Source organism: Loxodonta africana, chromosome 1, assembly GCF_030014295.1.
Source record: "Loxodonta africana isolate mLoxAfr1 chromosome 1, mLoxAfr1.hap2, whole genome shotgun sequence".
NCBI lineage: Eukaryota > Metazoa > Chordata > Mammalia > Proboscidea > Elephantidae > Loxodonta > Loxodonta africana.
The window spans coordinates 103,961,859-104,033,222 of NC_087342.1; the positions used below are offsets into that span (position 1 = coordinate 103,961,859).

At 46.4% G+C, this 71,364-nt stretch overlaps 2 protein-coding genes and 1 long non-coding RNA gene across 4 annotated transcripts; 1 reads left to right on the plus strand and 2 right to left on the minus strand.

Moving 5' to 3' along the window:
- Window positions 1–8,789: 8,789 nt before the first annotated feature.
- On the minus strand, window positions 8,790–13,499 carry LOC100670667 (natural cytotoxicity triggering receptor 2). 2 transcript variants are annotated; one of them, XM_023547090.2, is made up of 5 exons: window positions 12,471–13,494; window positions 11,945–12,286; window positions 11,199–11,241; window positions 10,118–10,208; window positions 8,790–9,452 (listed from the first exon to the last, which is right to left on the minus strand). In XM_023547090.2, exons 1-5 carry the CDS (start codon window positions 12,520–12,522, stop codon window positions 9,369–9,371), a joined length of 612 nt encoding a protein of 203 aa, XP_023402858.1. In that variant the 5' UTR covers window positions 12,523–13,494; the 3' UTR covers window positions 8,790–9,368. The 2 variants fall into 2 exon arrangements, with proteins under 2 accessions (XP_023402858.1, XP_064141828.1); XM_064285758.1 differs by lacking the exons at window positions 8,790–9,452; window positions 10,118–10,208 and adding an exon at window positions 10,216–10,780 and having other exon boundaries at window positions 12,471–13,499.
- A 4,086-nt stretch (window positions 13,500–17,585) lies between these two features.
- Window positions 17,586–22,303, minus strand: LOC135231450 (uncharacterized). Its single transcript, XR_010322097.1, has 3 exons — window positions 21,319–22,303; window positions 19,779–21,189; window positions 17,586–17,716 (listed from the first exon to the last, which is right to left on the minus strand). It is a non-coding gene; the product is annotated as an uncharacterized LOC135231450 (long non-coding RNA).
- Window positions 22,304–31,887: 9,584 nt separating this feature from the next.
- LOC100670386 (natural cytotoxicity triggering receptor 2) lies at window positions 31,888–45,013 on the plus strand. Its single transcript, XM_064294529.1, is given in 7 exon segments — window positions 31,888–31,939; window positions 32,048–32,431; window positions 34,232–34,241; window positions 34,415–34,630; window positions 43,595–43,653; window positions 43,769–43,899; window positions 43,901–45,013. Coding segments are annotated over 7 exon segments (906 nt in total). The 3' UTR covers window positions 43,955–45,013.
- The last annotated feature ends 26,351 nt before the right edge of the window (window positions 45,014–71,364 follow it).

Sequence of the window (71,364 nt, forward strand, 5' to 3'; positions counted from 1 at the left end):
GGGTTATTTGCTTTCCTTTCCTGTTTTTCTTCTGTCAGTTTGGCCAATGGTTTATCAATTTTGTTAATTTTTTCAAAGAACTAGCTTTTGGTCTTGTTAATTCTTGTAATTATTTTTCTGTTTTCTATTTCATTTAATTCTGCTCTAATTTTCATTATTTGCCTTCTTCTGGTGCCCGAGGGTTTCTTTTGTTGCTCTCTTTCTATTTGTTCAAGGTGTAGGGATAATTCTTTGATTTTGGCCCTTTCTTCTTTTTGGATGTGTGCATTTATTGATATAAGTTGACCTCTGAGCACCGCTTTTGCTGTGTCCCAAAGGTTCTGATAGGAAGTGTTTTCATTCTCACTGGATTCTATGAATTTCTTTATTCCATCCTTAATGTCTTCTATAATCCAGTCTTTTCTGAGCAAGGTATTGTTCAGTTTCCAAGTGTTTGATTTCTTTTCCCTGCTTTTCGTGTTATTGATTTCTACTTTTATGGCCTTATGGTCAGAGAAGATGCTTTGTAATATTTCGATGTTTTGGATTCTGCTAAGGCTTGCTTTATGACCTAATATGCCTATTCTAGAGAATGTTCCATGTGCAGTAGAAAATAAAGTATACTTGGCTGCTGTTGGGTGGAGTGTTCTGTGTATGTCTACGAGGTCAGTTTGGTTGATCGTGGCATTTAGATCTTCCATGTCTTTATTGAGCTTCTTTGTGGATGTCCTGTCCTTCACCGAAAGTGGTGTGTTGAAGTCTCCTGCTATTATTGTGGAGCTGTCTATCTCACTTTTCAATGCTGTTAGAGTTTATGTATCTTGCAGCCCTGTCATTGGGTGCGTAAATATTTGATATGGTTATATCCTCCTGTCTATTGTCCCTTTAATCATTATATAGTGTCCTTCCTTATCCTTTGTGGTAGATTTAACTTTAAAGTCTATTTTGTCAGAAATTAATACTGCCGCTCCTGCTCTTTTTTGATTGTTGTTTGCTTGAGATATTTTTTTTCCATCCTTTGAGTTTTAGTTTGTGTGTGTCTCTAAGTCTAAGGTGTGTCTCTTGTAGGCAGCATATAGACGGATCATGTTTTTTTTATCCGTTCTGCCACTCTCTGTCTCTTTGCTTGTGCATTTAGTCCATTTACATGCAGTGTAATTATAGATAGGTATGAGTTTAGTGCTGTCATTTTGATGTCTTTTTTTGTGTGTTGTTGAGTTTCTTTTTCCCCCTTAATTTTTTGTGCTGAGTAGTTTATATACTGTCTTTTCCTCTTATTCATTGTTGATTATCTTTCTGCTGAGCCTCTATTTTTTTCTTGCATTTTATTTTGATGAGTAGGGTAGTTATTCTCCTTTGTGATTACCTTAATATTTACCCCTATTTTCTAAGTTTAAACCTAACCTTTATTTCTTTACATTGCCTTGTCTTCCTCTCGGTATGCAAGATCTATGACTACATTTCTTAGTCCTTCTTTATTGTTTTAATGTTGTCTTCTTTTACATAATAACATTGCTGTTTCCCTGTTTCAAGCTTTTTTTTTTAATCTTGATTTATTTTCGTGATTTCCCGTCTGGGTTGACATCTGATTGCTCTGTCCAGTGTTCTAGTCTTGGGTTGACCTGATATTATTTATCTTCTAACCAAATAACTCCCTTTAGTATTTCTTGTAGTTTTGGTTTGGTTTTTACAAATTCCCTAAACTTCTGTTTATCTGGAAATATCCTAATTTCACCTTCATATCTGAGAGACAGTTTTGCTGGATATATGATTCTTGGCAGGAAATTTTTTTCCTTCAATGCTTTATATAAGTCATCCCATTTCCTTCTTGCCTACATGGTTTCTGCTAAGTAGTCCGAGCTTATTCTTACTGACTCTCCTTTGTAGGTGATTTTTCATTTATCCCTAGATGCTCTTAAAATTCTCTCTTTATTTATGGATTTGGCAAGTTTGATTATAGTATGTCTTGGTGACTTTCTTTTAAGATCTACCTTATGTGGAGTTCGATGAGCAACTTGGATAGATATCTTCTCATCTTTCATGATATCAGGGAAGTTTTCTGCCAACAAATCTTCAACAATTCTCTCCGTATTTTCTGTTATCCTTCCCTGTTCTGGTACTCCAAGCGCTTGTAGGTTATTTCTCTTGATACAGTCCCAAATGATTCTTAAGATTTCTTCATTTTTTAAAATTCTTTTATCTGATTTTTCTTCAAATATATTGGTGCCAAGTGCTTTATCTGCAAGCTCACCGTTTCTGTCTTCCACTTGCTCAATTCTGCTCCTCTGGCTTTCTACTGAATTGTCTAATTCTGTAATTTTATTGTTAATCTTTTGAATTTCTGATTGCTGTCTTTCTATGGATTCTTGCAGCTTATTAAAGTTTTCATTATGTTCTTGAATAACGTGTTAATTTCTTCAACTACTTTATCTGTGTGTTCCTTAGCTTGTTCTGCATATTGCCTGATTGCCTTCCTAATCTCGTTTCTGATGTCTTGAAGAGTTCTGTATATTAATCTTTTGAATTCTGCATCCAGTAATTCCAGGAAGACATCTTCATCCAGAAGATCCACTGATTCTTTGTTTTGAGAGCTTGTCGAGGCGACCATGGTCTGTTTCTTTATGTAACTTGATATTGACTGTTGTCTCTGAGCCAGCTATAAGTTATTGTATTAGTTTATTTTATGTTTGAGTACCGTATCCTAGCTTCTTGCTTTGTTTTGTTTTGATATGCCCAAATGGGTTGCTTGAGTGAGCTACCTTGATTATTTTCGCCTTTGAAGCTCTGGTGTCCTGTCACTAGAAGGCTAGAGCTGTTATCTGATACATCAGTCTAGGAGTCCATTCACTTTTCTTGTATGAATTCAGCTCAGGTGTCCTTGTAGCTGATCATCAGGTGTGTGGTACATGCTCTGTCCTACAGTCTTAGAGGGGCAGGGGTGATTGGTGTAGGTAGCAGTACCTGGTCGCAGCAGGGGTCACTCTCTGAACAAAGCAGGGGGCTGAGAACCATCCCCCGAGTGTCTCTGAGGAAAGCATGCCCTTGTTCCCTAGAACATACAGGTGGGTGGGTTCTGCAAGCAGACCATGGGCACCCAGTGTTTTTGGTTGTAATGACTGGGAGGTACCAGTTACCCTTGGACCCCTGTCGTGGGTAGCTGGGTGGCCTGAGTGGAGCCACCTGTTCTTAGGCCCCTGACGTGGGTAGGTGAGGACCTTGTTTAATAGGCAAAGTGGTGTCAAATATCAAACACCCACCTCTCCACCACACATCTGAAATGGTTGCAGTCTGCCAACAAGGGCCTATTCTCCTGAAATAGGCCCACACATGTCCGTGCAGGGGGGAAAGGATTTTCAAAGGCCATGGACCATTTATGCCTGGACAGGAGGTGCTTCTGTCCTGAGCTGCCCAGGTTAGTGGAGCTGGCAAATTATCTTTTTTTCCCCCAATTGTGAATTTATTCCTACTCTAAGGCCGGGAGATGGCTCTAGGTGCTCAGCAGGACCTCCCTCAGGCCCAGGGAAATCAACAGCCACTGAAACTGTTGGGAGTGGGAGCACGGTAAAATATACGCAAGTACTTAGCTTTTGCCGAGAGTGTCATTCTTCTCTGGTTCCAGAGGTGTGAGTAGGCTGTGCAGCTGGCTGCTTCTTCCTGAGGAAACTGCAGCCAAATGCTACTACCAGCCCGCTCCAGCAGCTCCCTGGAATGGTGCCTGAGGGATCCCGGCAATTCAGGTCTGGTAACTCCTCTCCGCTTCTGAACTGTCTCTCCCTCCCCCTGCCTCTTAGTCTGTTTTCTAACTTTGCCTTTGATGTCCAGGGCTCCTAGCTTGTCATAAATATAATCGTTTCACTTTTTTTTTTTTTTGAGTGTTTCTTGTAAGAGGGATCACAGGAAGTGTCTGGCTATTCTGCTATCTTGGCCCTGCCCCTTCCATCTTCTTTTGATGCTTCCTGCATTGTTTAATATTTTCCCCATAGAATCCTTCAATATTGCAACTTGAGGCTTGAATTTTTTCTTCAGTTCTTTCAGCTTAAGAAATACCAAGCATGTTCTTCCCTTTTCATTTTCTATCTCCAGGTCTTTGCACATGTGATCATAATAATTTACTTTGTCTTCTCCAGCTGCCCTTTGAAATCTTCTGTTCAGCTGTTTTACTTATTATTTTTTCCTTTTGCTTTAGCTACTCGACATTCAAGAGCAAGTTTCAGAGTCTCTTCTGACATCCATTTTGATTTTTTCTTTCTTTCCTGTCTTTTTAATGATTTCTTGCTTTCTTCATGTATGATGTCCTTGATGTCATTCCACAAGGACACTAGCTACCTTAACCCAGTATGACCTAATCTTAACTAGTTACATCTGAAAAAGCCCAATTTCCGAGGAAGGTGACATGGTGAGGCTCTAGGTGGGGGACATGAATTTTGGGGATACACTATTCAACCCAGTATATGGGGGCTTTTCTATAAAACTAAGAGGACAAAAAAGATTCTAAATGAGAAAAGAAGGCATACATCCCCCAAGAACACACCTGTCTTAGGGATGAGTGTTGACCTCTGGACTCTTGGCAACTGACAGGGAAAGCTGATAAAGGAGTTGCCAGTGACCATTAGCCCTGCTGTGGTTGGCAGAGCCTCTGGCAAGCTGTGCCTTCTGGTCATTGGGAAGATGAACCCTTGTGAGGACCATAGCCGTCCTCCAGGCTCAGTCCTTGCCTCAATGAGTATCCTACAAGGTCAAGCCACTCTCAGAAGATGGAGTGTGAGCTCTCCAAGCCACCTTTGAAGACTCTCAGGGCTCTCCTTTTACCAGGTACCTCAAATCCCTAGAGGGGAGGGGACGCAGCAGATCCCAGTGTTCTGGTCCTGGAATGACATGACTTCTGGGAGGGTGCCCACTCCAGTCTCCCAAGAGCAGAGGAGTTTAGTTAAAGACAATCCCCTGCTCTCCTGCAAGATCAGTTTGCTTACTGAGAAATGTTCCTGAAAAACATTTATCAGGTGGAATCGTTTCATACAAGAGACTATAGGTGCAGATATTCTGAAGATTTTTACAAACCCATGGGCAGCTGCTTCTGTTGAGCATAACCCTAAGTGGTTCATGAATAAATTTTCTTCCATTACTTTTTACTTATTTTTCTACTTATACTAAGTATTTTTCCATTTTTCAGTACATCATATGCAAGTTATTGAATTTAACACTTGTGAGTGTTCTAATCTTTTTTTTCTGGATAAAAAATAATTTCTGTATGATATGGATGTATTAAAATGAAATAATAGATATGTGTGTGCATGCATGTAGAGCTGTATATGTGAGTGTGTTCAAAGGGATATATCAGATTCAGACATAAAGTCATGTTGTTTGAGAGTTCCATATCTAGGTTCAAATTCCAACTCTGCCCCTTATGAGCGGTCTGAATTTGAGTAAGTTATGAGTCCTCTGTAAGTCTGTTTCTTCTTCTTTAAAACATGTAACAGTGGCTTCCTCATCTGATATTACTAAAGATTAAATGAATCAATCCTTTAAAAGCGCTTAGAGCAGAGCCTGGTACATGTGAAAGACTCATTAAATTCCAGTTCGTTCATTTAGTAAATATTTATTGAGTCACTACTGCTATGTGTCAGGTGCTATTCTAGGGCTGGGGATACAGAATAAACAAGATATATAAAGTCCTCATAGAGCTTACATTCTAGTGGTATGAGACAGGCAAACAAATAAATAAGCCATGTGTCACATGGTGATAGGTGCTGTGGTGGGAAAAAAAAACAGTAATGGAGATAGAGAGGGTGTGGTGGTTTTGTGTTACATCAACTTAGATAAGCTGGAGCTACATTTTCCAGAATTCATTTCCCTCTGTGGTTCCAGACCAGGGTTAACCACAGAGAAACTTGCATGAGATTTTGAAGGTAGAAGTGAAGCAGCATGCATGACACTCTGATGATTGGTGTAGGTGCTATTATGGCTCAGGTACATTGCTTTTGAACTTACCTTGTTGGTTAAGGACAGCACCTGGGCCTGTACCTCACCCAACTCAGCTTCTCTGAGTCCTGGGCCAGGCACTTGTGCAGCTCTGTGGCCAAGGACATCAGCTTCTTTGCAGTTCACCCTCGTTGTTGAGGTTAGAAGCAGTGAGAGCCAGTGGCAAGTTCCTATTAGTCCTTCTGGGTTTCAATTTGTCTTCATGGATTTCAATTGTCTTAACTTTTCCTTCCTTCCTTCCTTCAAGTCCAACCTTTCTGCCAATTCTCAGCCCTGCTGACTTACAGTGACGTCAGGCCCAGCACTAAATGCTACTTCATAGACATGTTCACAAGCTCCCATCAGGTCTAATCCCTATAATGAATTCTTAATTCCAAATGACTCACAATGGTTCTGATTCCCTGAACAAACCCTGACTGATTGGGGTGGGTTTGGTATGTCTGGGAGTTGTTGTCGTTGTTTTGTGCTCTATAGGTGATTCTGACTCATCATGACCCTATAGGACGCAGTAGAACTGCCCCCATAGAGTTTTGTAGGCTATAATCATTATGGAAGCAGATTGCCAGGTCTTTTCTCCTGCAGAAACACTGGTGGGTTTGAACCGCCAATCTTTAGGTTAGCAGCCGAGCTTTTAAGCTTAACCATCGTGTCACCAGGGCTCCTTGTCTGGGAGTAGGAGGTTGCTATTTCATATTGGGTGAGTTTCACTGCTAGGGAGATATTTAAGCAGAGACATATAGGACCTGAAGAAACAAGGCATCTAGCTGTCTGGAGAAAGAACATTCAGGCAGAGCGATAAAAAGTGCAAAGGCCTTGAGGTGGGAGTGTGTTTGGTGTGCATTCAATGAACAGCAAGAATTTGAGTATGTTATGGTTAGAGCAGCATCAGCAAGGGGACGAATGTTAGGAGTCAGGGAGTAAAAGAGGGCCAGACCCCATTTTACGAACCATGGACCATTTTATGAATTTGTCTTTTGTTCTGAGTAAGAAGGGAGCCCACTGGAGGATTTTGAGCTGAGGAGTGACACGATCTAATTTACAGTTTTAGAGGATGAATTGGCTGTTGTGTGGACAATATATTGTAGAGAAACAAGACTGAAAGCAGAGAGATCAGCTAGACAGCTTTTGCAATAATGTAGGTGAGAAACGATGGCAGCTGGTAGAGGCAGTGGTCTGTGATCAGATAAACTTTTTGGTAAGAACCAATAGGCTTTGTTCCTAGCTTGGATATGGGCCACGGAGAAAGAGAAGAGTCCAGCGTGGCTGCAGTTATTGGCCTGACTTTTTTAGCTATATATATAGTTTATCTTGGAGCCTTGGGGGCACAGTGGTTCACAGCTTGGCTGCTAACCAAAAGGTCAGCAGTTGGAATCTACCAGCCACTCCTTAGAAACCTTATGGGGCAGTTCTACTCTGTCCTACAGGGTCATTATGAGTTGGAATTGACTCAACAGCAACCATTTTGGGTTTTGTTTTGTTTTATACAGTTTTTTTGAATGACACTTTCAGAAAAGTTCTACAAAAAATTCTGGGGGACATTTATATAAGCATGAAGTAGAACAGAGCTTTCTAAGCATGACCCAATGGGAAAACCACATGAGGAAGATGGAAAGATCTGACCATGTAAAACAAAAATGCTTTAATTTCATATATATGTGTGTGTGTGTATATATATATACACACATATATATGAAACTAAAGCATTTTTATATATATATGGCACAAAACAAAATTACAACACAAAGTAAAAAGACAAACTATGGAAAAGTGTCTACACATGAATACATAATATTCAAAGTCCATTGAAAAAATGCTGTCAAAGCTCTTTGAGATAGTCATTCATAAGATGACCTTTCTCCAAAATGGAGAAGATAATATCACACAAAAAATATACAACCCTCATACAGATAGAAAACCAAGAAAAGAGAAAAAAAGCACAAGAAGCCAAAAGCTTAAAAGAAGGAAATAGGTATTAATTATCAAGATGGTGACTGGTGTAAGTGTTGACTTTCTTTATCAAATCCTGAAGGTGGCACATGGGAGAGAAGGGAACGTATAGTTTTGTGAGTCTAGTATGAAACTGTGGAAACCTACTCCAGAAGGAGGCTGTGACCGAGTGTGGGAAGGAAGTATCAGCTTGGGTTATTCAAGGTCACGGTGCTACAGTCAGGCGATAGGTTGAAAAGGGGTCTTTATGATTGTAATCTCCTCTGTCTGGAATGTTGCCTTGACCAGATTATTGTCTGCTCCATTACAATTTGGAGCCCTGATGGCACAGTGGTTAAGAGGCCGGCTGCTAACTAACCAAAAGGTGGCCAGTTGGAATCCACCAGCCACTCCTTGGAAAACCTACAGGGCAGTTCTACTCCATCCTATAGGGTCGCTGTGAGTCAGAATCCCACTGTGAGTCGGAATCAAGTTGACAGCAATGGGTTTTGTTTCGGCCATTACAATTATTAGAACCAAAATCAGAAGCAACAACCCAAGGATGCTGGGGCTGGGGGAGAAATACCCAGTTGGTGCTGGAGCCAGCCAGAATGAGTGGTTCTGTAGTAGCAGATGGAGGAAGACATGCCTGTCTCTGGACATTCCTTCTCTCCCCTAGCCCTTCCTCCCCACGCTGTAGGGGGAAGTGATTAAGAAATTCAGGGAGAAAAGCCATGTAAAAAAGTATGTGTCATGCTTTCTTATCTCCTGTCTACTGCTGGAAGTGGAGGATCTGAAGACCCAGAAGGTGGCAGAGCCACAAGAAGGCAAAACCTTGGGTCCCCGAATGGTCCAGTAGGAAGTCGCCCCCAGATAACCTCATTGGTCTGTGAGATAAGTTAAGAAATCCATTTTTATTCTCTGGTGTTTTGGAATATATCTGTTACAGCAGTAAGATTATCCTAATTAAGACAGGCAGAAATCAATTCAATACAGAAATGACAGAAAACAAACAAAAAAAAACCATTGCCATCAAGTCCATTTTGACATATATGGATCCTATGGGACAGAGTAGAACTGCCCCACAGGGTTTCCAAGGCTGTAATCTGTAAAGAAGCCGACTGCCACATCTTGCTCCCGTGGAGCAGCTGGTGGGTTGGAACCTGGGGCATTTCGATTAGCAGTCGAACACATAACCACTGCATTACCAGGGCTTTTTTTTTCAAAGTACAGATATTCCCTAATTGATACAAGTTAGTCCAGGAAATAGAAAACAGGGAAATTTCCCCCCACGTCGTTTCTGTGGCTCTGTGGGAGTTCACAGTTCTGGATGAGAGGCGCCCCCACAGCAGTGGATGCAGGCGCTGGGAGACTCCTTCCACAGGCGCAGGAACAGCTAGTTCCCTCTCGGAGGCTGGGGATCTCAGTGGTCATGAAAGAACAGGAGGAGGTGAGAGTACAGAATCCACCCTGGGTCCCCAGGCTCAGCGGGAAGAGCCCATAGGCCCCGGGATCTTGGCTGGGCTAGGGGTAGCCATTGCTGCTGCTCCCACAGAACTGCTGTATGACTGAGCAGTGAGAAGGGGGAAAGATTGAGAACCAGAAGTACAACCATTCACTTAACTGTCCCCTCACGGAACAAGCCTTTCTTCTCACCCTTTTCCCTTTTTTCCTAGCCCCAGTGTCTTTTGTCCCTCTAAAGTGTCCCTGTCTCACCAGATTCTGTCACCCTTTTCTTCCCACCCACCCCTCCTCCGCTGAGGGCATAGAATGATGCAGAGTCCCAGGATAGGAGCTCTAGGGCTCTAGGCTCTGCCCCTCTCGGAGTGTCAATCATTCCTTGAGGGGTGGACTAGGTAGGCCTGGTCTTTGGCAGAGGAAACAATTATCTGTGTGTGTCGGTATGTCTGTATATGCCCACCTGGGGCCATAGCCTCAAACCTGGGCACCCCCGCAGCAGTGGGTGAGAAAGGACCACGGGTATCAGTTTGAAAGTGAAAGAAAATGGTGGCATGTAACAACCAAGTGAGTGTACAGAGAAAAACGGGGGAAGGGGGGAGGGGAAGTGGGGGGTGGTCTCAAAATTGAAATCGTGTAAATTATAATTTATATAATGGTTTCCATAATATCCCCTCTGTGATTCCTGGCAACTTTTGTCTGCAGTCCCTCCATCCCAGGAGAGAAGCTGTCCCCTGCTGCACTGCTCCCTCAGCCCAACCCCAGCCCCACTCACCAGGACTTTATAGCTCAGGAGCACAAGGAGGGCTATCAGCAGCAGGCCCTTGGTGGTAAAGAATCCAGACAACAGAATCACCATCAAATTGCTGGCGGGCAGATTGGGAGAACAAACTTTGGTTCCATTAAGAGAAAGGAGAACGGAAGGGGACACCTCCTCCCACAGGCCCAAGCCCAGCCTGGGGCTGGAGCCTATTGGTGTGCCCTTCCCCTTGGGACTCACTGGGAAGGGACAGGGTCAAGGGGTGAGCCATACAGGCTTCTCTGGGACAAGGTCACAGGAACCCATGCAACTGGACGAAGGGAGAGGTTGGCCAGGAAAAAAGAAACGACCAAAAAACTAAAACCAAGCCCTTGCCATTGAGTCCATCCATTCTGACTCATGGCAACCCCATGTGTTACAAAGTAGAACTGCTCCACAGGGTTTTCTTGGCTGTAATCTTTATGGAAGCCGATCACCAGGCCTTTCTTTCATGGTGCCACTGGGAGCATTTGAACCACCAACCTTTAGGTTAATAGTTGAGTGCAAACCGACGCATTGTCTGGTATGGCACTGCCTGGAGGCCCACAGCACTGAGTTCTGTATGACGGGAGCAGAAGGCCAGTGGAGCCGGAGGGAGAAGCAGCCTTGTCATGGGGCCAGGGAGAGAAGCTCCCAGATCTGCAATAGGCAAACCTGGGTGGGGGTTCCTTAGAGATGCCTGTGGAAAGTCCCTGCACCCAGGAAAGGCACTGGACTAGGAAACAGGAGGCTTGAGTTGTCCCAGTTGGGCTCTGGAGTCACTGGGTGACTTTGGACAGGCCACTTGCCTGCTCTGGGCCTCATTTCCACTGGTTATGAAATCAGCACTGATATCAATTCCCTTTCAACCCCGATAGTGTGGTTATTTCTGATTCCAGCATGAGGGACGTTCTGCTTTGCCCCTGCCCAGCCCAGCCCAGGTCTGAGTTGAGTCCTGGGGCCCCCCTCAAGGCCCTGTGGCTCCCCTCCTCTGCTGCTGCCTCCCTGGCCTGCCCCTTCCAAGTCACTTGTCCAGCCCTTCCTAGGCCCATCCCACCTGGCAAGTTGCCAGACCTACCTGTCATTAGAGCCATTGTTGGGAGCTGAACCAAGCATCCTCTCTGAAAAGCAAGTGTGGTGATGACAACACAGAAGGCCATAGCAACCCACTGTCCCCAGAAAGGAGAATGGGTCAGCCCCCAAGTCCTAAGAGGAAGAGGGAGAGGGAAAGGGACCAGAGCCAGTCCCTCAGGACCCCTCAGGCCATAATGACCAGGGCCTGAGGTCTGCATACTCAGACCAGGCAGGGCTGATTCAGGGGCCTAAAGGAAGGGAGGGAACTTCTCCCAGAGCTGGTGGAAAGAGGGAGCCAGGGGCTGGGGGAGGTTTGAGTAGAGGCAAGTCTGATACTGGGTCACCCCAGGGGCAGGGAGAGCTCAGGACAGAGACGTCACAGGTCATCTATCCCAGGAATCTGGACCTCATCCCCTCAGCTCTGAGTCTCCACACCAGAGAGTCTGGGGTCCCCTGCTGCTGCCTTGAGCTCAGGCCCGGGGCCCCCACAGATTCCAGATGTGACTGGGATGTGTGGCCTGGAGTTGTATACCCTGTGGGCCTTGTGTGTAGCTTCTACGTGTCAGGCCAGGGCACGCAAGGATGGAGGCAACAGCTGAAATCTGGGGACTGAGGACCCAACTGCCCCATATTCAGGGTGAGAAGGAGCAGAAGAGCTGGTGGTATCTGGGGTGAAGGAGGCATGCGGAGGGGGTGAGCGACATTTCCCCTGAGACCCAGGGAGGCCCACACCCGCAGCAAAGAGCTCACCTGGAGAAACCTCCAGAGAAATCTCTCTTATCTTGGTGACGGAATTTGCAGATGTATTTACGATTCCACACCAGTAGGTTCCCGAGTCCTGCTCCGTGAGCTTGTTCATAGTGATATTAAGGAAGCCAGAGTCAGGGTCATCCCAGATCATGTATTGAGTGTCCTGAACCAGGGTCCTGGGCTTGGAAATGACGATTAAATACTCACATCCATCTGAGTTTGCTTTACACCATACTTTGGCCTCATACTGACCACCTTTGTTTAAGTACCAGCATGTCACCGTCAGTGTCTCCCCAGCCACTCCCTGCTGAAGCTCTGCCTCCAGACGCTGCACCCAGGAACCTGGACAGCAAATCCTCAGGTCAGGCTGAGGAATGGGGCCACCCACACCCAGAACCTGACCCCAGATGACCCTCAGGCCTCAGCACCACCCCTGCACCCTACACCACCCTTCACACTCTCCTCACCTTCCCCTTCTCTCTTTCCCTTGCCTTGTCCCCTCATTTTACCCTCCTGCCCCCCTCACCTGAGACCAGGGCCAGCAGGACCAGCAGCATGTATGGAGGCTCCAGGGCCATATTGCCCCTTCCTTGTGTTGGGGTGTGTAGAATGGGGGTTGTCAGATGGTTCTGTAATAGAGAGTCCAGAGCTGGGCTTGACTCTACCCAGACACTCTAGCACATTGAGATGAAAGATTGAGAAAGGAAAAGGCCTTGATTGGGTAAGTTTGAGGCCTGCAGGGTGGGGTTTGTGGCCAGAGGGAAGATTGAGGGCCCTGCTGGGGAAACTGTCAGTTGCTCAGAGTGTCTGTGCCCTGCAGGGGCCTCAGCCCTTCCTCAGCCCAGTGACTCCAGGGCACTATGGCTGCTACTTAGCTCCCTGTGCCCCACTCCCCAGCCTAGCCCACCACCCAACCCCCAACAGGCACTTACCCACGCAGGGGAGAAGCCCCTGTAAGTCCCAGAAGGAAACCAGAATGAAATAAGAAGCTGTCCTACTTCTCACTATCTTGCCCCATTTTGCGTCATCCTTTCAGAACACTGGCTTTGTCCACCTTCCCCTTAAGGGCAGGCTGAAGTGGGCGAGGGCTCAGGGAAGCATTGAGGCCTGATCAGCGCTTAAGGCCCTTTGGTCCCCAGGAGAAGTAGAGACCTCATAAAGGGGAGTGTGTCTGGTTGAAATGGCCACACAGGCATACCTCACTCACCAGCATTCACTGCCCCTGAGAACAAGTCCCAGGTCAATTTTCAGATAGCACCTCCCAGGATTCAAGTATAACAAAAAAGAACCTTAATAATGCATTCCCACTATCCAACTCCAGTTAATTTCCCCATTTAGCACTACACCCTGGTACACATCTCTCTATACCATGCCCCAAGAAGTATGACACAAATTTAACCACCCAAAACACCAATTACTACATGATTTCATGTTTAATATTCTCTTCTGGGAGGTAGATTTGTGGGCAGCCAGCAAGAACTCTGGTATACAGAGACTAGAACACTTACACTCTGCTGGTGGGAATGTAAAATGGTACAACCACTTTGGAAATCGATTTGGCGCTTCCTTAAAAAGCTAGAAGTAGAACTACCATATCCAGCAATCCTATTCCTTGGAATATATCTTAGAGAAATAAGAGCTTTTACACCCATGTTCGTTGCAGCACTGTTTACCATAGCAAAAAGATGGAAGAAACCAAGATGCCCGTCAATGGGTGAATGGATAAAAAAACAAAATAAAAATATTCACACAATGAAATACTATGCATCAATAAAGAACAATGATGAATCCGTGAAACATTTCATACCATGGAGGAGTCTGGAAGGCATCATGCTGAGTGAAATTAGTTGCAAAAGGACAAATATTGTATGAGACCACTATTATAAGACCTCAAGAAATAGTTTAAACAGAGAAGAAAATATTCTTTGATGGTTACCAGAAGGGGGAGGGAAGGAGGGAGAGGGATATTCACTAGTTAGTAGACAATAACTATTTTAGGTGAAGGGAAAGACAACACACAATACAGGAGAGGTCAGCACAAGTGGACTAAACCAAAAGCAAAGAAGTTTCCTGAATAAACTGAACACTTCGAAGGCCAGAGTAGAAGGGGCGGGGGTTTGGAGACCGTGGTTTCAGGGGACATCTAGGTCTATTGGCATAACAAAATGTATTCAGAAAACATTCGGCATCCTACTTTGGTAAGTGGCTTCTGGGGTCCTAAATGCTAACAAGAGGCCATCTAAGGTGCATCAATTGGTCTCAACCCACCTGGAGCAAAGGAGAATGAAGAACACCAAAGACACAAGGTGATTATGAGCCCAAGAACCAGAAAGGGCTGCGTAAGCCAGAGACTCCATAAGCCTGAGACCAGAAGAACTAGATGGTGTCTGGCTACCTACCACCAATGACCGCTCTGACAGGGAGTACATCAGAGAGTCCCTGATGGAGCAGGAGAAATGTGGGTTGCAGAACTCAAAATCTAGTGAAAAGACCAGACTTAATGGTCTGACTGAAACGGGAGGAACCTCAGAAGACATGGCCCCCAGATTTTCTCCTAACCCAGAACTAAAACCATTCTGAAGCCAACTCTTCAGACAAAGAGTAGACTGGACTATAAGACATAAAATGATACTCATGAAGAGTGTTCTTCAAGTAGATACATGAGACTAAATGGGCAGCTCCTGCCAGGAGGCAAGATGAGAAGGCAGAGAGGGACAGGAGCTCATTGAATGGACATAGGAAATCTGGGGTGGAAAGGAAGAGTGTGCTGTCACATTATAGAGAGACCAACTAGGGTCACATAACAATGTGTGTATAAATTTTTATACGAGAAACTAACTTGAGCTGTAAACTTTCACTTAAAGCACAATTTAAAAAAAAGTCTATCGTGTGCACAAAAAAAAAAAAAAAAAACTCTATACAGTACAGGCATACCTCTTTTTACTGTGCTTCTGAGATACCGTTTTTTTACAAATTGAAGGTTTGTGGCAACGCTGCATCGAGCAAGTGTGTCGGCACCATTTTTCCAACAACATGTGCTCACTTCATGTCTCTGTGTCACATTTTGGTAATTCTCACAATATTTCAAACTTTTTCATTATTATTGTATCTGTTACGGAGACCTGGTGGTAAGAACTTGGCCGCTAACCAAAAAGTCAGCAGTTCCACTCCTTGGAAACCCTGTGGGCAGTTATACTCTGTCCTGTAGGGTTGCTGAGTCGAATAGGCTTCACAGCAATGGTTTGGTTTTGGGTTATATCTGTTATGGTGATCTATGATCAGTGATCTTTGTTGTTACTATTGTAATTGTTTTGGGGTGCCATGAACTACATCAATATGAGACAGCGAACTTAATCGATAAATGTGTGTGTCCTGATTGCTTCACCAACTGGCCATTCCCCCATCTCTCTCCCTCTCCATGGGCCTCCCTGTTCCCTGAATCATGACAATATTGAAATTAGGCCAATTAATAACCCTATAATGTCCTCTAATTATTCAAGTGAAAGAAAGAGTTGCACATCTCTCACTTTAAATCAAAAGCCAGAAATGACTAAGCTTAGTGGGGAAGGTATGTTGAAAGCTGAGACAGGCCAAGAGCTAGGCCTCTTGCACCAGTTAGCCAAATTGTGAATGCAAAGGAAAAGTTCTTGAAGGAAATTAAAAGTGCTACTCCAGTGAACACACAAATGATAAGAAAGTTAAACAGCCTTATTGCTGATATGGAAAAAGTTTTAGCGGTCTGGATAGAAGAGCAAACCAGCCACAACATTCCCTTAAGCCAAAGCCTAATCCAGAGCAAGGCCCTAACTCTCTTCAATTCTGTGAAGGCCGAGAGAGGTGAGGAAGCTGCAGAAGAAAAGTTTGAAGCTAGCAGAGGTTGGTTCATGAGGTTTAAGGAAAGAAGCCATCTCCATAACATTAAAGTACAAGGTGAAGCGCCAAGTGCTGATGTAGAAGCTGTACCATGTCCAGAAGTTCTAGCTAAGATAATTGATGAAGGTGGCTACACTAAACAACAGATTTTCATTGTAGACATAACAGCCTTCTATTGGAAGAAGATGCCATCTAGGACTTCCATAACTAGACAGGAGAAGCCAATGCCTGGCTTCAAAGCTGCAAAGGACAGACTGATTTTTTGGTTACAGACTAATGCAGCTGGTGACTTTAAGTTGAAGCCAGTGCTCATTTACCATTCTGAAAATCCTAGAGCCCTTGAGAATTCTGCTAAATCTACTCTGCCTCTGCTCTAAAAATGGAACAACAAAGCCTGGTTTACAACACGGCTTACTGAATATTTTAAGCCCGCTTTTGAGTCCTACTGCTCAGAAAAAAGATTCCTTTCAAAATATCACTGCTCATTGACAATGCACCTGGTCAACCAAGAGCTCTGATGGAGATGTACGAGGAGATTAGTGTTGTTTTCATGCCTGCTAACACAACATCCATTCTGCAGCCCATTTCGACTTTCAAATCTTATTAAGGAATACATTTCGTAAGGCTATAGCTGCCATTGATAGTGATTCCTCTGATAGACCTAGGCAAAGCAAATTGAAAACCTTCTGGAAAGGAGTCACCACTCTAGATGCCATTAAGAACGTTCATGATTCATGGAAGGAAGTCAAGATAGCAAGATTAACAAGAGTTTGAAAGAAGTTGATTGTAACCCTCATGGATGACTTTTAAGGGTTCAAGACTTCAGTGGAAGAAACAACTGCAGATGTGGTGGAAATAGCAAGAGAACTAGAATTAGAAGTGAAGCCTGAAGATATGACTGAACTGCTGCAATCTCACGATAAAACTTGAACAGATGAGGAGTTGCTTCTTAAGGACGAGCAAAGAAAGTGGTTTCTTGAGAGGGAATCTACTCCTGGTGAAGATGCTGTAAACATTGTTTGCTATAAACAAGGATTTAGAATATTACATAAGCTTAGTTGATAAAGCAGTGGCGGGGTTTGAGAGGACTGACTTCAATTTTGAAAGAAGTTCTGCTGTGAGTAAAATGCTATCAAACAGCATCACAAGCTACAGAGAAATCTTTCATGAAAGGAAGAGTCAAACTTCACTGTTGTCATATTTTAAGATTTTGTGACAGCCACCCCAAACTTCAGCAACCACCACCCTGATCAGTCAGCAGCCACCAGCATCGAGGTAAGGCCCTCCACCAGCAAAAAGATTACGACTCGCTGACGGCTCAGATGATGGTTAGCATTTAAGTATTTTTTAATTAAGATATGTACTTTTTTTTTTTTTTAGGCATAACGCTACTGCACACTGAATAGACTACAGGATAGTGTAAACATAACTTTCATATGCATTGGGAAACCAGAAACTTCATGTGACTCGCATTATTACAGTGGTCTGGAACCGAGCCTGTACTATCTCCAATATATGCTTGTATTGGATACAAACTGTATTTCTCTTCTACACTGTAATGGACATTGATTGGATGTAAATAAACATGAAATAATGTGTTAAAGCTGCTAAAGATTTTACCTGAATTGGAACTGGGTTGGTTGTGCCCCAGGTACTGCAGAACTAAATACCAGGAACCCACCCCTGACTGCCTACCACATTGGGGGAACAGCTGAAACACCACAGCCGTGAACTCCCCCTCTTTCTCCTGGACTCACCACACCTTGAGTGTCTTCCCTGGTGAACGCCTGGACGTTCAAGTCGGATAGTGCATTTTGGATAAATGTTGCAAGTGGTAGGAATGACTATGAGTAGTTTGAGTTCAAATCTGCACTTCCCATCTTGAGAGAGTCTGTGGAGCTGGAATATATGAGGAGAGACGAGATGGAATTTCAGTTTTCTGGGAATGAGGTAAAAAGGGAAGAAAAAAGAAGGGGCCTTAGGATAAAGAGTAAAAACACACTTTCAACTTTGAGTTTACAAAGCTTCACCCCAGGATTGTCTGACTCTGGGGTTCCCAAGCTTGTCTGCATCTTAGAATCACCTGTGAGTTGTTTAAAAATGCCAAAGCCCCACGTTTATTGCAGCACTGTTTACAATAGCAAAAAGCTGGAACCAACCAAGGTGTCCATCGACAGATGAATGGATAAATAAATTATGGTATATTCACACAATGGAATACTACGCATTGATAAAGAACAGTGAGGAATCTGTGAAACATTTCATAACATGGAGGAGCTTGGAAGGCATTATGCTGAGTGAAATTAGCCAGATGCAAAAGGACAAATATTGTGTAAGACCACTATTATAAGATCTTGAGAAATAGTTTAAATGAGAAGAACACATTCTTCTGTAGTTACGAGAGGGGGGAGGGAGGGAGGATGGGAGAGGGTTATTTACTGATTAGGTAGTAGATAAGAACTACTTTAGGTGAAGGGAAGGACAACGCTCAATACAGGGGAGGTCAGGACAACTGGACTGGACCAAAAGCAAAGAAATTTCCTGAATAAACTGAATGCTTCGAAGGTCAGCGGAGCAGGGGCGGAGGTTTGGGGACTATGGCTTCGGGGGACATCTAAGTCAGTTGGCAAAACAAATTCTACTAAGAAAACATTCTGCATCCCACTTTGAAGTGTGGCATCCGGGGTCTTAAATGGTAATAAGCAGCCATCTAAGATGCATCAATGAGTCAACCCACCTGGATCAAAGGAGAATGAAGAACACCAAGGTCACAAGGTAATTATGAACCCAAGAGACAGAAAGGGCTACATGAACTAGAGACTACATCATCCTGAGACCAGAAGAACTAGATGGTGCCCAGCCACAATTGATGACTGCCCTGACAGGGAGCATAACAGAGAACCCCTGAGGGAGCAGGAGAACAGTGGGATGCAGACCCCAAATTCTCATAAAAAGACCAGACTTAATGGTCTGACTAAGACTAGAAGAATCCCGGCGGTCATGGTCCCCAAACCTTCTGTTGGCCCAGGGCAGGAACCATTCCCAAAGCCAATTCATCAGACATGGATTGGACTGGACAATGGGTTGGACAGAGATGCTGATGAGGAATGAGCTATTTGCATCAGGTGGACACTTGAGACTGTGTTGGCATCTCCTGTCTGGAGGGGAGATGGGAGGGTAGGGGGGTTATAAACAGGCAAAACGGTCAAGAAAGGAGAGACTGGAAGGAGGGAGGGGGCTGACTCATTAGGGGGAGAACAAGTGGGAGTATGTAGTAAGGTGTATATAAGTTTGTATGTGGGAGACTGACTTGATTTGTAAACTTTCACTTAAAGGACAATAAAAATTATTAAAAAAAAAAATGCCAAAGCCCAGGCCACACCCAGACCAATTAAATCAGACACACTAAGGGAGGACTCAGATATCATTGTTTTTGAAGCCCCCATTGGGTGGTCCCAATTGGGAGACATGTCTGGAGACCACTGGTCTAACTTAATTTCCACAATATCCTTATGAAGCAATGGTCACTATCGCCTTTCACAGTGAGGAAACTGAGATACAAATAGTCTGCGTAAGTCCCTGAAGTTTCCTCGGGGAGTTAGTGGCCTCACTGGGGTCCAGGCCTCATGACTCCTGGCCCTGCACTCCTGCTACTGTACATGCCACCCTTGCACAGGACAGGAAATGGAACTAAGGGTTGTCAGTCGTGCTGAAGACAACAGCTCTTGGCAGCTCTACAGGACCACGGCTGAGTTCAGCCCTCCAATTGTGTTGAGGGTGGTGGACAGGCTGCTCCTGCCCCCTGCTGGCCAGACAGTGCTACCATGCGCAAGTTTGTGCGTAACGCATTGTGAACAGCTCTGCAGTTTCTAGCTGTGATTCTTCCCTTTCTTCTTCCCTGCAGTGTCTCAAGATCCCCTTCACCACTCCACTCCACTACCCTCCCATTCCTCTAACTTACTCTTTGCTGTGTGACAGTGGGCCTCCAGCAGACATTGAGAACTTGGAGGGTGGAGTCACCATTTCTCTGTGCTGTGGCCTCCCCGCCAGCATCTGGGGGCTGGGATCTCAGTTGTCTTGGAAGTTAACTTGGATCCCCAGGAATCAGAGCTGCAGAGAGAGGGTCCCAAAGTCAGTCTCTGTCCCCCAGTCCTTTGAGGGGTTACCCGTGTACTCACAAACTCACAGATAACCCTATCATGGGTATAATTCTCCCAGGAGGAGCTTGCGGCAGATGACATGGTGGGAGCTGGGCTATGAGAAGCCCCCAGGTAATACGGAACTAGGAGTCATAGGGAATGGCAGAACCTGTGGCCCTATTAGAGGAAAACGTGGCTCTGGGTCCCTCCCTCTTAGCTGTGGAATCCCATTCTATTGACCCTTCTAGGAGAAGCTGAGACCACAATTGACCCAGTAGGGGTAAGGACAGGAAGCACTAGATGCCTACTCCTCTCCTCTCAGAATGGATGCAAGGGCAGAGGGACTCAGTTTCTCTGTCTGTAAAATGGGCATATTACACCCTCTCTCCTATCATGTCCGTGAGGTCAGTGTTCCCAGGTAGACTTCCAGTAGCCTTCTCTTAAAGGCTTTTTCTTGGATATCCTGACTAGAGCCCTCTGCTCTGGGTCTACAGAACTTCCCACCCTCCCAGAAGAATGCTCAGGGTCAGCTATTTATACTTCTCCACACTTCCTCTTAAAACCCAGCATTTAGTATGTGTCCTCCAGGGTCCAGGGCAAAGAACGTACAGCACATATTGCAGGTGAAGACCCTAGTGGAGGGGGCATGGTGGACGGCCCTTGTTGTCATTGAGGAGGGGAGGATTCCAGGAACTGAAAAGATCTGGAGCGGTTGGTGACAACAGAAAACATGTAATTGAAAGTCATTTGTAACTTGCAAGCTCTACACAAATTTGGCACAGACATACGGTTCAGCACAGTTTCATACTTATATCTTACAATATTCTACAGGAGAGAAAAATACAAGTATCTTGAGTTATTTTTCTTATAGAGTTTTTCCTTCAACATTTTCCAATTTGACCATTGACAGGATTTAAAACTGATTTGTATGGGGAACCCTGAACAATAAGTTAGTAAATAAAACTTACCCTTTAATTTCACTGTAACAAGTACTCTTCAATCTTCTTGTCAGCGAGGCCATTAAGACAAAGTCCCGCACACACAGGAGAAGGGCCATCATTCTGTTCCAAGTCCAGGCTGTCATCTGCTGAGGTGAACGCTCCCCTCTAGTCAGGGGTCACAGAGCTCATGCCCCATCTTCTGTCATCTTCCCTCACCCAGCCTCGAGACCCCACCAGGCTGGCTGCCGCTCTTACTGCTTCATCTCGGTTCTTAGACAGGGGCGGGGGGAAACTTCATAACAGCAGAAAAGTACATTAAAAAAGAAGACAGACAAATCAAAAACCTAACTTTACGACTTGAGAAACTAGAAAAAGAAGAGCAACTAAGCTCAAAGCTACCAGAAAGTACTGTGGTACTCACAGAGAGACAGCACAAGGTAAGCTCCGTATGTGGGTGGCGGTCTCCTGTGGCCAGCAGGTCTCACTCCATAGGTGGCACAGGGCTGATGGTCTGCACACACCTTTCTTCCATGCTGCAGGTGAAAGACCCCATTCCCTCCCTGCTGGGAACAGATATAGAAGTAGGGTTGGCCAGGTGCCATATAATACACATGTCTTTGTAAAGCAGTACAAAGAAGGTTTACTCTGCACCCAGAACAGGGAAGGAGTTTCCCTAATAAGAATTAAAAAAAAAAAAATGGGACTGAAGAAGACTCGGTAGCCACTTTCCATTGTCAGAAAATGTTCTAGGCCCAAGGCTCTGATTAAACAGTCCAGGTGAGGGTTGGAAGGTCACGCAATACTGTTTTGCCAGCCACAAGGCTATTTGCGACAGATCGCCAACCCTCCTGCTCAAGGTACCTGGAACGCACAGGATGCGTCTGAAGGCAACTGGACAAGCCCATGCTCCACTCTGGGGCCCCTTTCTGCAGACTTGGCTGCAGACCCAGTGCCTCTGACGCCTGCCAGCCTGCAGATCATTAACCACGCCCTTTACCAGCTCCCATGCCAGTCATCAAGACTCTTGTCCTAACCACATTTCCTGGTGACAAGTTTCTCTAAATCCCCTGTCCAGAGACTTAGGTTCTGTGTGATGCGTTCTTGTTGGCTACTCTGTGCTTTAATTCAAATTTGTACTGTCCTCACAGTCTTCCAGGGCACAACCCAGTTCCCACCCTGTGTCCTGCCCTGGGGTTGTCTCCTACACACTCCCCAGTGCTGGCCTCAGGGTGTGCAGGCTGCTGGGTCCCCTGCTTTGCCCAATTCCCTTTCCACCTCCCTGACATCCTGTTTAAGATTTTTTTCATATAATATTTAATACATTTTTATTCACTACACAAGCAAACACTGCAATAGTATACAGATAAAAACCTAAAATCCTTCACTACCCCCTAAACCCAACACCAATCATACTCCCTTCCTCAAAAATTACCCCCATTAGTAGTTTGACATGTAGCTTTTCAGACCGTTTCTGTGTTTCTATAGATACAGGTTTATGTGCATGTCACATCGCTAAAGTCAATTCTGACTTATATCGACCCTATAAGACAGAGTAGAACAGTCCCAAGGGGTTCCCAAGGTTGTAAGCTTTATGGAAGCAGACTGCCACATCTTTCTCCTGCAGAGCAGCTGGTGGGTTTGAGCGGCCAACCTTTCAGTTGGCAGCCAGGTGCTTAACCACTGTGCCACCAGGGCTCCTTTATGTGTACATACCAATACACAATTTTGAGTTCATTGTACTTTACGTAAGTGGGATTATACTGTATATGCTATTCTATAGCAATCTTTAAATTTAACAAGATGTTTGAAGCTCTAGCTATGTTCACATACAAAACCCGTCGTGTTGTTTTTAAACTGCTACATAACACTATTTTGAAGAGGTGTACCATATGTTATGCTGTTATTCCCCTGAGGTGCTCACTGTTAGAAACAATGTGCAGTGAATATGTCCTTTTGTGCCCGGGTGTATGTATTTCTCCAGGATGGATACCTGGGAGTGGAATTGGTAACTGGTTCGTTGTGGTTGAACGATTTATGTTTTCACTGTAACGTATAGCAATACCTATTTCCCCACACCCTCACCAGCCCAGGTATGAACAATCTTTTTAAATTTTTGTCAAATTAATGAATAGAAATAATAGTGCAATTTGCTTTAATTTGCAAATATCTCAGGATATTCATATTAGTTATTTAAAGTTTCTCATCCATTCCATGAGTTAGTAGCATCGGTTCTGGATTGAAATGTTCTCTGTGCTTGTGTTGATTTTTTACCTTCCTGCTGTTAATTTTCCTCAAAAGTATGGGATACCCTAGATGTATCCAAATACTTTGAGGGACCTAGTAGCTGGGGCTGGGGGCTGGAGACTATAGTCTCGGGGGACATCTAGATCAATTGGCATAACATAGTTCATAAAGAAAATGTTCTACATCCCATTTTGGTGAGTAGTGACTAGGGTCTTAAAAGCTTCCAAATGGCCATCTAAGATACATCTATTGGTCCCATCCCATCCAGAGCAATGAAGAATGAAGAAAACCAAAGACACAAGGAAAACATTAGCCCAAAGGAGTAAAGGACCACATAAACCGGAGACTCTACCAGCCTGCACACAGAAGAACTAGATGGTGCCCGGCTACCACCACATACTGCCCTGACAGGGAACACAACAGAGCATTCTGGACAGAGCAGGAGAAAAACGTAGAACAGAATCTGAATTCACGAAACAAAGACCAGCCTTACTGGTCTGACAGAGACTGGAGGAAAGTCTGAAACTACGGCACCGGACATTCTGCTAAACCAGAACTGAAACCATTCCTGTAACCCACTTTTTAGATAAAGATTAGACAGGCGAATAAAACAAAAAAATAATACATGTGAGGAATGTGCTTCTTAGTTCAATCAAACATATGAGACCAAACGGGCAACTCCTGCCCAAAAGCAGGACAAGAGGGCTGGAAGGGACAGCAACTGGACGAATGGACACAGGGGACCCGGGTGAAAAGGGGGAGCATGTTAGCATATTGTGGGGATTGCAACCAACGTCACAAAACAATGTATGTGTAAATTTTTGAATGAGAATTTAACTTGAACTGTAAAATTTCACCTAAGGCACAACTTAGAAAAATATACACATATATATATATATATATGTATGTACGTATACTTGATTGCCAAATAGTATTCATGAATGAAAGAATTGAAAGAATATTCTTCTCTCCTATCTTAGGTTGTTAAGTCTTCTACTCCTGACTTCTAATTTTCCCAATCTTAATTTTTTAAACCTCAGAAATTTCTCAGACTTTCTAGTCTGTTGGTGGCAGCTTTTCTTGTTTAACTTGGATTTACCTTCTTTTTAATGTGTTGTCTGTCATTTACAAAGATTTGAGGTAGGAAGACAGACACGCCAGTGAGCGCAGTGAGCCACAGCGATCCTTTCTCCCTCAAGCTCACTTAGATGTGTGGACGAAAATCTCAGCACCTGAGGAAACATAACACCACCAGTTGTCATCGAGTCGATTCCAACTCATGGTGACCCCAAGTGTCGGAGTAGAACTGTGCTCCATAGGGTTTTCAAGGCTGTGGCCTCTCAGAAGCAGATTACCAGCCCTTTCTTCCGAGGCACCTCTGGATGGGTTCGAACCACCAACCTTTTGGTTAGTAGACCAGCACTTAACCATTTGTACCACCCAGGGACTCTGAGAAAACACACAGGACCTGCTTTTTCAAGACAGCAGGTTTTCTCTTGGTTTGCAGAGATGCATTTGACCCGGAGGTGGCAGAGGTCGGATGCCACACCAGGGCAGGCCTCGAGGAGACTTGAATGCAGTACCTGTGGAGTAGAAATGCCCAGCAGGTTTCTGAGAGGAGGTGGCAATGTCAGAGCACTGCACCAGGCGGAATAAGCCAGTAGCCATCTGCCGGAGCCCCTGAGGAGGTGGAGGCTGAAGGTGGGAACTAGTTAGGGAACAGACAGAAATCTGGGTGTCAGGTGGAGCAGCCTGAGTTGGGGGGATTAAGGTGTGGTGGTGATCTGGGTGATTTACGGGACTAAAAGCAGTACGAGGAGATTTTGAAGGATGATTCTAAGGTTGTGGAAAAAATGCCGAATTCAGTTTGGGCCCCACTGACTGGCATACCAGATACTCAGGGTCCCGAAGGAGGTAGGTCCACACTTTGGAGAGAACAGACTTAAGGACAGCAAATTGGGAGGCTGTGTCCCACCACAACTGGGGATTCCAGTGCTAGGAGGGGTCTTCCACGGGCACCGGAACAGCCCTTTTTCAGAAAGGATGACAGTAGTCGTTAGAGGCAGGAGCAGACACAGGAGCAAGGGCATACCTATGGGGCCTGTGAGTGCTGAGGTGGGGCCTTCAGAAACCTCCACTGCTGCTGCCCCCACAGTGTTCTTGAGCCCTGAGGAGTGAAGAGAGGGAAGTTCACCACTTGAATTATATCCATTACCTGGCCCTACTTGCATCTCACAAGATTGCCCCGCCTCTCCGGGTGCCCTCATTGAGGGGCTGACTTCCCGTTGAACGACCCACTGTTTTGACAGGGTGAATGAAATAGGAGGGTGTGTCTGTGTGAGTATGGGTACATCTGTGTTAGGGCCCGATAGTTTGAAGAGAAAAGACCTTGGGAGCTTGTAGCAAACAGATGAGTTGGCAGAGGTGAAGAGAGTCAAATTGGTGTCAGACAGAATTTTCAGACTCCATCTCTGCCACATTCTGGTGCTGACCTTTCTCAGCACAGCTGTTCCCTGCTCCATCCTGTCCCCTTCCCCCTGCCCCACTCACCTGGCATCTGTAGCTCAGGAGGACAAGCAGGGCTGACAGCATCAGGCCCTTGGCCCCAAGGACTCCACACAGCACAGCCAGTAGTTGATGGAGGACAGTTGAGTTGGAAGGGCTGAGGAAACTTGATCCCATGGAGTGAATACATAGAAGAAGCTGGGAGAACCTGGGCTGTGTGATACTTTCTCCTGCAACTCCCTGAGCCCAGACTCCAGGGCACTTAGGATTGGAGTCTGATTCTGTCCCTAACCCACCTGAACTGACTGTGGGGGGGCAGTGGGCCCAAATTGCAGGCATGCTTGGGTCATGCCTAGGGGTCTCTCTGGCTCTTCCATGGGTACATGCTGCCCTTAGCCCAGGAGAAGCAGAGGCCCCCAAGGGATGGGACAGGGACTAGAATTCATAGGTCATGGGAGCAGGAATGACCCTTCTGGGGGAATTGGTGGCCTAGACATTGGGCTGGACATGGAGCAAAGAGCCACTGGGCCCACAGGAATAAGCAAAGATGTTGGGATTCAGGGAGAAGACTCCCTGGTTCTGGACTAGGCAAACTGGGTGGGGGGCTATACATGTAGAGGATCTCTGTGTCAGGAGGGGCACTGGATCAGGAGACAGGAGGCCTGGGTTCTAGTCCTGCTGCCGAAGTCACTGAGTAACTTTAGACAGGACCCTGATACTGTGACTATTTCTCACTCCATCATGGGGGAAGCTTAAGAGCTTCTCCCACATGCCCAGCCTAGCCCAGGTCTGAGCTGAGTCCTGGGGACTCCCCTCATGCCCTTATCACTCACCTTCTCTGCCTCTGCCTCTTTGGCCTCCCGCTTCCTGAATCTGAGATCACACTAGTCACTTGTCCAGCCTTCCTGGACCCATCCCATCTGGTGAGCTCTCAGACTTACCTCTCATTAGAGACATTGTTGGAAGCTGAACCAAGGATCCTCTCTGAAAAGCAAATGTGGCTGATGACAACACAGAAGGACACTGCAGCCCAGGGTCCCCAGAAGAGAGAACAGGTTAGCCCCCAAGTCCTAAGAGGAAGAGGTGGAGGGACCAGAGCCAGTCCCTCAGGGCCCCTCAGGCCAGAATGACCAGGGCCTGAGGTTTGCACACCCAGACCAGGCAGGGCTGACTCAGGGGCTTAAAGGAAGGGAGGGAGCTTCTCCCAGAGCTGGTGGAAAGAGAGAGGCAGGGGCTGGGGGAGGTTTAAGTAGAGACAAGTCTGATACTGAGTCACCCCAAGGGCAGGGAGAGCTCAGGACAGAGACGTCACAGGCCACCTATCCCAGGAACCTGGACTTCATCTCCTCAGTTCTGAGTCTCCATATCACGGAGTCTGTTGTGTGACATTAAAGAAGCCAGAGTCTGGGTCTTTCCAGACAGTGTATCGAGTGTTCTGGGCCAGTGTCCTGGGCTTTGAAGTGGTGACTAACCTGACACATTGTTTTTACTTTCTCCTACACCAGGTTTTTAACTTATAAGGCTCTCCCTTGTATGAGTACTGGTAGATCACCAACACTGAACTCCCTGGCATTGTATGCTGCAAGTCCTCTGCCTCCAGTCTCTGCACCCAGGAACCTAGAGAGCAAGGCTTTGAGTCAGACTGAGGAACGGGCCACCTACACCAAGAACCTGAACCCAGACAGCCACCCCTCGGCCCCATCGCCATACCTGCACCTTGCCCCAACGTTCACATCTCTCCTCGCTTCCCCCTTCCCTCCCTTCCGTGCCTGTCCCCTCAATCCACCCTCCTCCCCCTGCTTCTCACCTAAGACCAGGACCAGCATGACCAGCAGCAGGTGTGGGGCCTCCAGAGCCATGGCGACTTCTTCCTGTTCTGGGCTGTGTGAAGTGGGAGTATGGAATAATTCCGTCTGGTGGAAATGCTGAGAAAGGAAAAGACCTGGATTGGACTAGTTGGAGGCCATGGGGTGGGTTCTCTGGGGAGAGGGAGGGTCAGGGCTATGCTGGGGAACCCCCAGCTGCTGGAAGTGTCTCTGGCCTGCAGGGGTCTCAGTCCTACCCCCACACAGCTCCCCAGTCCCACCCAAACCAGCATTCCCTGTCTCTATTTTGTGTTGCATCCTTGCAGAGCCCTTGGGATGGGGGATAGAAGAAGGACAGGCTGAAGGCAGGTGGGGTTTCAGGGAGCATTTGAGGCCTGACCAGCCCTTAGCCTCTCTGTTCCCCAGGGAGAGCATGGCCTCATGGCCAGTGTTGTGTGTGATTGAAATGACCTCCACTGCTGGCCAAGTGGCCTGGGTACTATTCCATCCATTTCCTCACTGGAAACAGTGGAAATGATGTCTCCCTTAAAGAACTCTCAGAAGAATTAAAAGGGATGATGACTATAAAGCAGCCAGGATATGTAGGACCCTGAGCTGATACTGAGCTATTTGAGTAGACATAGGGTCAGACACTCCTGGAATCAACTCAGAGCCACTCCTGGGAATTTGGTGCTGTTGTCTGTTGAGGAGGGCGCGGGGGAGGAAGGAGCTCAGGCCCTCTCAGCTCTGATATCCTGGGATGCCAAGAGCCCTGCCAGGGGTCCCAGGGTAGGGAGCACAGGCAGGAAACCCCAACAGGAGGTACCTGGACAACTCGAAATGGATGGGAGAGAAGGCATAATATGCCCATTTTACAGACAGAGAAACTGACCTCTAGTCTGCCCCTGAGCCCATTCTGGGAGAGGAGGTGTTATGGATGGAATCGTGTTCCCCAAAGAGTTATGTTGAAGTCCTAACCCTGTACCTGTGAATGTGACCCTATTTAAAGAAATAGGTTTCTCTTTTGCTATGTTAATGAGGTCCTATGGGAGTAGAATGAGTCCTAAACCCAATGCCCTCTGAGCAGTGTCTCATGAAGGGAGCACAGATGCAGAAAGACACACACACAGCAGGAAGACACCATGTGAGGAACCATCTGCAAACCAAGGAATACTCCAGGCTACTGACAAAAAGGGACCCTCCCCTAGAGCCAATGCCTTGATTTGGACTCCTAGCTTCCAAAACTATGAGACAATACATTTCTGTTCTTTGAAGCCACCCATTTGTGGTATTTTTCTTATGGCAGCCCTAGGTAACTAAGACAGGCAGGGAGGAATGGAGCCCCTGGACCACTATGTCCTCAGCTTTTTGAGCTTCTTCTGTAGGCTCCTGTGAGGATGTGGTGTGATGGGGTTGGGAAAAGTTGCTGAGGCTCCCGAGTTCCTCGAGGGGTCTTCCAGAAGATGGGCAGAGGTGTCCACACCACCCAGAGCCCCAGACCCTCTAACAGGACTTCTGGCTGTGCTCTGCCCTGATGATGGCTCCTTGTCCCCTACCTCTTGAGGACACTTCTGAAGGGGATCCAAATTTCACCACAGCTACCTGCCCCAAGCCCTCCTGGAAAAGTTCAACCTGGTGTGGGCTGTTCTGGAGCAGGCCAGTGCCACCTCAAGGAGAAGCTCAAGGTTATACCCATCCTTCCCTCCCTCCAGCTCCAATACATGGGACTCCAGGTCCAAGCTGTCGGAGACCAAGGGTCCAGATGGTCCCAGCAGAGTCCTCACCTGGGGAGTCTGAGACTTCTACTCTATGGTGGCAAGGCCACAGTGCAAAGAAAAGGCAGACCCTGCCCTTTGAGAGCACACTGACCCCTAGCAAGAGAGGACCTGCTGTGACACAGAAAATATAACAACCCAGAGCTGACCACAGCCTGGAGGGACACAGAGTAAGCGGTATGTGGACAAGGGGTGAACTTGGGGTAAGCGGGGAGGAGGTACTCCTTCCTAGTGGTCTGAAGAAGCCAGAAAAGGGGAAACTCAGTGTGGGAAAATAGTCATTCCATGCTCACACACAGTGACACAGCTCTATGACAGCCAGGGCCAGGGCCACCTTCTTTCTCAGGAAAGTTGTTGTTGTTGTGCACTGTCAAATCGATTCTGACTCACCGTGACCCTATATGACAGAGTAGAACTGACCCGTAGGATTTCCTAGGCTGAAGTCTTTATGGGAGCTGATGATTGCTAAGCCTTTAATTCCATGGAACGGCTGGTGGATTCGAACAGCCGACCTGTCAGTTGGCAGCCAAGCTCACCCATTGTGCCACCAGGGTTCCTTCCTTCAGGAGGTGCTCCCGATTTGGTATATAATTAGGTTCTGAAGCTGAGCTCAGCTGCAGGTGGAGAAACACCCCAAGAGCTCACCTCTTCATCTGTGCGTGACTGGGTGGAAGCCTCTAGCACGCCCCTGGTTTCCTGTCATGTCTGTGGGCCAGACTTAGGCCAGATTTCAGCAGAAAATGCGCTGGGAGGAAGTCCAGAAGTCAGGAGGCCTAGTTTGGCATGCCACTGTCTCATGGCGCGACTCTGAGCTGGTCACTTCAGGTTCTGGATCGCAGTTCCCCCCTCCAGGAAAAAGAAAAACAACGCTTCCCTCACCAACCTGTTGCGAGAAGTAAGAAATAGGGTGTGGAAACATGCTTCGTAAAATGTAAAATTGTTTAAGTGGGTGGCTGCCTTGTGCCCTAAGTTTACCTCTAGCTCTAAAACTTCCTCCTCCTTTCCCACCTTTGGACCCTTGGGCACCAACATCCCATATTCCTACTGCGTCTGCCTCTGTCTTCCCCTTACCCTTTCTTATCCTCAGGCTCCTCTCACTCCTGCTGTAAGGAGAGGGGCCTGACCTGAGGCTGGGTGGACAGCAGCAGCCGGGAGTGGGCAAAGCAGAGGACTTAAAATCAGGGCCTGGGTTCAAATTCCCATCCTACCCTTCTCTGAACACACCGAGGGTTCCCTGAGGTCATCAACGGTCATAAAATAGAGCGACTAGCAGAACCCACCCCAAACTCTGGGTGACCAAGGCCTACTGGCAGCCCAGCCTTGCAACAGACATTGGACAGCAGAACTCCTGGTGGCAGCAGCTGGAATTACTCACACACAGCCACTTTTTTTAAAAAAAAAAGTTGCCATGGAGTCTATTTGACTCATGGTAACCTCATGTGTTTCATAGTAGAACTGAGCTCCATGAAGTTTTCAATGATTGTAATCTTACGGTCAACTGGGTGGCACAAACGGCTAAGCACTTGACCACTAGCTGAAAGGTTGGTGGTTCGACTTGATGGCAACTAACAACAACAATTTTATGGAAGCAGATTGCCAGTCCTTTCTTCCACAGCACCACTGAGTGGATTTGAACTGCCAACCTTTTTGTTAGCTGTGTACACACAATTTGCACCACACACACAGCTACACCACTGTCCTAATTTTCCTCCCTTCTTCCTTCCCTTCCTCTCCTTCTCCTTCTTCTTCCTTCTCCTCTTTCATCTTCCCTATCTCTCTCTGTAAATTACATCTTTTTAAAATTAAATCTTAAAGGCACTAACCTTCATTACAGGAAGAGATGCCTGATTCTTTCATCTATGTCTGTATCACTAAGCAAACATTTCTTAAATGCCCATAGGTCCTGGGAGCTGGGGATGCAGGGAAGATGCTTGGTCCAGGCCCCTGTGCTCCCTTCTCCCCTCCCCTCCTCCTGAACCCTTCCATCCTCTCCTGCCAATCCCTGCTCAGAGCTCTCTGCTGTCTTCGCTCCTGGCCCTCCTCTTCCTGACCGTTGCCAGGGACACTGTATCTCCGCCTCCTGGAATTGAAACTCTGCCTCCTCTCTCCCCGCTTTGGCATCCACAAAACCTCCCAAGGTGGAAACACACCACTGACCACCAGACAGGCCTGGGCATGAAGTCTCTGACCACCCCTGGGGACCACTGGGGCTTAGGGCTCTGGTCAGGCCGTTACTAGCCCTCCTGGCCTCATCGCTCACCTTCAGCTGGACCTTCCCCAGGAGACGGGCAGCCTAGGACCCTGCAAAGTAGAGTCAGTGCACCGAGTAAGAGAAAGAGATGGGCAGTCCATTATTTGACCACAGTTTCCTCTGGCCTTCTCAGTTCCTCCCCTGTAGGAAGGTCATAGTGCTGAAGGGCAGCTGGGCATAGGCAGAGCCCTCTTCAGAGCTGCATGCCGCTGAGCTGTCCAGGCCAGAGGCCCACCTAAGACTAGAGTTCCCACCCTTCCCTGGGCCCTTGCCCATCCTGGGTCTCCTGCATTCCCAGCCTAGGTCTTGACCTTTTTCATTTTTTCTATCTCAGAGCTACCAGGCGAGCTAAGCAGAATCAGGCCCAACTCCTAGCTTCCTGTCCCCACCAGCACATGGGAAAGGGCCGCATGGCCTGGAAAGCCCCACTCTTACAACTACTGCTGCTACCGCTGTTCTCAGGTGAGGGGGAAGACAGAGGGGAGGCGTGGGAGCAGTGTCATGGGACTATTGGGACCGCTGAGCCCAGAGCAGAGGGCTCTGTGGCCAGAGGGCTGATGGCGGGGTAAGTTCTGGGTGTGGCCCTGACCTGTGCTTCCTCTGCAGGCTTCCCTAAGGTTGAGAAGCTTCAACGCAGGGTGGGGGAGACACTCTCTGTGAGATGCCAGTACCCGACCGGTATGAGTGCCTACGAGAGGAAAAGCTTATGTAAGGAGGTATCAGCATATCAGTGTATCAGTTTAGTCTCCAGCTCCTATCCCCAGACATTGGCCCAGGCCTCTCGATTTTCAATCTGGGACAGCCCTAGAGATGGCTTCTTCACTGTCACCATGATCAGTCTGACGGAGGAAGACTCAGGACACTACTGGTGTAGAACCTACCACGCTTCCAGAAAATCTGTCTCAAGGTCCACAAAGTTCTATCTGGTGGTGTCTACAGGTGAGCCCCTTCCCTGTGGCCCCTCGGGAGAATGACTGTCACTGATCATGGAAGCCAGGCCCCCTGAGTCCTGAGAAGGCTGTTGGGAGTATGTTCCCAGGAAACCTTCATATGTGCACACATATGCACCCACCTTATACATGGCCGGGTTCCATGATTTCCAAGTGTGCTGCCAACGGCCTGCTCAAAGAGATCAGTTGAGCATGCTGACCAGTCACAGCCTGGGAGACCCAAGATTGCCTGGCATCTTTGGAGAAGGCAGCTGTACCTGGCACATAATGGGTGTTCAGTAAGTGTGTGTCAACTAGCTGTAATCCAACCAGGCCATGTGAAGCTGGCGACCCTAGTGGGCTTGTTGGTTATCTGGGTGAGGGCCTGCCTATCGCTCATGGTACAGATCAGACAGGGGTCAGGAAACTACAGCCTGAAGTTAAGAATGGTTTTTATGTTTTTAAATCCTAGTGCCATCGAGTCGATTCCCCATAGAGTTTCCAAGGAGCGCCTGGTGGATTTGAACTGCCGACCCCTTGGTTAGCAGCTGTAGCACTTAACCACTACTCCACCAGGGTTTCCTGTTTTTAAATTAAAAAACCCAGTGCCATCGAGTCGATTCTGACTCATAGCGACCTTCTAGGACAGAATAGTTTTTAAATAGTGGGGGCATAATCAAAAGAAAAATAACTTTTCATGATATGTGAAAATTATAGGGAATTGAAATTTCAGTGTCTATGAATAAAGTTTTATTAGAACACTGCCACACCCATTCATTCACTTATTTTTTATGTTTTGTATATAAATGCCCCTTGTTTTGATTGTGTGTTTCCCTCCTTTGCTGGTATATCTCAGCAAGCAATTCACCAGGTTTTAGTACTTCACCATGAATTAGAGCTACAAAATTCACACTGTGAGTATATTAATTTTCTATTGCTACTGCAACAAATTACCATCAATTTAGTGTCTTAAAACAACACAAATTTATTATCTTACAGTTCTGTAGATCAGAAGTCTAGTACGGGGCTCACCAAACTAAAATCAGGCTGTTGGTAGGCAGTGTTCCTTTCCAGACCCTCTAGGGGAGAATCCATTTCTTGCTCGTTCAGGTTGGTGGCAGAATTCAGTTTTGCAGGATTGAGATCCTATTTTCTTACTGGCTATAAACTGTGGGCTGTTCCTAGCCTAGCTTCTAGAGGCCCCCACATTCTGTGGCTCATGGCCCCCTTCCTCCATCTTCAACACCAGGAACAGTGTGTTATAGTGCATCCCTTTCTGACTACAGCCAGAAAAGGTTCTCTGCTTTTGAAGATTCATGGGATTAGATTAGACCCACAGGGATAATCAGAGTCTCTGGATGGTACAAATGGTTGAGTGCTCAGCTGCTAACAGAAAAGTTGGCAGTTCGAACTCACCCAGCAGCTCAGCAAGAGATAAGACCTGGTGCTCTGCTTCTGTAAAGAGTATAGCCTAGGATACCCTATGGGGCAGTTCTACTCTGTCACATTGGGTTGCTCTAAGTCTGAATGGACTAAGTGGTGGCACACAACAAGAACATCTTGATGTGGGTGGATTACAGATAATTCATGGACCAGAACGAATCCATAGATCACAAGTTGAGTAGCACTGGCCTAGAATTTTCCCCCAGTGTCATGAGCCCTTCCCCCAAGTTGGGCACATGGATTGTTCCTGACCAGCATTCCAGGCAGCCACACAGAGAGCATCCCTGTGGGACAAAATCATGTCCACACCTCCCCAATCTGTTTTCTTCTTCTGGGCCAGTGGGTGCAATGGCCCCTAGTCCATCCTACCCCTCTATTTCAGCTTTCTTCTGGTGGGAACAGGTGGGCTCTCCCTCCCCACTAACCAGATCCTTTCCTTTCCCTAGCAGCCTCTACCAGGACTCCCTATGACCAGGTCTCAGCACAGACCCCTAGCAGTTTGGCCCCCACTGGAGGAGCCAGCAAGGCCCTCAGGGCTTCCTCTGGCACCACTGCCCCTTCACAGTGAGTCCAAGTGGGACAGCCCCACATCCACAAGGGTCTGGCTCAGGGACCACAATGGAGGCTGCCACCCCAGTCCTGTCCTCCCCTTTCTCCCCACTCCCTCCAGGCAACAAAACTCCACCCTCACCTCCAGCCCTGAAGCCCCCAGTGTCCTGGTCCCTGTGTTGTGTGGACTCCTCGTGGCCAAGAGCCTGATGCTGGCTGCCCTGTTTGTCCTGTGAGTGGGTTCGGTTGGATTGGGCTGGGGGTGAAATGGGGCAGGGAACAGAGGAGGAGAAAATCAGAATTGTCAATGTCTTAGTTATCTAGTGCTACTGTAACAGAAATAGCACAAGTGGATGGCTTCAGCAGTTGATTCTCTCTCAGTCTAGTGGGCTAGAAGTCCAAATTCAGGACATCAGCTCCAGGGGAAGGCTTTCTCTCTCTGTTGGCTCTGGGAAAGTCCTTGTCATCAGTCTTCCACAGTCCTGGGGGAAAGTCCTTGTCATCAATCTTCCCCAGTCCAGGAGCTTCTCAACACAGGCACCCCGGGTCCAAAGGACACACTATTCTTCTGCCTCTTGTTTCTTGGTGGTATGAGGTCCCCCTGTCTCTCTGCTCACTTCTCTCTTTTATATCTCAAAAGAGATTGACTTAAAATACAACCTAAACCTATAGATTGAGTCCTGCCTCATTAACATAACTGCCTCTAACCCTGCCTCATTAACATTATAGAGGTAGGACTTACAACACATAGGAGAATCACATCAGGTGACAAAATGGTGGACAATCACACAATACTGGGAATCATGGCCTAGCCAAGTTGACACACATGTTTGGGAGACACAATTCAGTCCATGACAAGATTCTCCAAATGATGAGTGTTCACACAGACATTACAAGCCTACTTTTGTCTTTCAGTGCAAACTGTCACCTCATCCATGTCCACCCACAGCTGCTGGGGTTCCCTGGATTAAGAACAGAGCCTTGGGCATCCTCGGTAACTAGACTGAAAACTCTTTATCTCTTTGTCTGCTGTCTCTGTTTCTGTTACTTGTCTTTTATCCCTTCCCCTACCTTCCCCTGGTGGCCCAGTGTTTAAGTGCTATGGCTGCTAACCAGAGGGTTGGCAGTTCGAATCCACTAGGCGCTCCTTGGAAGCTCTGTGGGGCAGTTCTACTCTGTCCTATAAGGTCGCTACGAGTCAGAATCGACTCGATGGCACTGGCTTTTCTATCCTCCCTTCCTCTCTTATTATGCTTCTCCTCCTTCTCTTTCTTGTCCTCTTTTCATTCTCCTCCTCCTTCTTGTTCTCCTCCTTCGTCTTCTTTTTCTTCTTCTTCTCCTCCTCCTCCTCTTCCCTCTCTCTCTCTCATTCATTCTTCCATCAGTAACTCTGACCTGCACAAGCAGAAGGTCCCTCCCACCACCCATCACTCTGGGAACACCCAAGTCTGGGGTCTTCCTAAAGCCCTCATCCCAGGACTCCGCCTCATCCTCAGTCCTGACGGAGAGAGGGTAGGGACAGGAGGAAAGGGGTTACAAGCTTTGGGGAGAAGGGAACACATGAGGAAAAATTTTGGTGGGGCTGAATAAAAGGTGCAGGGACAGTGTAAGCAGCAAAGAGGATCTGGAAACAGGCTGGGGTCAGGCAAGAAGCAGGGTGGCTAGAGAAGGGAGCAGGCTGTGGGAAGAGGGGAATAGGGTCAAGGAGTGGATTGAAGTCATTCCATATATGTCTTCCTCCTACTCACATCTCAGGGCCTTGAGGAATCAACATGTGCAACACGAATGGGTCTCTGTTGTGCCCAGCTCAGCCCAGGCCACAGACCTGTAAGCACCTCCCACAGAACCCAGGATGGATGGCCCGTCTCCCCTGGACCCCAGCCCCAAGGAGCTCCTCCCTGATTTCTGAACTCTACGTTCCCTGCAAAGAAAAGGCCAAAGCTTCCCAGAACTTGACCCAAAGCCCTTAGCTACATCCCTCAGTCCAGTGCTGAGGATTTCCCAGTCAAGCTTCCTGCCAAGGTCCAGACCCACTGCTGGCTCTCACCTAGTTTGCAAAAGGGCCAGCCCCATCCAGTTCTGGGGACCAAAGCCCAACACAGCATCTTCCCACCAAATGGAGCCTCTGCTATGACTTTTCCTCCTCTTCCTCCTCCTCCTCTTCCTCTGTAGTTTCCTGCTCCTGTCTTTAGCCCCACAGCTCACAGCTCAGCCAGGCACCCAGGTCACCCCCAACCTTTCTCAGGCCCTCTCTCCTTCTCCCGTTGTCCAGCCACACTTTGCCAAGACCACTCTGTTGTGCATCTCTCTGTTTCTTCTGCCTCCTCTTCCTCCTCCCCCCCTTTTCAAGTCCCCTCATCACCTGTACCTGGATCCAACTACTATGTCAGTCACCTAACTGGTGCCCTGCCTTCGGCATTCACCATCTACAAATGGCAGCTAGATTGCTCCCCTTATGCATTCCTTCTCAGCATTTTCACTGCAAGGGAATTGAAATTCATTGTCATTATTGGAGCCCATGCTCTGTCAAGGTCAGCCATCGCTTGTCCTCATGTCATTGTGCATCCCCCATGCTGTTTTACTGCCACCAACATGACTGCAGGCTCTAGAAGAAAGTAAACCCTCCCTTTTTCTGCATAAGCTGGGAAAGAAGCACCTCCATACAGCCAAGGCAGAGATGGCTCTGGGTCCTACCCCAGGCACTGTCACCTAGAAGGCTGTCCTTTCTTTCTGATACTCTTATTATCCTGATGTTGGACCTGCTAGCATGAGCCTATAATTTTACTATAGTTTTTCTCCTATTCTCCATCTATTTTCCTGTATTCATACTTTCTGGAAAAGTGCCTTAAGATTACATTCTAATTCTTCTATTCATGTTTTTACAGATTGTTCTCTCATATTTTTACATGTCTAAACAGTCCATCTGTCCTCTGAATGTTCCTCTTTTTAGCATGCATGTTTTATTTGGGGATGTGATCTTTTCTCTGGCAATATTAAAGTTTTAACATTTTCAAGTTTTTTTTTTTCAACATTGTGTATTTTCTGTTTTTTCCAAGTGCCTTTTATAGGCTTTGTTTTCTCCTTTCATTGGCCTCTGTCTTTCCTCAAAGCTTTCCAGAAAACTCCCCTGCTTCTCAGCAGCCCATCAGTGCTGAAAAGTGAGGGCCTTTAAATCTGCTTAGATCAGACATTCTGTGTGGGTCGTGGGGGCTTAAAGGGTCTCTAGACTGGTCAGGCAGGAGCATGGATTTTTGTTGGCAGACTCTATGTCTCAGTATTGCTCCATTTTTTTGCTTTGCTCAATTGCTCCAGAAAGTGCTGTTTTAACTGTTCTTCTTGGGGTCCAGGCCTGAATGCTAGGGTTCCGGGCACCAACTGTAGCAAAGAGAAAGGGTTTCACTGTGCAGTGTGCCCATTTGCGCTCAGCCCCCTGTTGCAATGGACCGCCCCCCTCAGCAGTGCCCAGTGCCCTGAGTAGAGTTTCAATATGGTCCCTGCTTTTTATGGACTAAGGTCCTTGGGTGATGCAAACGTTTAAGTGCTGGGCTACTAACGGAAAAGTTGGCAGTTCAAACCCATCCAGCAACACCATGGAAGAAAGGCCTGGTGACCTACTTCTGTAAAGATTACAGTCAAGAAAACCCTATGGAGCAGTTCTACTCAGTAACACACGGGGTTGTCGTCATGAATCGGAATCGACTTAACAGCAACAGTTTTTTTTTTTTCCTCATTCTTCTGGAACTGATGTCAAGTTCTTTGCAGGGCGGTGAGTGAGAGAAGGGAGAAAGGATGTGGGCAGCTGACCCATTTTTAGACTTAGGAGAAGCAGAGAACCTAAGAGTCTAACTGCTTCTTGGACGTTCAACCTATTCTTGAGTTTCCAGCTCCTCTTCTACTCTGCCTTCAGAGATGCCCGTGCCTCCAAGTGCTGAGCCTTTCCAGGGTTCTAAGGTAAAAATGGCTTGCTTCTTATGTCTCCTACCCCCCAGCTCCCAGACATTAGTTTCCATCTTTCTCTGGTCTGTTAAATCATCCAACTATTACCCAGCTTCAAAACATTCATGGCTTTCTTTCTCCTGGAGGGTTTATATAATTTTTACCCACGTCCTGCCACTTCCCTCTCCAGCTTTCCACACCTGCTTAGCTACAGTGAAGATGGGTCTGAGATCTCTCATTAAACGGCCCTTCCCCAGCACCCACCACCGTGTGCAGGAGTGAGAGAAAGATCCCAACTTCCCACTTGCTCTTGTGAAGACCCCTGGCTCCCTCCCACCACTACCTCACCGTCAACTTGACAACCCATACCAGTCCCTTCATGCCTTTGTCCTTGTTCATTCCAGTCACTACAAGACGCTCATGACTCTCCAACCCTCTCACTAATAACCCTGAATCACATCTCAATACCCATTGGTGTCGCATTTATTAGCAACCCTATAAATTATAAAAAACCAAAACGAAACCCGTTGCCATCATGTCAATTCCAATTCATGATGACCCCATGTGTTTTGGAGTAGAACCGTTCCATACGATTTTCTTGGCTGTAATCTTTATGGAAGCAGATCACCAGGCCTTTCTTCCATGGCACTATTGGGTGGGTTCAAACTGCCAGCTTTTAGGTTAGTAGTTGAACACAAACCATTGGCGCCACCCAGGGAATCCTATTAAACCTTATGAATCCATTACATTAACCCCATCTCCCACTCTTCCCAAAATCCATAAACCTTTGTACTCTGCCCCCTGAAACATACAGTCATCAGCATAAGCCCCTGTATTCTCAACTTCTCTGAACTTCACCTCCTTACTCTTCTCTCCAAAATCCACCTCTCTTAAGGACACTGCTTCCTCTGTAGTTCTCCCAAGTGGGGGCTTTTTGTTCTCCCTTGCCTTGTACACTGTACCTGAAGGTGGAGCTGGTGTCCTCCTGGTTCCTCATTGTCCATTCCTAATCTCACACCCCCCCCCAAAAGCACCCCCACAATTCTATTTTCTCTCATCAGACTGCACTACAGACCACCCATCATTGTTGCAGATGCTATACAATCCGGGGTTCTCCTCTTCATTTTCAGTGGGTCTTAACCCCTGGCTCACTGTCACTCTCACTACTCCTGCTGTAATCCTTGGTGACCTCAAGGCCCGTGTAGACTTGTAGATGATCCCTCCCAACCCCTGGTCTCTCAATTCCTTGGTCTCCTCTCCACCAATGATCTTGACCTCTACCCTGCCTCAACCATCCATTCAAATGGCCATTAAGAATAACATTTCCTCCTTCATAATCTCATCTCTGAGAAATCCATATCCAACCACCACCTGGTCTCTCTAGTTCAATTCTATTAACCTGGTCACGGTACTTCTTCAACACCAGTGGGGCCTATAGTCCATTAAGCCTGCCCCTTATCCCTTCTCCTCACCTCACTTATGCTTTCCTTTCCCTTACAGTCTGTAAGCCATCGTTATAATCACCCTTCAGCACATAACCTCAATTTCTCCCCTCTCATTGAACTCCCCTGGCAAAACTCCAACCCTGGTTGAATCCAGCTTTGCATTTACTTACTCTGTGCCAGCACCTGGGGAAACTGAATGTAGCTGAAAAAGAACAACCAATCATGCTGAATTGTCTCACTGTAAATACATGACCTCTAACGTAGAACAAGGAGTCCCTGGGTGGTGCACATGGTTAAGTGCTTGGCTACTAGCTGAAAGGTTGGCGGTTTGAATCCACCCAGAGGCTTCTCAGAGGACAAGCCTGGCCATCTCCTTCTGAAAGGTCACAGGCTTAAAAACCCTATGGAGCTGTTCTACTCTGCACACATGGGGTCTCCAGGAGTCAGAACTAACTTGATGGCAACTAATGACAACAACAACAAGGTGAAGTGGTCCCAAAAGGCTTCTGGGCCATCTTATTATGCTTTCTGCTCCATTCTAGACCTCTATTTCACACCATCCTCTGTCCACTCAAAGTCCAGTGTCTCCGTCATGCTCAGCTGGTGTCTTTACTTCCTAACTCACTGAAAAAACAAAACAAACGAAATATTAGAAAAGAAAATCCATTCAGGTCAGCCATACCTGCCAATTGTGTAGCCTCTGCACTGCAGACATAGTCTCTTCGGCCTGTCACTCTAGATGAACTCTCCTTGCTCCCATCTCAGGCTTCTCTCTCCACTTGGGCCCCAAATCCCACCCCTTGTCTACACAAGAACATTGCTCCAGAAGTCTTCTCCTCCCACCTGCATCATCTTTTTTCCCCCTCTCTCATGTGTCATGACAATTGGAATGTAAGTAGAGTATATTAAAAACTCTCTCTTGACCCTACTCCATCATTTTATTACCCTTTACAGTAAAACCCCCATGAAAGGATTCCATACACTCTCAGCCTCTAATACTCCTCTATCTGTTCTCTCTTGATCCCACTTCAATCAGGCTTTTCTTTGCATCACTCCCTGAAACATCTGGTTATAGTCTCCAAAGACTTCCACATTCTTAAATGCAATGGTCAATATTCATCTTATTGGAAAGATGATAAAATTCATCATGTGTTCCTTCTTGAAATGCTTTGTTCCCTTAGCTCCCAGTAAAAAAACAAAACAAAACAACTCTCATGGTTTTCCTCCTAATTCATTGGATGCTGTGTAATAAATTACCCCCTAAAATTTAGAAGCCTAAAAGAACAAGCAACAAATATTTATTATCTCACAGTTTCAGGGGTCAGAAATTTGGGAGCATCTTAGCTGGGTATTTCTGGGGCAATCAGGATGTCATCAAAGATTGCAGTCATCCGAAGGCTTGACAGTCACTGAAGGAGCCACTTCCAAGATGGCTCACTTACATGGTCTTTGGGAAAAGGCCTCAGTTCCTCATCACATGGGCCTTTTTTCATGATATGGTCACCAACTTCCCCAGAGTGAGCGATCCAAGAGAGAGCAAGAAGGAAGTCACAATGCTTCTTATTACCTAGTCTCCGATCTCGCATGCCATTGCTTCCACCACATTCTACTCTTTAGAAGTTAATCACTAGGTCCAGCCCACACTCAAAGGAAGAGGAATTAGACTTCCATCTCCAGAGGGAAGGTATATCAAAGAATTTGTGGGTGTATTTTTAAGCCACCATAACACACACTCGGACCACAAATTAATTACATCCTTTCCACATGAAAAATACACTCATACCCTCCAAAGGCCTCCAAAAGTCTCATGCTATTATAGGATCACCATAAAGTCTAGAAACTTATTTAAATCAGGTCTGGGGCAGGGGGAGGGTTCCTCAGGTGTACTTCCTTATGTACAGCTCCTCAAGTATGGTTTTGCTTGATCTGAAGACCTGGGAACTAAAGAGAGACGTTGTCTTCCCCATACACACCCAACATGCAATGGTGATACAGGCATAGGATAACCACTATAGATATTCTATTCAAAAGGTGGGGGGAGGCAAAAGGAGTCACTAATCCTTAGAAAATCTGAAATTCAACTGAGTAAATGTTAGAAATTTATTGATTAGTCCTCTGTTCTTCTTCTACCTGGGGATAATTTCCCATGGCTCTTAGCTCCTCCCTCTGGGCTCTTAATTCTGTCCTCTGATTCATCCTTCTCTTTCCATGAAAGGCAGCCCATGTTTACAGCTTCATAGTTTCTCAGCCTGCTTCCTTCCAGTAGAATTTTGGGAGTACAAAAAGCCTTTTTAATTTTATACTGTCTGTGTTCCTTTTAGTCCAAGCTGGTAGTGTTCTGTAATGTCATTCTCTTAAAAAAATTGTGGGTCTCCTATGAATGTTACCAGAATTCACTCCAGTAAACAAAACCACACACACAAATCTCTTTGAGATAAGGCCTTCTATACCTTGGGCTTTTGCTGAGATACTGAGGAATAATCCCTTTAAGCATCTTAGAAACTCTAATGTTTGAGAGAATCTGTGAGGTGCACATGTTAAACTCTTTAAAGGCCTTATGTCTGAGGCATTGCCTTTGATATTTCTGAGGTCTTAACAAAGAATTTTAAAGTCACACCCTTAGTTTCATTTTTAGACCATATTTTCCAGAGCGCCCTGAATTTGATTTTAGCGTAATTTATTGTCTGGAAAGGCTAAGAATTTTCAATGCTATTTCATGTTTAATTGTATTGCCTAGAGTTTTTCTCTCTCCTTTCACATTTTACAATAAGCCACAAGAAGAAACCAGGAGGCACTTCAACACTTTGTCTGGAGATCTCCTCAGCTATATCACCTGGTCCATTAAGTACATTTTCTACTTTCCACATTACTGCAGGTGATAGTGTTGCTACACTTTCTGTCCCTACATAATAAAGGTTATCTTTCCTCCTCACCTACTACTAAGTGAGCCTGGAGAAGGTACTTTAGATGTCTACCCCCAACCCCTCATTGGTAAAAACAGAACTGATAATATCCACATTGCAAAGTTATTTGGGTTATTAAATAGGGTAATATATTCATAAAGCATCAGACACATAGCAACACTGAACAAATGCTGAGCCTTAGAGGGAGTGTGATATAGTAGAAAGAGCCCAACTCTGGGTCAGGAAGACCTGGAATCAACCAGAGTACGATCCCTACTACTGTGCAGAGAAAAGCAGGGGGTTTGGAGGCATTGGACAAGAAGGAGGCCTGACCCACTTGGCTTGAAATTTTCCAGGTCAAATAATTTCTCCAGGACCTATGAAAAGGACCCCAGCACCCCCTGGAAAAGCTCTGCCTATGAGAATGACAATGTGAGCCTTTAGGGTTTAGGCTCAGCCCATTCCCAATTCGGGAGACAGGGGTTGAGCTTAGAATCTTCTCTCTCTCAATTCGCATCCCTGTGCTCCATGTCTGCCCTCCCAGAAAGGCCCAGTTAGCCCCAGCAGCGTCCACACACTTGGTGGCCCTGTGTGGAAAGTGTTCACCCTGCTAACACTGATGGGGAAGCCAGAGTGCAGAAAAAGGAGCAGACTCCACCCTCCAAGGACTCACTGTCCACTGGGGAGAGCAGACCCACCTGTGACACAGCAGAGACGACTCAGAGTTCATCTCGGGCTGGAAGGACACAGAGATTGTGGTATCTAGGCAAGGGCTGATCTTGGGGGCCTACAGAAAGTAGGTTCCCTTTCTCGGTGAACAGCAAAGGGGAACAAAGAAAAAAATCAGGGTGAGTAACCTGACTGAGCTGGGCCCAAACACATACATACTCACTGGCACCCTTGTGTGGCCAGCAGTGGCCAGGGCAGCCTTCCTCTCTCTCCAGAGGATGTGGCCACCAACCTGGTGTGTAGTGGGGTGGGGGAGGGACTGTGGGCAAGGAAATTCCCCAAAGGGTCACCTCTGAATATGTGTGCAATTCTGTAGCAGTCCCTGACCACCCTCCTGATTTCATGTTCTGACTGCAGGTAAGACATGCTATAGAAAAACTCAGATGGAACTTAGGAGCCCAGAAGCTAGGAAAGCCATCTGTCACTTTAAGCAGATGGCTGACCTTCTCTGGGCCTCAGTTTCCCCATATGTAGAGGGATAAATATTACTACCACACTGTTGTTAGGATTAAGCTGAACAATACAAATGAACAAGCTTCGTAAATGATAAAATTATGTATGTTATTTGTGTAGTTTGTTTCCTTCAAACCCTAAAACTGTCCTGCTGTTTCACATTTGATCTCTGGTGAACGAAGTTCTATATTTTTCCCTTTGTTTTCTCCATCACTGACCTTTCTTATCATCTGTTTTCTCATTGTCCCCTGAAAGTCTGGGAGCTCCCTTAGAGGGCAGCATGCTTCATGTAAGCCCCGTGAATAGCCATCTCGCACCATCTCCAGTGTTTCAACTCCTGACCCATATTACATCTCTTTTAGGACATTCCATCTCTCTCCCATTGCCTCTCTATGAAAACCTCTGTCAGTTGGCTGCTTATATAAGCAAGTCATTTAATCCTATTGGGTGGTTTTATGCACCACTATTTGCATAGCAATGGACCAATCCCTTGCAAGATTATGTCCTAGCCAATCATCTTTGGCAGAATTATAAACCCAAGGCCAGAAAGACCATATATAAAAAGAAACCCATTGCACTGGAGGTCTAATCTGGCTTGGGACTGTGGTCAGGATCCACATACCCCTCTGACCCTGTCAACTGTTTTCAGCTCCTTCAGTCTTTCTGGGGAAGAGGCCCAGGAAATGAGAGGCCATGTTTGCAGAGGGAGAGAGTAGCATTTGATTCGACCACAGTTTCCTCCCAGAACTTCTCAACTCCTCTCCCCGCCATCCCCTACCCCACTTCCACTCCCTGCGTAAGGGGAAGCTAAGAGTACCTCAGAGTTTCCGTAGCTGTGAGAGGCTGAGCTGAGGTCTCTCAGAGCCCAGAGACCCTCCGTGTACCTGAGGGGAGGAGTCTGGGCTCTGCCTCCCCAACCCTCCCCTATTTCCGTGGAGCCCATTTCCCCAGGCCTTCCACTCATGTCCTCCTTCTCAGAGGACCTGAACACAGCACCATTTTCCAGGGACCACGCCTTATCAACATAACAAAGAAAACCTTATTCCCAAGTGGGATTACCTTCACAGGTATACGGGTTAGAATCCCACCACATATTTTGGGGGGACACAATTCAATCCATAACACACATACAAACTAAAATTAAAGAAAGAATACCATTTACAATCACTCAAAAAAAAAAAAAAAGATGAAATACTTAAGTACAAATCTAGGAAAGCATGTTCAGGACTTGTATGCTGACAACTATGAAATGATAATTTAAAAAAAGAGAAAGAGATCTAAATAAAAGGAGTGTTCATGCATTGCAAAACTCAAGGTAGTAAAGATGTCAATTCTCCCCCAAATTAACATACAGGTTTAATGCATTTCCTATCAAAATTCCAGCAAGATTTTTTTTTTTTTTAGACATAGACAAAATTATGCTAAAATTTATGGGGAACAGTAAAGGAACTAAAAGAGCTAAAAAAAAAAAAAAAGAAAGAAAGAAAGAAAGAAAATTCTGGAAAAGGAGAATAAAGTAGGAGAAATCACCCTACCTGATTTCAAGACTTATTGCATAGCTGCAGTAATCAAAGCTGTACGGAATTGGTAGAGGAACAGACACACGGATCAGCGGAGCACAATAGAGAAACCAGAAATAGACTCACACAAGTGTAGCCAACTTACTTTTGGCAAAGGTGCAAAGCAATTCAATAAAAGAAAGATCATCTTTTCAACAAATGGTGCTGGAGCAATTGTATATTCATAAGCGGGAAAAAAAAAAAAGAACCTCAAGCTAAACTTCACACTTTACACAAAAATTAACTTAAAATGGATCGTAGATTTAAATGTAAGACTATAAAAGTTTTAGAAGGTAACATAAGAGGAAATCATTGAGACCTAGGGTGACAAGTTCTTAGACATGACACCAAAAGCATGATCCATAAAAGAAAAAAATATCAAGAAACTGGACTTCATCAAAATTAAAAAATTTTGCTCTGTGGCAGACCCTGTTAAAAGGATGAAAAGACAAGCTACAGGCTGGGAGAAAATATTTGCAAATCACACATCTGACAAAAGGACTCATAGCTCAAATACATAAGGAACTTTAAAAACTCAACAATAAAAAAAATTCGATTAGATCTTGGGGAACATTTAGCTCAATTGGCATAACATAGTTTATAAAGAAAATGTTCTACATTCTACTTTGGTGAGTAGCGTCTGAGGTATTAAAAGCCTGTGAGCAGCCATCTAAGATACTCCACTGGTCTCATCCCTTCGGGAGCAAGGGAGAATGAAGAAAACTGAAGATACAAGGAAAAGATTAGTCCAAAGGACAAATGGAGCACAACCAGCACAGCCTCCCCCAGACTGAGTCCAGTACAACTAGACAGTGCCTGGTTACCACCACTGACTGCTCTGACAGGGGTCACAGTAGAAGATCCCTCACAGAGCTAGAGAAAAATGTAGAACAAAGTCCTAACTCACAAAAAAAAAAGACCAGACTTACCGGCCTGACAGATACTAGAGAAACTCTGAGAGTATGTCCCCTGGACACACTTTTAATTCAGTAATGAAGTCACTACTGAAGTTTACCCTTCATCCAAACATTAGACAGGCCCATAAAACAAAACGAGACTAAATGGGCACACCAGCCCAGGAACAAGGACCAGAAGGCAGGAGGGGACAAAAGTTGGTAATAGGTAACCCAGTGTCAAGAATGGAGAGTGTTAACATGTCTTGGGGTTGTTAATCAATGTCATAAAACAACGTGTGTACTGTTTAACGAGAAGCTAGTTTGTTCTATAAACCTTTATCCAAAAAAATATATATGACAAGAAAAAAATCCAATTAGAAAATGGGCAGAAGAAGTAAACAGACATTTCACTGAAGAGAATATACAGATGGAGATAAGCACATAAACAGATGTTCAACATTACTAGCCATTAGCCTGTTGCCCTCAAGTCAATTCTGACTCATCACAATCCAATAGCCACTAGGAAAATGCAAATTGAGACCACGATGAGGTATCCCTATCCACTTATTGTTTTTGTTAGGTGCCGCTGAGTTGATTCGACTCATAGTGACAGAGAAGAATTGCCCCATAGGGTTCTCTTGGCTGAAGTAGAAGCGGTCTTTCTCCCTGGGAGGCGCTGGGTGGGTTCAAACCGCCATCCTTTTGATTAACAGCCTAACCCTTGACTGTTTGCATCACCAGGGCTCCTTTACAGACCTCTTAAAAAAAAAAAAAAAAAATTTGCCATTGAATTGATTCCAACTCAGAGGCTCTAAAAGACAGAGTACAACTGCCCCATAGGGTTTCCGACGCCGCAGACTGCCACATCTTTCTCTCCCAGAGTGGCTGGTGAGTTCCAACTGCCAACCTTTTGGTTAGCAGCTAAGCACTTAACCGCTGCATCACCAAGGCTCCTACACACCTATTAGAACAGCTAAAATAATTTAAAAACAAAGTAATGAGACTCATAAATGCTACAGAGAACGTGGAGAAACTGGATCTCTCCTGCACTGCTGAAAGGAATATAAATGATAAGCCATTCAACATCCACTCACCATAAGCACAAGCAATTTCACTCCTGGGCATTTATCCCAAAGAAGTAAAAACTTGGGTCCACACAAAAACCTGTATGTGATTTTTCATTTATTTAGCTTTATTTTTAACAGCCAAAACCTAGAAACAACCTAGATGTCCTTTATGGATGAATGGTTAAACAAAATATGGTACCTCCATGCCATGGAGGATTACTCAGTGATAAGCAAGGAATTATTGATACATGAAACAACTTGGATGTATCTACAGGGAATTATGCTGAGTGAAAAAAGCCAATCTCAAAAGGTCATATATTGTATGATTTCATTTTATGTAACATCCTCAGGATGACAAAATTATAGAGATGGAAAACACATTAATGATTACCAGAGGTAAGAGGTGTCCATGGGTGGCACAAATAGTAAAGCAATTGACTACTAACTGAAAGGCTGGCAGTGTTCAACCCACCTGGAGGTGCCTTGGAAGAAAGGCCTGGTGATCTGCTTCCAAAAGGCCACAGCATTGAAAATTCTATGGAATGCAGTTCTACTCTGCACACACCATGAGTCAGAATCAACTCTATGGCAATTGGGTTTTTTGTTTGTTTGTTAAGAATGTTGGAAAAGGGAAGAATGGGTGTGCCTATAAAGGAGTAGCTCCAGAGAGGTCTCTCTGGTGATGGAATACTTCTGTATCTTGATGGCAATGGTGATTACATGAATCTGCACAAGTGATAAAATGACATAGAACTTTACACACATATTGTACCAATATCAAATTCCCTGGTTTTGATATTGTATTATAATTACATAAGACATAACCATCCGGGGAACTGGGCGAAGGGTACCTGGGATTTTTCTGTAATATCTTTGCAGCTTTCTGTGAATCTATAGTTATTGTAAAATAAAATGCTTTTAAAATGATAATTGGAGTCGATTGGTCATGGAAAGTTCTTGCCTTCAGAGTGATTTTTCTGTCTGCCTTCTCCTGTATTAAAATGTGAGCCCTTCCGTTTATTTAGGTCTAGTTTATTCGTGGAAGAAGTACAGCCAGAATGCTCATTAGAAGGGAAGATGGCAAGACTTCATCTCACATACTTTGGACATCTTACCTGGAGGAACCAGTCCCATGGAGAAGGACATCATGCTTAGCAAAGTAGAAGGTCAATGAAAAAGAGGAAGACTCTCAATGAGATGGATTGACACTGTGGCTGCAACAATGGGTTCAAATATGGCAATGATTGTGAGGATGGCACAGGATTGGGAAGTGTCTTAGTCTGTTGTACGTATGGTCATTATAAGTCGGAACCAATGATGGCACATAAGGACAACTGTTTAGTCCCTTGCAGAAGTGTTTTGTAGTTTTCATTGTATATTCCTTTACATCTCTAAACCAAAAAAAAAAAAAAAAACCTGTTGCTGTCAAGTTGATTCTGACTCATAGCGATGCTATAGGACAGAGTTTGCGAGAGTGCCTGGTGGATTCAAACTGCCAACCTTCTGGTTAGCAACCATAACACCTAACCACTACCCAACCAGGGTTTCCATCTTACATCTAGTTAGGTTTATTTCTAGGTACTTTTTTTTTTCAGGTGAAATTGTAAATGGTATTGTTTTCTTGATTTCCTTTTCAGAGTCCTTATTCTTGGTGTATAGCAACCTCACTGATTTTTGCTTGTTGCTCTCGTAACCTGCAACCTTGCTGAATTTTCCTATTAGTTCTAGCAACTTATTTGTGGTTTTCTATCGGAATCGACCCGACGGCACTGGGTCTGGGTATATATGGGATTATGTCGACTGCAAATAGATAATTTTACTTTTTCCTTTCCGATTTGTATGCTTCTTCTTTTTCTTGCCCTATTGCTCTGGCTAGGACTTCAGAATGACATTGAACAGAAGTGGTGATAGTGGGCATCTCTGTCTCATTCCTATCCTTAAGAGGTAGGCTCTCAGTCTTTCTGCATTGAGTATAATGTTGGCAGTTTATTTTTCATAGATGTCCTTAATCATATGGAGTAATTTCCCTTCTATTCCCATCGTGTTGAGAGTTTTTACCAGGAAAGGGTGTTGGATTTTATCAAAAGTCTTTTCTTTGTCTATTGAGTTGATCATGTGTTTTTCCTTTGTTTTATTACTGTGGTGTACTACATTGATTTTCTAATGTTGAACCATCCTTACAATCCTGGAATAAATCCCACTTGGTCATGGTGTATAATTCTTTTAATAAAACCACAAAGTTCTTAGAAGAAAACGTAGGGGAGAAACTATGGGACCTAGTTTTCTTTAATGATAGACTATCAAATACAATAACAAATGCGTGAGTAACAGAAGATAAAATAGATAATCGGAACTTCATAAAAATTAAACACTTGCATTCATCAAAAGACTTTATCAAAAGAGTAAAAAAACCTACAGACTGGGAAAAAATCCTTGGGAACCATATATCTAATAAGGGTCTAATATCCAATATATATATAAATCTTCTACAACTTAACAACAAAAAGACAAATATCCAATCAAAAAATAGGCATAAGACATGAACAGACACTGCTCCAAAAAGGATATTCAAGGAGCCAAGAAACCCATGAAAAGTTGTCATCGTTATTAGCCATTAAAAATCAAAACCATTCTGACTCATAGTGATCTTATAGGACAGGGTAGAACTGCTCCATAGGGTTTCCAAGGCTATAATCTTTATGAAAGCAAACTGCCTATAGAGTGGCTGAGGGGTTTGCGCCACCAACATTTTGGTTAGCAGTTGAGCACTTAACCCCTTCGTCACACAGGCTTCCTACAATTAAACCAAAAAAAAAAAAAACCCAGTGCCATCCAGTCGATTCCGACTTATAGAGTCGATTCCGACTTATAGAGTCGATTCCGACTTATAGAGTCGATTCCGACTTATAGAGTCGATTCCGACTGATAGTGACCCTATAGGACAGAGTAGAACTGCCCCCACAGAGTCTCCAAGAAGCACCTAGCAGATTCGAACTGCCGACCCTTTGGTTAGCAGCCATAGCACTTAACCACTACGCCACCAGGGTTCCCCCTACCATTAAGCCACTAAAAAAAACTAAATGAAACCCTTTGCTGTGGAGTCAATTCTGACTAATAGCGACCCTAGAGGACAGAGTAGAACTGCCTCATAGGGTTTCCAAGGAGCAGCTGGCGGATTTGACCACCAACATTTTGGTTGGTAGCTGAGCTCTTAACCACTTTGCCACCAGGGCTCCATTAGCCACTAAACCCATTGCCGTCGAGTCAATTCCAACTCATAGTGACCCTATAGGACAGAATAGACTGCCCCATAGGGTTTCCAAGGAGTAGCTGGTGGATTCGAACTGTTGACCTTTGTTTAGCAGCTAAGAACTTAACCGCTGCTCAAAATTACAATGAGATACCACTTCACTCGTACTAGAATGGCAATGGTCAAAAAAAAAAAAAAAGAACACATGTTGGTGAGGATGTGAGGAGAGTGGAACCCTTATCCACTGCTGGTGGGAATGTAAAATGGTACAGCTATTGTGGGAAACAGTATGGCGATTCCTCAAAAAATTAGAAATAGAACCATATCTGCTGCTGCGGAGTCCATTCTGACTCATAGCAACAGTATAGGATAAACTAGAACTGTCCTGCAGGGTCTCAAAGGAGTGGCTGGTGGATTCAAACTGTCAACCATTGAGTTAGCAGCCAAGCTCTTAACCACTGTGCCGCCAGGGCCAGAACTACCATAAAAACCCCAGTGCCATCGAGTTGATTCCACATATAGCAACCCTATACGTGACCCAGCAATTCCACTCCTAGGTCTGTACCCTAGCGACCTAGAAGTAGGGACACAAACAGACATATGTATGCTGATGTTCATTACAGTACTATTCACAATAACAAAAAGAGGAAACAACTCTTGTGCCCTTCAGCAGATGAATGGATAAACAAAATGTGACGTGTGTGTATATACATATATATATAAAATGAAATATTACTCAGCCAAAAAGAAAAATGAAGTCCTGATACATGCTACAACATGGATGAAATGTGAAGATTTTATGCTGAGTAAAATAAGTCAAACAAAAGGACAAATATTGTATGGTCTCATTTATATGAAATGATATGGATAGGTAAATAAATAAAAACCAAGGGTTACTAGTGATTACCATTGGTGGGAGCAAGGAGGGAAAAGGGAGACCATTCTTTGGGAAGTTCTGAATGTTTGTCTATGGTGATGGGAAAATTGGCATCGATTCAGGGTAATGGTTACACAACTTGACTATTGTAACTGATGTCACTAAACTGTGCACCAGTAAAAAAAAAAGGGGGGGGTGGGGCTGGAGGACAAAATGACAAATACAATGTTATATTTAATTTTACAAACGAAACAGCAGAATAAAAAGGGCTGGAGCTGTTGATACTAAAAAAAAACTACTTAGGTAGAAATAAACACTTCATGGGAAAAGTTTAGGATAATGGTTTCATGGGCCTGTCCAATCAGTTGGAGCCCTGGTGGCATAATGGTTAAGGGCTCAGCTACTAACCAAAGGGTTGGCAGTTCAAATGCACCAGCCACTCCTTGGGAACTCTATGGGGGTAGTTCTGCTCTGTCCCATAGGGTCACTATGGGTTGGAATCAGCTCTATGGCACCAATCAATTGACCTAATATATATTGTTTTTAGAGTTTTGCTCTACCTCTAGTTCAGTGAGTAGTGCCTGGGGTCTTAAAAGCTTGCCACCATCCAAAATACAACATTTGGTCTCTATTCTCCTGGACCAGTAGAGGAAGGAGACCCCCTAATCAGAGAAGGCAATGTCTATAGGTCTAATTGCCTCCACAAACTACTACTTTCTTTGCTATAAGACCAAAAGAAATGGATGGTGCCTGGTTACCATTACTGAACATTTTGATCAGGGACCCAATAGATGGCTCTTGATCAAAAGAAAGAAAATTGTGGAATGGAACTTCAAATTCTTATAGGAAACCATACTTACTGGATTTGTTGAGACTGGAGGAGTCCCAGAATCTAATACCTGTAAACAACTTTTAAATCTTGAACCAAAGACATTCCATGAAGTCATGTGCATACTAAACAACAGTTTAATGAAAAAATAAAGAATGTTCACCTGGAGCATTGCACCCTGTTAAGGAATCACCTATGTGAGATCAAAATGACAGCAGTAACTGTATAACACAGATGAGAACTTTGAGGTGCAGAGAGTCTAAGTTAACGGCGGTGAAACAATATGGGCAGAGATAGTGAGAGTGGTGACACAACATGAAGTATGTAACCATTGTCAGTGACCTGGATATTTACAAATTGTTGAATGGTATATGTTTAGTTGTAAAAGTTTTTTCACAAGAATTTTTTTAAAAAGAACCTCCCCCCCCCAAAAAAAAATGTGAGCTCATCCTGACCTGAGTAGGCATGGTCCAAAATAAAAACAAAAACCAAACCAGTTGCAACTGAGTTGATTCTGACTCATGGTGACCCCATACATGTCAGAGCAGAACTGTGCTTCATATGTGTTTTCAATGGCTGATTTTTTGGAAGCAAATCTCCATGACTTTCTTCCCAGGCACTTCTGGGTGGACTCAAACCTCCAACCTTTCAGTTAGCAGCCAAGCGCATTAACTATTTGTACCACCCGGGAACTCCGAGTGCCTGGTAGGCACCATGAAATGTTTGTTGGGGGTAAAGATCCTAGTGTTGTGTGAACACAGCTCTGGGATACTCTGCAGCCAAACCTTCCCAGAAGTTTCACATTCCTCTTTCAGAAAACGTGTTCAGTCTCTGGGAAAGGAGCCTGCCTCCAGGGAAGAAAGGTGAGAAGACAGAAAGGTGCTCCAGCCTGCTGGGAAGGAGCCTGGCTGTGCAGCTGTGTTCTGGCCCACTAGGGAGCGGCAGAGGATGGAGAATGGATCCCAGCTCTGCGTGAAGAGGACAGCATCTGGGGCAAAGGGAAGGGAAGGGCTCTGCCCAGGAGTTCTCTCCCCAGCCTGGTGGCTACAGATACAAAATCAGCTTCAGCATCCCAAAGCCTGACAAAGAGGTGGTCCCAATGACAAGCAGGGTCTCCCGACTTTGGAATTAAAGATGAGGATTAAAGAGAGTGAGTTGGCTCAGTGTGGTCATCCCCTGCCTGTCTTCCTTCATGCCATCTGAGGTTGCAGAGCTCCCCCCTTAGAGACCTTCACCTTCAAGGAGGAGTTTGGGGTCTGGGCAAGCCTGAACATCAGAGAGGGGAAAGGGACCCCTGACTCCTGGCCATGCAGCATGCAGGCAGAGTTGGCCAGCTGTCCCTACCCTGGTCTCAACCTGCAGACTATGGACTCATTTGAAATCCACTCAAAGGGAGAAAGGGAGAAGGCCTTGGAATACTCCCAGAGACCAATTTGGAAGCTCAGTGCATCTACTAAAGACATTTTCTAGATGATTCTTCAGGGCCAAGTGGACGGAGAGCTCCTGGCCTAGAATGGAGGCCAATCTTTTCCTCTTTTCACCCCCTTTTGGAAATCAAGAGATGGTATCTGAAAGTGAGTGAATCACTCTGTCATTTACCAGCTACATGTTCTTAGACAAAACACATTTCCTCTCTTGGCCCCAATTTCCTTATCTGTATATTTTTTTGTATAGTGAGGGAAATGATAGCTCTCTCTCCCACAGTTATTCTGATGGTTAAATTAAAAGGAAAAAAAAAGGTAAGTAAAGCGCATTGCACAGCACCTGGCACCTGGCAGGCGATCGATAAACTTGTTCCTGCGCCCCCTGCCGTCCCTGCTGCAGTTCTGCATCTTGTACCGACCCCGACTGCAGTATCCTCCTTGGCCACCAGGAGGCGCGGTAGGACCACGATGCCGGCTTTGCGCACAACCAGACTCAATCCGCTGAAGAGCCACGGAGAGAAACTGGGCCTTACCTTCCTGACCGGGAGGAGTTGCCTTCACTGTCTACAGCGCAGAGAAGGCCTAGGGTAGTCAGAGCAAAGGCAACAGGTATGGAGCGAGAAGTTAGAGTGTGGAAATGCCAGCGATCCTAAAGGTGGGGAATGGGGGGCAGAAGCCTTTGCCCAAACACCAAATGGCGGAGCTGGCAGATTTAGGTGCCCAACCCACTATTCCATTCTGGACACCTTCCTCAAAAGCATAATAGGATGGGGCAGAGTACTGTTCAAGACATCTCCTGGGTCCCATCTGGACCAGTCTTGCCTAAGGGTTCATATTTAACACATTGGATGGAAAGTTTGGAGACCTGAATTAAGAAACTCACAAACCTGAAGACCATGGACAAGTTACTTAAAATAAATCAGGTTGTGTCACCCCTTAAAAAAAAAAATACTCCAGTGGCTTTCCAATACACCTAAAATATAACCCCAAAACCCCACCATAGCCTACAAATCCCTACATAATCTGACCTTCCCAGTGACCTTCCAGTTTCACCTACTTCCTCTCTTCTCCTTGCCAGGCTCCACCCACCTCATTGCCACTGTATTTGCAGTTCCCTCTTCCTGGGACCCTGTACCCCACATGTTTGCTGGACTCTGGTGGACTTACTTCATTCAGGTGTCTCCTCCCCAGAGAGGCCTCCCACAGCGACCCCATCACTCCTTGTCCCCTTTACCAGCTGCCTTCAAGTTGATTCTGACTCATGGAGACTCCATGTGTATTAGAGTAGAACTGTGCTCCATAGAATTTTCAATGGCTGATTTTTTCAGAAGTAGATCGCCAGGCTTTTCTTCCCACCTGCCTCTGGGTGGACTCAAACCTCCAGCCTTTCCCATTTGCACCACCCAGGGACTCCCTCTCTCCCCTTGCCTAGCTTTATCTTTTCTTTATAGCACAAATGGTTACCCTGCCTGACAGCATGGTCTGTGTCTGTGTGTTTATCTGTTTGCTGTCTTTCAGTCCCTGGAGAATGTAAGCTCCCTGAGGGCCAGAATCTTGCCCTCCTGTTTGTCTGTCACTTAATACGAACTCACTAGATTTTGTTGAATAACTACATGGCCTAATGAATACATCTGCAAAATATGGAGTTTCAGAAAGGATAGTGGTGGTGACAGCTTTTTGTAAATTTAATTCAGTGTGTATTATTGGGCGCCTTCTTTGTTTCTGCTAAACAGACTTAAGGCGTAGTTGACGTTGTTTATTATCATAAAGGAAATGAAGTGGAAAATAAATCTGGTCTGGGCCCAAAATGTAGACCATAGGCGCTGTCCATCTCTTCCCTGCTCTTCGCCCATTCTTGGAGCTGCGGGTAGCAGTAGCGCCAGCGGCCGGGTAGTGGGGAGAGGGGGGATGGGGAGTGGCGGCCGCTCCGCACTGCCCCTTTTCATCCCCCTGGCCCTGGAGTCTCGAATATGCGAGGGAGGAGGGCGGTATGTCCCTCTCCCTTCGCCATTCCGGGCTCTCGAACATTGGTCCCCCGGACCCAGCGAGCGGGATCGCCCTGCATTTGTGCCTCCGTTCGGTCCCAGGGCCGCCAGAGCCTCCGGAGATTCCTGGCTGGCTGCGGGTCGAAGGGAAGCGCGCAGGGAAGCGGTGGCCTCGCGCGCCGCGCTCCACTGGAGGCCCCCTGAGGATGCGGAGCAGGCGGGTTCCGGAGACCGCGGTAGCTGGGTGTTGGGGAGAGCCGGAGCCCCACCGCGTAGAGACCCTACGCGCCAAGGGCGGGAGTAGCTGAGCTGGAGGATGGCGGAGAGCCGCTGGTTCCGGAAGGTCGTATTCATATCCCCGCAGGGCGCGATTGTGCGCGTGTGTAACAAGTGTGCTATTACGTGTGTGCAACTGGCGTGTGCGCGCGGCGCTTACACGCTCCAAAGGAGGCCGGATGCAAGGAGCTCACTATTCACACAAAGGGGGCTTAGATGAGTAACATTTAAATTTGAGAAAAGAAGAAAGGTGTTGGAGCCGGAGGAGGAGGATAAGGACCAAGGGCGAGATCACATCTTGGTCTGGGGCACCGCTGCTCCGCGAAGGGACCTGCGAGGCGTGAGCGCTGGGAGGGCGAGAGCCTTGGCGGGCTTCTCGCCTATTCTCCGCAGAACTTTTTTCCCCTCCCTCTTTCCCTCGCTCTGCCTCTCTCGGGGCGGTCTCCAGGGTACTGTCTCTCACATCCATTCTCCTTTCCTCCTTGATTTATGCTGCAGAGTGGAACGACCTTCCCTGACCTCATTTTCATGACTGCGCGAGCACACCCGGTCGGCTACGCACATTCCGGAGGAGGCGCGCGCCAACACTCACACAGACACAGACACACACACTGTCACACACACACACACACACACACACACACACACACACGGGAGACCTGGATTGCTGGACCCCCTCCATCCCTGAGTTCACACCAGCTCCGCCACTCTTAGGGCACTGCCGGGTCTGTGGACTCTCAAAGAATAGGTCCTCATTAGCATGTTGCTTTGAATATCATTTGCATTTTATTCATTTCATGTCAAAACGCTCAGAAATTCCCCCAGCCCGCACCTCTTCCCGGAGCAGCCCGGCCTCCCCGAGCTTGGAAGTCCTGGACCTCCAGCTCAAGCTCCTAACCACCCCACTCCCCCCACCAGGTGCTCAAGGGCTGTGGTCCCCACACCTAGGACTGCCCCCACCCACCCTCGCGCGACCAGAGCACCAATAACCAGCCACCCACAGCCCCCATGAGAAAGGCTAACGTTTCCTGAGCTCTTGGCAAGTTCCAGCCCTGAGCTAAGGGTTTATGCGCGCTCTCTCATTTAATCCTTACAGTAACCCCAACGTTATATCCGTTTGAAGAGGTAGGAAACAAAGGTGGCTTGCCTAAGGACGTAGAGCTAAAAATGGACGAGTCCCAAATCCAAACCCAAAGCCGCACGAAGCCAGAAAACGTGATCCCTAAGCTACCTTGCCTCGTACAAGGTCAAAGCTAAGGTAACTATGGCAGAAGAAAGTCTGTTTTCCTAAGTGGAAGAAAGTCGTCCTCTGCCCGGCAGCCACCCTTCCCCCGGCCGGCCGCTGGGGAAACCGGGGCACATTCCCCCGACGGGGACTCGCAGCGCCCCTCCCGCGGGGCTGCCTCCTGTCCTGACCCCTTCCCAGCCGGGGCTTGGCCGGGTCCGGCCGCCGTGCTTGCGGGGTCGTCTGTCGGGGCTGGCTAGTTAAGAAAAATAAACAACGTTCCAAATGAAGGCGATGCCTTTCAACCCGAGCCCCGCCGCCTGCCAGAGAAATGCAAACAGCGGGGGACAGCCCGAGCCCGCCCGGCCCCAGCGCCCGAGCTGCGGGTGGGAGGGCCGGGCCGCCGTAACCCGAGCCGCAGCGCCGGCTCCCCGCTCGCTGCCCTCCGCCTGCCCCTTCGCCCCTGACCCCGCCGGCGGCGCGCCCGGCCCGCTCCCGCCCGCCCCCGCGCCCCCCACCGGGCCGAAGGCCTCTGCGCCCGGACCTGCCCCTCCCCAGCGCGCTCGGGTCTGGCCCCGGTCCCGACCCGCCACCCTGGGATCCTCTGCGGAGTCCTGCGTCCTCGCGGCCACAGGGAGCCTGTCAGCAACGCTCCTTGAGGCGGCCGCTCGCCAGGCCTCGGCGCTGGGTTATTGAGCGCCAAGAAAAAACTGGAGGGGGACAGAGAGGGAAGAGTGTCAGAAATTCGACCATCAATCTGTTGCCTTATGGGTCGGGGTGGGGGGTCTGCTTCCAGATTTGTCCCCTCCGGGTGCGCGTAAACGCCCCGCGGGGGCGGCCAGGGCAGCGAGGAGAGGGCTGGCCTGAACGCACCGGGGGCATTGAGGCCGCCGCTGCCTGGTGAGGCCAAAGGGGTAGCGTAAGCTGGGCGAGGGAGGGTAAACCCGGAAGAACTAGGTGAGCGGCGCTTGTCGCTCGGGGTCCTAGTTTTCCGCTGGTCCTCGAAACCCGGACAACCTGCACCCTGGTCCACCAGGGGGAGCAGAGGGTAGAGGGAGGATGACCCTGCTAGAGTTTCAACCCCGCTTTGAGGAAACGTCCTTCTGCTTAGGTTGCGACAGCACCACCCTCTTTCTTATTGATGCGTGCGTGAATGACTCTAGGAAGTCGCCGTGGCTGCACATGAGTGCGCGACGCAGGAGGACATCCCGGGACCTCGGCACCGGGGCTTCACAAACTCCAAGACGGGTAGCTGCGCCGCGTGAGCCGCAGCTCGGCGGGTAAAAGCCACCCAAGGATTCGCCGCGGCCTCACCTCTTGCGGGCCACGCGGCCGGCGTCCTCCCGGCCACCACTCGGGGCCTGGAGTGTCGGGGAGGAGTGGTGGCACACCCACTTGCTTCGAATTCCTTCGTTGCAAAGCTGGGCCGCGCCAGGAGCAGCGAGGAATGCCCATAGTGACGCTCCAGTCTGTTTCGGTGGAGAGAAGGGGACAGGCGAAGACCAGGACTGCACGGGCTTCCGGTCCCTTCCGGCTCCTTTTCACAGGGCCAGAAAAGGAGTCGGTCTATCAGTTCCTCTTCAGAGCTGTCTCCCTGCGTCCCAAAGATTGCCAGAGCCGGGAGGCGAGTGCTCTCCCGGAAGCAAAGCCCACACACGTGCGCCCTCGCGCACACTCACGCGCGCACACACTCGCCCGCACTTGCAGCCGGCGCCCAGGCCCCTTGGCGCCGCTGCGCTGGGCATTACCTTCGCTGCTCTGCCTCAAACACTTCTCGAGCTCCCGGCCTTGACTTTCCTGCAGTCTCTTGACCTGAACAGCAGTCAGGACTCGTGAAATCAATACTCCTTAAGTGTGTACCCCATTAGAGATTCCCTCTCTGGCACTCTCATGAAGGGGCAAGATGTGAAATCGGGAGAATTCCTCTTTACTCAAATATTCCCTACCTGGACTTACAATGGGTGTTTTTCTCTATAGTAAAAGAAAAAGTTTGCTTACAGAGTAGAAAGTAAAATCAGTGTGAACACTACCACCACCATCTCTCCCCAGCTTCCGAATTTGGTTCCTTTCCGCCAGCTGAAAGCGAGCGATTCTGGCAAGAAGGAAACCCGTTCATTCTGAGTCCTTCAAAAAAGCGCCACTTCGGAGACGGGGGATAAATCTGCACTGCCTGAATTCCCCTCTTCATTGCTCCTCCAGGACCCTGCTGTGTAGACGGGACCTTAAAGAGACCCGGAAGGAGTAGGTTTGAAAACCCAGCACCTGGTTCCTGGGGCAGGTTGACAGGTCAGCCCCCTGCCTCGCCTCCTTTCTCCTTCCCCCAGTCCGATTCCCACCCGTCTCCCCGCCCCCCCCCGCCCGGCCCCCGTGTGGGACTCAGATACCAATCCTGGGACGCGGACGCGGCTGACAGATAAATTGCATTGTAGGCCCGGGGGGGAAAAGGGACCATGTCTCTTTAACGGGCCCTCCAGACAAAGCGTCTCCCCTCGGAGCGAGCGGAGCCGGGCGCAGCCGCGCGCAGACCTGTCAGCGCGTCTCCCGCGCTTGGGAGAGAGTTTGCAAAGTCATAATTATATCTCTTAACCTGTCTTGCTCTCTGCAGAAGAAGGTCCCATTATATTGAAATGAGATTATTAGCCATCAAATACTTTCTTTCTCAGGAGTTTTTTTTTTTTTATTCAAATACCTTAACGACTTGGCAATTGCATTTTGATCAGATTTAGTTCGCGCCCCAGCCAGGCGCGGGAGCTGGGGCGGGAAGGCAGCTGGCTGGGGAGGGAAGAGGGGGTGCCAAAAGAGTTTGCAAAGGGAAACAACCCCTCTTTTACTCTTCTCTTAGGTGTCAACTACCCGGTGTGGTTGGCCTGGGAAGAGGGCGTGAGATAAGGGAAGTTGGGGCGAGCAGCGGGGGCACGTCTTCTATGCCCTCTGGACTCATCGCTTAAGCCACTTCTCTGAAAACGGAACCTGGATTTCAGGCGGGGCAGATGTGGATGGTGAGACCGGGACCAGGATGCAGAAGTGTGAGGGTTGCAAGAATAGGGGTGAGTCTGGGGCACCAGGTAAGGGCTGAGGCTGGGAGCTCTGCGGGCTTAGCCGTTTCCACTGAGGATTGTCTGGGGGCTTCTGCCAGGCTCCTGGTGGATGGATTTTCTGTCCCTAACAGTAAATGAGGCTTTGCTCTATGCCCAGGGCCTGTCTGGTTTTACCTAAGATTGTGAGCCCCTTGAGGGTGAAGCCCATCTTGTTTCCAGGCCCTGGAACTCCTGTCCCTACTGCTAGCAGCACCCCCACCCCCTCCCTGGACTTGGGGGGAGGGGAGCAGGACGTGCGGTGGAAGATTTCCCAGACTCTAACTGTAAAGCCCCTCACCCTGACTTCCCCTGGTGGGAGGAGGAACCAGGCCTGTGTTTTCCTTGGCTTCGGCCCAGTCTCAAGGAAAATATAGAGAGCAAGACTGCTCACCAGTGCCACCTCCACCTCTTACACACACACACACACACACTTCCTTTATAATACTGGTGAGTCCAACCCAAAATCTAGTTCTACTCCATCATCTTCCAAACAAGAATCTCTCCTCAAGTATTCATAAAGCAAAATGCAGACCCAGAATCCAGAAATCTGGCTTCTAGATGAGGCTGGAGCCACAGCACCCTGCACCAGCCTACCGGCGTCTCCCCACCTCGGTTTCTCCCTCTGCACCATGAAAGGCTTGGACTTGAGACCTGTGCAGCCCCTTAATCTCTGACAGTCTTTATTGTCCTGTAACGAAGAATCTTAGAACAGACTTGGTCATATGGAAGATTTCAGAGAGAACATAGCAGCCCTCTCCTCCCACCTCCTTGGGAAAGCAGTCCTGGGCGGGGAGGGGGAATCAATTATGGCTTTAAAAGTCTCTAAATACAAAAATTTGGGGAAACTGATAGTGAATCCTAGAGCTGAACCAATACATACCCTAGGACCCAGCAGTTCCACTGGTAGGCATTTACCCAACAAAAACGTACATACATGTTTACCAAAGGACATGTGCAAAAATGTTCCCAACAGGACTCGTCACAATACCCCCAAACTGGAAACTACCAAATGTCCATTAAAACTAGAATGGATAAATAACTTAGAGCCTAATCACACAATGAAATAGTACATATAAAGAGAAGGAATGAAGTATTACTATGTGCAAAAACATGGATGACTTTCACAGACATAATACTGAGCAAAAGAAATCGGATACAAAAGACACCATAATCTAAGGTTCCCTGGCAACCCCACGCACGACAAAACGAAACGCTACCCGGTTCTGCATCACCCTATGATCGGTTCGGGGTCAGACTGTTGTCATCATAGGGTTCCCACTGGCTGATGTTCAGAACTGTATCTCCAGGTTTTCCTTCCTAGTTCGTTTTAGTCTGGAAGCTCTGCTGAAACACGTTCAGCCTAACCCGTTGTCCTTGAGTCGGTTCTGACTCATAGAGACCCTATAGCACAAAGTAGAGCTGCCCCAGGGGGTTTTCAAGGAGTGGCTGGTGGAGTCCAACTGCCAACTGCGAACCACCTTTACCTCCAGGGCTCCAGCCAGCAACACTCAAGCCTCCACAAAAACAGGCAAAAGGAGTCTATGCTCTTAGAGGGCAGAATGAAGGTTCCCTCTAGAGGGGGTGACGGGGAGGGAGTAGGAGGGAGGTTTCTGCAACCATGGTGGTCTTTGGATTCTGGTTACACAGAGCTTGTGAAAATTCATTGAGAAGCACACCTATGTTAAGTGCCTTTTCTGAATGTATGGTATATTTAAGCCTCAAGATGGAAATTTCTTCTTCCCAATCCCCAATATCATCCTCACATGCACACATTCTAATGCCCCAAACTGCGTATCAGCAGGAAATCAACTAATCAAAGGGTGTTTGGCCCTCCTGCCCTCCTGCCCTGTGCTGGGCTCGGCTCTGTGGAACGTTCATAGATGTACTGGAGTTCGTGCCTCAAGGGGTTTGCAATGGAGTTTAGGAGGCAGAAGAAAGTAAGAAAGCAATCTAGGAAACATCTGATGGCATAGAGTGAGTGCTTTGTAACTGTGGAAGCCAGACAGCCTGGGTTTGAATCCCAGCTCCACCGTTCTTAGCTACGTGACCTTGGACAAGCGATTTCACCTCTCTGGGCCTGATATCCTCAGCTGAAATATGGAAAGGATAATACTGGTATTAACTCACAGGGATGTTGTGAGCGTTACATCAGAGAGCCTGTGCAACAGCAACGGGTAAGTAGGGTAAGTACTCCCAAAGCGTTAGCCACCTGGTGTGGTGGCAGCAGCAGCAGCAATGTTTGGATATTTTTATTTTTGATTGTCACAACTGGGGGGGGGGGAGTCCTATTAGCATCTAGCGGGCAGACACTAGGGATGCTACAATGCCCAGGACAGCCCTCACAACAGAGAATTGTTGTTGGTAGCTACCATGGAGTTGCCTCCAACTCACAGTAACCCCATGCACAATGGAGTGAAATGCTGTCCAGTCCTGTGCCATCGCCATGATCAGTTGTAGATCAGACCATTGTGCTCCAGAGGGTTTTCAATGGCTGATTTTCAGAAGTAGATTGCCAGGCCTTTCTTCCTAGTCTGTCTTAGTTTAGAGGCTCTGCTGAAACCTGTTCAGCATGATAACAACACACAAGCTTTCACTGACAGGTGGTGGCTGCATACGGAGTGCATTGGCCGGGAATCAAACCCGGGTCTCCTGCATGGAAGGCAAGAATCCTACCACTGAACCCTACTGTAGAATTACCCAATTGAAAATGTCAATAGGGCTGAGGTTGAGAAAGCCTGACCTGGAAGATGAAGAGGGTGGTAGCAAGATAGGGCACGGCGGGGCGGGGGGGGGTGTGAGGGTGTGTCCTGGAAGTCCTGATACAAACAGGGCAGGTGGGTCAAGGTGTGCCCAGAAGTGCCCCTGTTCTAGCCTCAGGCTGCAAGTGCCTTACGCACCTCCCTGATTTCAGAACTTGGTGAGGATCTGAAATACTCGTTGTGGGGCTGCTTTCTTTGCTGCTACCAGGACAGACTTGGATAAAGCTGAACAGGTTCTCAGGATATTTGCAGGCCCACAAGCATCACATCTGCGTTGGCACCGCAATTGCAGGAGATCCCTGAGGCTGTGGAGCCTGACCCTCTCTGGGAGGCTCAGCAGGGGGAGGGCCTTGCCCTACAGTCATACAGTGTTGCTGGGAATGTTGAGACTAGATCTGGAAAGCTCAACAAGTCGGGGAAAAAGGGATTACAGGTATTGATGTAAATTATCCAGAAGGAGGAAATCTGGCATTTTTTAAGTCAAAAAGAAAAGATAACATTGAATTTCATAAGTGCCCAAGAGAACAAGGTGATTCTCTAGGGGCAAGTTCATTTCTAGGCCCTAAAACAATGTTTCATAACCATTGGGTTTCAGAAAAGAGAAAATTGATGTTGATTAATAATTTTTTTTTCCTGAGGTGCCTGGCAATGTTCTAAACACTAGGGATACAGCAATGAGCAATAAAGACAAAGAAAACTTGCATTGGGCATATATACTAAGGGAGGGGAGTGATAAATAAAACAATATATAATGTAATGGCAGGTATCTAATTGAGCATCTACTATGGGTCGGCTGTTCTTCATAAATATTCTCAATTACACAGGAAACTTTAAGACAGAAATTCCTTCCCTCAACTTAAAATGGAGAAATTGAGGCTCAGAGAAGGTAAGTGACTTGCCCAAGGTTGGATGACTAATAACTGGCAGGCTCAGGATTTGAACTCAAGGGGCCCATTCATGATAAAAATACTTAGTAAACTAAGACTAGAGGGAACTTTCTTAATCTGATGAAACTACAAGCAGAGCCCTACAGCAATCATCATATTTACTGAAAAAATATTCAAAGTTTTCCCCCAAGGCAAGACATGCATACCCACTATCAATACTTCTAGTCAACATTGCATCTGACATCCTAGCCAGGACAATGAGATGAGAAAAAGAAATTTAAGCATCATGTCTTAGCCATCTGGTGCAGCCATAGCAGAAATGCCACAAGTGGGTGGCTTTAACAGACTTAAATTTATTTTCTCAATGAGGAGTCTAGAAATCTGAATTCAGGGTGCTGGCTCTAAGGGAAGGCTTTCTCTCTCTTTTGCCTCTGGGAGAAGTTTCTTGTCTCCAACTTCTATTCTTTGGCTTCTTGGTGTTCTTCATGTGGCGTGGCATCTATCTTCCCCCATCTCTTCTTGTTCGCTTGCTTGTTTAATCTCTTTTATATCTTAAAAGAGATTGACTTGAGAAACACCTACACTAATATTGTCTCATTAATATAGCAAAGAAAACTCATTCCCAAATGGGATTATAATCACAGGCATAAGGTTTGGTATTTAGTATTTTAAGGAGGCACGATTCAATCCATAACATGTCGGAAAAGGAAGAGTAGAAATACACCCACTCCTCACTCATCAATATAGTTAGGTTCCAAAGACCAGGTGTTTATGTGAAAATCAACGCTATGCAAAAATGGAGGATGATCACATTAGATCACAAAATGGAAGATGACTACATTATTACATAACTGCCAAATTACACCACTACATAGCTGCCAAATCACATCATTACATAACTGCCAAACCATTGAGAACCATGGCCCAGCCAAGATGACACACGACCTTAACCACACAACCAGCGTTACTCTCGCCTCACACCTCTATGGAAAAGTGTATATGTCATTCGTTACTGCCAGATGCATGTTGTTAATGTGCAAAACAGTCAGATAGTAGATTTTTTACTATTATCATAAATGTGAAATGTCAGGTAATAAGATAGTTGATAAGTGAAGAGTAGGTGTATTATTATTCATAGATGACATGATTGCATGTGTAGAAAATCCAAAAGAATCTACGAACTACTAGAATACAAACTCAACATACCAAAATAAGTTACATTTCTCTATACCAACAGAAAATAAATTTTTAAAATACAATTTGCAATAACACCAAAAAACCTCAAATGCCTAGGAATAAATCTTAATGAAAAACATGCAAGATCTCTACACTGAAGCTACAAAACATTACTGAGAGAATTTAAAGACCAAAATAAATGGAGAGCTATACAATGTTCATGAATGGGAAGACAAATATTGTAAAGATATCACTTCTCAGCAAACTACCTATAGATTCAATACAATTGCAGTTAAAACTTACCTGTATCCATGGAGTCAATTCTGACTCACAGCAACCCTATAGAACAGGATAGAGCTGCCCCATACAGTTTTCATGGCTGTAAATCTTTACAGAAATAGACTGCCATATCTTTCTCCCACAGGGTGGCTGGTCGGTTCAAACTGTCAACTTTTTGTTAGCAGCCAAGCACTTAACCACTGTGCCACCAGGGCTCCTTAACCAAAACCTAGCAGGTCTACTCATGGAAATTGTACTCAGGCGATTCTGACTTCATGGCCCTCTTCCCATGATACCACTGAAGCCTAGACACTACAGAAAAAAGATTCAAGGGTCACAGTGTTCCCCATGCACAGTGTAATAGGCCGCCATAACTAAAAGACCATCAAGACCCTTAACCATAAGAACAGGACCCCAGAAAACCCAAATGGTAGTAGACGGAGGAGATAAAATATATGCTCAATTAAAACAGACCTTTACTATGCTTTCAGCAGACTCAAAAGAAAGACTGTAATTAAACAAATACATTTTTATTTAAACAAGGGTGGTAGAGAGCACTGGGGTTTGTCATATTCCATGAGTGATATTGCTGGAGATATGGCTCTCTGGCTGGGGCTATAGCTCCCTCCATAGGTGTGCAGAGATTTCTCTGGTAAGGATTTGGAGAGTGGGTCAAGAAAGCCCTGAGGCCACACACCCATGGGCATCAGCTTTCTCAGTGGCACGGCATTGCTGGAGGCTCTTGACCTGTCCCAAGATAGCAGCTGGGACTTGGCCTTGGCCTCGGCCTTGGGTTTGGGGGAGCAGTGGGAGAGTTGTGCCCTGAAGACAATCACTGGAGGAGAAAGCTTCTCCCTCCCTGATAACAGGCTTAGGGGCTGCTGAGAGCCCAGACGTGAGGCTGCAGGTGGTCGGGGATGCAACACTGCCTTCGTTCTCAAGCTGCACCCACAGAGGCAGGGCCCAGACTCGTTGGACATGGAGAAACAGAACTTGTTCCCTGGTGATTGAGGAGGCAGAGCCACCAGGACCTGTTTTGCCTCCCAACTCAATCCTGTGGGGTTGCAGGCTTTCCTAAAAAGGGGGTGGGGAGAATTCAGATCAGTTGAAAAGAGAATCAGAAGGACAAACGGAAGGACAGAGCTCCATACCCCAAACCCGCACTCACCATCCATCTTTCTGAAGGGGTTTCTTTTCCTCCAATAATAGAGGTTTAGAGACAGATTCTACTACAGGACATTTCTTCATTTTCTCCAAAAAGAAAAGAGAGAGAGAGAGAGCCGGGGGGAGGGAGCCGATGGCTAGGAAGACTAGTAATCCAGAGGAGTTTTCAGGGAAGGGAGAGGAAGATGAACAACAAGAAGAAGAGGCCTGATTCCTTCAGGCTGGAGGACTAGTACAGCACCAAAATCTCTCCCAACACGTACCTCTAATAAAGGAACCAGTCAAATGTACCCTTTTAAACAGTCTGGGCTGGGAGCAGAAATGAGAAGGAGGGAGAGAGAGAGTGTTTTCCCCATCTCTTGCAATATCTTTTTGAGTCCAGGGAAGTCCACTTAGGACACATTGCTGAAGACTCCAGTTCCTATTATGATGTCACAGATAGGTTAGAACTAAGAAGTCCCAAAATTCCCCAGGTTGACTTACTGAGCCATGGACACCAAGTTCTTCCTGGAGTCTAGAAAGTCCTGCCTCTTTTCCTGGTGGCACACTAAGATCATCAGTTCCATAAACACTTCATTCACACTACTGTGTGCCCAGCACTGTAGCACCTGAAATGAATCTGGCACCCTCACTGTCCTTGAAGAGCTTGCAGTCTGGGAGTGCAGACAGGACACCAGTGTAAATGGCCCTGGAGAGTTCCTTCGCATGCTGGATCCAGAGTGGTGACATGATGAGCGAATACGGCCCATCTCTGCAGGCTGGAGGTGTGCAGAAGGTTTTGTGCTGGAGGAGGAAGGGGAGAGCTGGGCTCAAGAATGAATGTAATTTGGGTGAAAGAACCAGGCAGAGGTTACTGGGAAAAATGCAAAGCAGGAGTCTCATTGTGTGAAACTTTAACTTTAGTAAGGGGCCTCGAATGCCAGGGTGAGGATTTGGAGTTTACTGAGGGTAATGGAGATGAGATGATCTAGGGAACTATATCAGGGTCCTAACAAGAAACTAATGGACACTGAAATTTGGAGAATTGGAGAAAGTTTGATAAAGGGGCTATTTACAAAGGTACAGGCTGGTATAAGAAAATCTCAGAGTATAGTGCATTGCTGCAGTGCTATAAAAGCAGACAGCTGTAACCACCCCTAGACTTTAAGAGATGAAGGGAAGGTGCGGTTTCAGGGCCCGGAGGAGGGTCGTGTAGAACAGTCCACCCTGACAGGAGCTGTGACCTTAGGTGGGGCTCAAATCAACCCAGCAGAGAGGGACCAGGGCCTCACCCTCCTCTTCCCTCAGATCTTCTGCCAGGCCTTCCATCGGCTCCCTCCAAGATGAATCCAGAGGGCACGGAGGCCACAGATGCAGCCAGTCTTAGTCCCTCAGTGCTGCTGTAACAGAAATAACACAAGTGGGTAGCTTTGAAGAACAGAAATTTATTTTCTCAAAATTCTGGAGGCTGAAAGCCCAAATTAAGGTCTTGGTCGCGTTGATTCCTTCCTCGCAGGTAGTCCTGGGCATTCCTTGGTTCTGTGACTTGTAGACAATCCTCACACGGTGTCTGTCTACCTCTTCACCACCACACCTCTCCCCGTGCATTCATACCTTTGCATCTAATCCGCTTTTCTTATACCCTAGAAATGATTAGATTTAGAGCTCACCCTACTTAGATATGATCTAATTAGCCTAACAAAGAAAACTCTATTTCCAAACAAGATTACATCCATAGGTAGAGGCGTTAGGATTCCAACACATATTTGTTGGTGGAGGCTGGCGGGGAACACAATTTAATCCATAAGATTTCCCAACCAGATCAACCTCCCAAGGTGGTGAAAAAGTGGTTCTGGAGAGGTAAACGGAAGATATCCAGCAGAGAGCTGAGAGTGGGCAAGATGCAGGAGAGGAGCCAGGTGAAGACCCCAGAAAGGGTGAAGCCCTGGACAGGGATTATGGAGTGACAGTGTCTTCTCAGCTCTTACACCTGGCTTCCTTTAGACTCCCATAATGCAGGCAAGCTCCAGGGCCCATTTGGGTCAGGACAGCGTTGCTTGGGGGTGAAAAGATGGACCCTATCTCCTGGGAAAGGAGGCTTGATGGAGTAACTCAAAGCCTTTGAGTTCACGCATCGACCCAGGACCAAATACTCCCATGGTCAGGTTTCTTTGGCAGACATCTAGTTTTTAAAATTTGAATTTTAACACATTTATGCGTACCCTTCATGCTCCAGTTCACCCACAGCCTTGACCATTTCCCATTGTTCACCCCAGGCTCACTTCACTCATGGCCTTGACCCACCCAGCCCCTGTAGGCATCTGAGTTTTCAACCCCTACTTGGAGGACAGAGCATGGAGGAGGAAAACAGGCTAGCCACTTAGGATGAGGTTCCCCATTCCTGTGTATCCCCTTCCCCTCAGTAGGACAGACACCTGGGAGGAAGATGGGATGCATCTATGCACACTGAGAAAGGCCGAATGAGATTCTGGCTGGCAGAAAGGACTCTTTAAATGGGGATGTTTCCTGAGAAGGCCCTGGCATTGTTTGAGTACAAGCAAGAACCAGTTTTTTTCAGACTCCCTTCCAGGTTTCATTCGTCAGATCAACTTCCACTTGTAAACATGGGAATAGCATGGGCTTTTGTTTCTGAAGACCAAGACCTGAGTTTCTACATTTGCTGTCTATAAGGGGCCTCGGACATGTTCTTTAACACCTCTGGGCCTCAGTTTCCCATCCTACAGACAATGATGACCATCTCACAGGGTTGCTGTAATAATGAAATGAGAAAATTCACTTTTGCTTCCTGCCTATTATAAAACCAAAGAGATGATAGTTAGTGTTTACCTATTTTATCCTCCATTCTCTAATTCACTTCAATTTTTCTGCCAAAACTGGGCTAGTCAAGGTCACCTTATTGTTATCAACTTTCCTGAAGCATTTAATGCTATCTCTTCCTTCTTGAAATTCTTCATGTTGGTTCTAGGGCATCATACTCTCTTGGTTTTTCACCTCCTTGCCGCACAACTTCAGTCTCTTGCAGAATGTTCCTCTTCTTCCTGACTTGGAAATAATGGAGTTTCCCAGGGCTCCATTCTTGGGATCCTTCTGCCCACTATCTCCACTCACACACTTGGTGATCTCATCTGGTCTCACAGCTTTACATGCCATCCATACAGTATGGATTCTCAGATGTGTATCTCCTCTTCTTTCTTACCATCACATAGTCACCAAGAGCTTCACAGGAGATGGGGGAATCCTTCTCTATAGAAACGAAATCACATAGTGAACAGACCAGCAGGTGCTGACATTTGGAAATTCCAATAAAAACCTGGCTGGCCACCTAATCATGACACACCAATCACAAGCCTGCCCACACACTCCCAATAAGAAACATCCAATAATAATCAAGTATTGGATGGAAGCCTCAAACATTAAAGGGGGTGGGGGTGGGGGAAGAAAACAAACAAGAAGGAAGAAAAAACTCATAGAAGAAAGAGGCAATTGTGGAAAATGGAAGAAAATTTTAAATTATAATTAATAGCTTCTGAGAGATAGCAGAAGATATTATCTCCATGAAACAACAACAGGATGCAGTATTTAAAATAATAATAATAATGGAATAGAGAACAAATTAAAAATGGTAATCAAAATTTAAAAGTTAATTGTAGCATTGGAAGACAAAGTCAATGCAATCTCAGTCTTCTAGAAGGTAGAACAAGAAGACAAAATGAGGGACGATAAGAGAGAACAGATTTTTAAATAAAAAAAAAAAAAAGTCCAGAGGATCAGTACTGACTATTAGGGGAATTATAAAGAAAGAACAGAAAAGAAGAGGAAACTGTGGCAGATTGTATTTTCCAAAGAGGTCTATAATAATATCTCCTATTTCACATGATTTTTTAGAACGTTTCCATGCCCCCATCAAGAGGTGGTGTCTAATTCTTTTACCCTTGAATCTTGAAAGGTTTTGCAACTTTTTTTACCAATAGAGTGTGGTGAAAGAGAGACAGTGGGCTTCTGAACGTAGGTCATCAAAGGCAATGCTCCTTCTGCCTTGTTTGCTGAAAGACTTGCTTGGAGGCCCTGAGCCACCATGTAAGAAGCCTGACTGACCTGATGTCTCCATGTTGTGAGGAAGCTCAAACTAGCCCATGTGGAGAGACCACGTGGGGATGCCCTAAAACTACATAAAGAGGAAAAGATGTCCAATACGCTCTCAGTTGCTCTAGCCTCCACTGCACCAGCTACCATTTGACTGCAATCTCATGAGACCCTGAGCCAGGACCACCTCTCTGAGCTTTTCCCGAATCCATGAGAAGTTATAAAATGATTGCTGTGGTTTAAATCACTAAATTTGGGGGTGATTTGTTACACAGAAACAGCTAACTGAAACATTGCCTAAGAGATCAAAGAAAATTTTCCAGATTGAAAGATATGAGTCTCCATAATTAAAGGCCATAATTCAAGGAGAAAAGACCCACTCTAGGGCACAACACGTGAAATTTCAGAATAATAAAATAAAGATCCCTTAAAAGAGAAAATTGGTAGGGGCGAGGGAGGTGATACGAAGCAGGGAAATCATACAAAAGAACAGATAAGTATGCCTCTGGACTTTTCAGAAGGAACAACAAAGCTCCAAATCAATGGATCAATGTCTTCACGTTAGGTAGGATAGACTTGTGTAACAATGAATCCCCATATTAACCCAGTAGACGTTTATTTCTTGCTCACATAATAGTCCTGGATAGATGTGATGTTCCGGTCAATAGGCAGCTCTTCTCCACCTCA

Excerpts from the sequence above, each read along its gene's own strand:
- LOC100670667 (XM_023547090.2), bottom strand. The coding sequence starts at position 12,522 with ATGGCCCTGGAGCCTCCATACATGCTGCTGGTCCTGCTGGCCCTGGTC. Across the intron at positions 12,287-12,470 it reads CCTGCTGGCCCTGGTCTCAG|GTTCCTGGGTGCAGCGTCTG; the intron begins GTGAGGGGGGCA and ends TTTGCTGTCCAG. Across the intron at positions 10,209-11,198 it reads AACAATGGCTCTAATGACAG|CAATTTGATGGTGATTCTGT; the intron begins GTAGGTCTGGCA and ends TCTGCCCGCCAG.